The 68,755-nt window shown below is 42.7% G+C and overlaps 1 protein-coding gene across 1 annotated transcript; it reads left to right on the forward strand.

The window, feature by feature from the left end:
• The first annotated feature begins 21,728 nt into the window (after positions 1-21,728).
• LOC112217908 (uncharacterized protein C14orf132-like) lies at positions 21,729-52,639 on the forward strand. The gene is made up of 2 exons (XM_024378515.2): positions 21,729-22,076; positions 51,993-52,639. The coding sequence occupies exons 1-2, from the start codon at positions 22,050-22,052 to the stop codon at positions 52,212-52,214; spliced, it is 249 nt and encodes an 82-aa protein (XP_024234283.1). The 5' UTR covers positions 21,729-22,049; the 3' UTR covers positions 52,215-52,639.
• Positions 52,640-68,755: the final 16,116 nt, after the last annotated feature.

A 68,755-nucleotide genomic window follows, 5' to 3' on the forward strand; every position in this document is an offset into this window, starting at 1 on the left:
ATTATGTTTATATGATTAAATGTTGTTCAAATGAATTAAATGAAAATGCCCTGTGTCTCTATATCACGTACAATACAGTTCACAAAATGCAAATTGCCATTACATCTGGATTATATCTAGAGAGAAACATAATGGGGATGTATTCCAATCGGCTTTCTTATGCATTAAGAAGTTACACATTTGCATGCTGGGAATGTTGTGGTCATTTTTGGTAAAACGTAAGTATCAAATCTTATAAATGTGGACCTCCAGAAAAAGGTACAAGGTATATTGCGTTAACAGCAATGGAATATTATGCTAAACCTATAACAAATATGCTATGAACTTCATAAAAACAGACATTTCATTATTGCAACATTAAGGGAATGTCTTTAACTTTAATTAAACATTGTTTGAATGTCATCACAACTGAGTATATTTTGTGTTGGGAAACAATCTCTTCTAATGTAGCAACGCTGTCCGACAACCTAATTAAATGTTCTGGGAACCTTTTAAAAAATCAGAAAGGATGTTCTGTCAACATTCTTGCAACATTAAATTAACGTTGTGTGCTTTTTTTAAAATCTATTTTTAGGGATTTTCTTAAAATGGCATTGTTGGTTAAGGGCTTGTAAGTAACCTTTTCACTGTAAAGTCTACACCTGTTGTATTCGGCACATGTGACAAATAACATTAGATTTAATTTCTTTTGTGTTCCAAGCAAACCAAAAATTGTTTCTGTGAATGTTCCCAGAACATTTTTTAGGTCGCGGCACATGTTCTCATAACACACACACACTTTCCAGTCGTGGTGATGATTGTAGAATGTTTGTATAAAACATTCACCTGATTTTGCAAGAACATTTCTAGAACACATTTAATATTTTCTTGAAATGTTCCCAGCGGACTGATTAACTAGCTTTTGTTTTAGTTAGAGTGTGCCACACGAGAGTTCATGTATGCTGAGTGCTGCGTTGAGTTTCCGAATGCTAGATTAGGCAACAATAAACAATGGGACATTGTGTGTGTACAGTATGCACGGCTGCAGCTGTACGACCCACTCCTCACTGCGCTTGATGTTCTTGTTGGACAGTTTAATAAGCTTGTCCAGGCTCAGCCTCCGGGACATGACTGTAATACCACGCACACCCAGGTCACCTTACAGAAATAGTTATAATGAAGTACCACAGATCTACAGTAATACCAAAGACAGTACAGTATGAAGAAAACTGCTTCTCCAATAGAAATCCCTGATCACACTTGCAGGCGATGTCATGGCGACGTTGTCTAGCTAAACTCATGCATAGAAACATGGCATCAGGTCTAACGGTCGTCTTGCACTGAACTGCACATGTGCAGGCCGTCAAATCAAAGACATGCCTTCAATATAACCCTTTTTTTTTATGAAAATGTGTCAGTTTGTCACTTTTACAAGGTTGGAATAACATGTTCATATACTTAAGACATTGGCTGAAATCTAGGTTGCGCCATTAGATTAAAAAAAAATATATATATAAGTACAATTAAGGAATCATTTTTCACTTCTCTCATTGACTTATCAAACCACAAACCCCAGCCTGGTGTGTTTGGTCTGTTTCTCGAGACATTGCTCCTCTGGGCTTAGAAACTCTGTGGTATTAACTTTAATGTAGTCCTACTGTGCTATAGAAGATGGCGTGGGATAAGGCCATTGATTATCGGGTCCTTTGACATTGATGTAGAGACAGTGATGTAAAGTGGTTTTTAATTGAGCTAACCCTCGTGTCTGAGAATTTTTCATTATATTATGTACATTCATTTTGATCACTCTATCGGACTAGGAGTGAACCAGGACTAGAAGTGAACCTGGACTAGAAGGGAACCTGGATGAGACGTGAACCTGGATCTGCGAGGACCACCCTATAATCTTTGGTTAAATGTATGGTACACTATATAACGTTGAATGAAAAATGTATCTGCTTTGCTTCATAACAAAGAACGTAAGACACATCAGAAACATCAGAGACAAAGAAAAACCCAGTAGGTAATTACTTGACATCAACTGCACACTGTTTCTGGAACGAGAGGAGAGGAAGGATATCAGAAGTGAAAGGTGGTCACACCATCGGTTCCCATCTGTGTAAGGAGCAGGATTGGTCCTGACGGGATGCCACAGACCCTTACACCTCCGCCTCTCTAGCCACACTGAGCCATATGCATCACCAGCCTGTTCAGATTATTATTCATGAGATGTCCATCTTATTTAATCGTTTTTTTTTAATAAGAAGTGAAACATTTTTTGTATATATATATACTGTTTACTGTTACTGGTACTATATATATATATATATATATATATATATATATATAGTACCAGTCAAAGGTTTGGACACACCTACTCATTTAAGTCTTTATTTGTACTATTTTCTACATTGTAGAATAAGAGTGAAGACATCAAACTACATAATAACACATATGAAATCACGTAGAAACCGAAAAAGTGTTAAACAAATCAAAATAGATTTTAGATTTTAGATTCTTCAAAGTAGCCACCCTTTGCCTTGATGACAGCTTTACACACTATTGGTATTCTCTCAACCATCTTCACCTGCAAAGCTGTTATCAATGCAAACGGTGGCTACTTCGAATAATCTAAAACATAAAATCTATTTTCATTTGTTTAACACTTTTTTGGTTACTATATGATTCCATATGTGTTATTTCATAGTTGTGATGTCTTCACTATTATTCTACAATGTAGAAAATAGAAAAAAGAAAGAAAGAAAGAAAAAAAACCTGTATGAGTAGGTGTGTCCAAACGTTTAACTGGTACTGTATATATATACAGTATATATACAAAAATATATATATTGAATACTGAACTGTTGAGGAAAAGCTTGCAAGTAGACATTTCACTGTACCGCTTACACCTGCTGTATCCTGTGACAAATAAACTTTGATTTGATTTAGATTGATTCTGTACATTCTGTACATCCAAGTACCAATGGATGGGTTGTCTCTAGGGTCCCAACTGGCTTTAGTTGAGTGGCTTCCATCTTTGGGGAGCCTGAGATGCTGTTTTAAGGTAATTTCCTAAAGAATGTCAATCAGGTAATAAGGGCTCTAATACTTAAGCTGGAACTGACAGCACATAGCAACATGCAATATTATTAAAATCTGTTCATATACACCTCCAGGAAGAAACTGGAGACTTTTCAAAAACATTTTCTGACAAGCGAGCACTTAGATATGGTCATTTTCACGTTTTTCATACATGCACAGCATGTTTGGGAATAATGTAGGGTAAGGCATTTGTGAAAATGCAATAACAATATAGAGGGAAAGCAGCCATGCATTTAGACAATCAATAGACAATGCAGTAAATAACCCCCCCATCCAAAAAACATCTGTCTAGTCCAGGACTGTAGTCTACACAGACCGGTATGCCATAGCCAATCAGAGATACAGTAGGCCTATATGCAAATAAGTAATTTGCCACACGGGTCTGACATCATTCACTTTGAACTGGATTGTGTGTTAACAGGCAGTAGCAACAGCGTTACTTTAGATCATTATAAAGCATTCAAGAGAGTCTAGCTAGCTACATTTTCATATACTTTTCTAATGTTGTAAAAATAATTTCATTGCAAGTTAAAGCATACTGTTAGCTAGCTAGCTAATGTTAGCTGGCTGGCTCACTAGCTAACGTTACATGTATGATCTTTGTAGTAATATATCAAATTTTTTATTTTTTATTTCACCTTTATTTAACCAGGTAGGCTAGTTGAGAACAAGTTCTCATTTACAACTGCGACCTGGCCAAGATAAAGCATAGCAGTGTGAACAGACAACAACACAGAGTTACACATGGAGTAAACAATAAACAAGTCAATAACACAGTAGAAAAAAAGAAAGAAAAAAAGAGTCTATATACATTGTGTGCAAAAGGCATGAGGAGATAGGCGAATAATTACAATTTAGCTGATTAACACTGGAGTGATAAATGATCAGATGGTCATGTGCAGGTAGAGATACTGGTGTGCAAAAGAGCAGAAAAGTAAATAAATAAAAACAGTATGGGGATGAGGTAGGTAAATTGGGTGGGCTATTTACCGATGGACTATGGTACAGCTGCAGGGATCGGTTAGCTGCTCAGATAGCAGATGTTTGAAGTTGGTGAGGGAGAAAAAAAGTCTCCAACTTCAACGATTTTTGCAAGACCTGCTCCAAAGTCAAATTAGGATATAACATTAGGCCAACAAGACAGTATCCAAGCTCTACAATTCTTTGGTAGAATGGCCTATTTAGTCACACTCACAACTGTAAGCTATTTTCTCTACTTCCGTAGTTACATTTGTCCATTATTGTCCAAAATATTGAGTCATTGAAACTGAAATATTGTATCCCAAATGGCTGGAGGAAGCAAACAACGTAGCAGGCCAGCTGTGATTTACAACCTAATAGCAATATTGGTTCCACTACCAAGAAATTAAACTGAGCAAAAATATAAACGCAACATGAAACAAATTTAAAAAATGTACTTAGTTACAGTTCATATAAGGAAATCAGTCAATAGAAATACACAAATTAAGCCCTGATCTATGGATTTGACTGGGAATACAGATATGCATCTGTTGGTCACGGATATCTCTGTAAAGTAGGGGCGTGGATCAGAAAACCAGTCAGTATCTTCTGCTTCTACACCTGCATTGCTTGCTGTTTGGGGTTTTAGGCTGGGTTTCTGTACAGGACTTTGAGATATCAGCTGATGTAAGAAGGGCTTTATAAATAGAATTGATGTGATTTCATCTGTTGTGACCATTATTTGTTTCATGCAGCGCGATACATCTCTTTCACATAGAGTTGATCAGGCTGTTGAATGTTGTGGAATGTTGTCCCACTCCTCTTCAATGGCTGTGTGAAGTTGCTGGATATTGGCGGGGACGGGAACACACTGTTGTAAATGTCGATCCAGAGCATCCCAAACATGCTCAATGGGTGACATGTCTGGTGAGTATGCAGATAATGGAAGAATTGGAACATTTTCAGCTTCCCAGAATTGTGTACAGATCCTTGCGACATGGAAATGTATGTCACGACAATGGGCCTCAGGATCTCGTCACAGCATCACCGTGCATTCAAATTGCCATCAATTAAATGCAAATGTGTTTGTCATCCATAGCTTATGCTTGTCCATACCATAACCCCACCGCCACCATGGGGCATTCTGTTCACAACGTTGACATCAGCAAACCACTCGCCCACACAACGCTATCACATGCCGTCTGCCATCTGCCCGGCACAGTTGATACTGGGATCAATCCGTGAAGAGCACACTTCTCCAGTGTGCCTGTTACCCGACTGAAATGCAGTCAGGTCAATACCCTGGTAAGGACCACAAGCACGCAGATGAGCTTCCTGAGACGGTTTCTGACAGTTTGCGCAGAAATCCTTTAGTTGTGCTAACCCACATTTCATCAGATGTCTGAGTGGCTGGTCTCAGACGATTCCGCAGGTGAAGAAGCCGGATGCGGAGGTCCTGGGCTGGCGTGGTTACATGTTGTCTGCAGGTGTGAGGCCGGTTGGACGTACTGCCAAATTCTCTAAAACAACATTGGAGAATTATGGTAGAGAAATTAACATAAAATTCTCTGGCAATAGCTCTGGTGAACATTCCTGCAGTTAGCATTCCAATTGCCCGCTCCCTCAAAACTTGAGACATCTGTGGCTTTGTGTGGTGTGTCAAAACTGCACATTTTAGAGTGGTCTTTTATTCTCCCCAGCACAAGTTGCACCTGTGTAATGATCATGCTGTTTAATCAGCTTCTTGTTATGACACACCTGTCAGGTGGATGGATTATCTTGGAAAATGAGAAATGCTGGGATGTATCCAAATTTGGGAACAACATTTGAGAGAAAGAATGTTTTTTGTGTGTATGGAACATTTCTGGGATGTTTTATTTCAGCTCATGAAACATGGGAACAACAACTTACATTTTGTGTTTATATTTCTTTATTATAAATTAATCATGAATTTAACTGAATCCATCTATTCTGCCTTACTATACGTCACGGAATGTTTTGTCAAATAGAACCTCTTATAAAGTTGTTTTTGTTGCATAAACTGGGAATTTGATATTTTTTTCTGATATTATGATTGTCTGTTTGTTTCATATCTGCAAAGTCATTCAAATGCTGTCAGTTCCACTTTAAGGTGACCAGATACCCAGAAGGACTCTGTGTTCCTCTTCTAAGCTTTCTATGCCCAGCACTCCCCGTTGCCTATGTCTGATCAGCACACGCACACATGTGCACACACACATATTACGAGAGGCATCCCCTCTCCAGGCTGTTAAGTTGGAGTCATTTGGTACGCCAAAGCCCGTTGGTTTTTTGACCCTAAATAAAAGATAAGTATGAAATTGCACAATAGCAAAGGGATTTCTCAAGCCAACTTTTATACTCAGTACAAGCTTGACTGAGAAAAGGTGTGAGATTAGTTAGAACTTACTTTTAAAAGTACATAGCCTCCATAATCAGTAGAAAGCATCTGAAAATTAAATGTGTATTGTATTTCAGTTGCCATGCCAAAAGAATAAGTGACCACACTAAATATCAAACGGCCAAAAAACAATCTATTTCTAGAGATGTTCTGATATATTTTACTTGCTGCATCAAAATGAGAAAGTGAAGACAAAGAAAGTATCAGACTAATTGATTTACTTTTAATACATAAGGCTCCATCAGCGATTCTATTGACTGTCTGGAGGACTTGGCATAAATGAATTTCCCCTCGGTTACACACATCATTGCTCTATCTCTCTGCGCTGGTCCAATCATGGTATTCATGTGTGTCTCTTATGCAATAAGATATAACACATTGACATGCATTATCAATGGTTAGCTTCATCTACTGTACATAGAGGGAGAGGTTGTCCTTCATCAAGGTGAATGGGGAAACATGGGGTGATACTGTATCTGGTCTTTAGATTGGGAGGAGGGTTCGTCTTTGGAGTCAGTATTTATTGTGCATTGAAGGGTGTCCTCTCCAAAGAGTAATCCATAACAATGCACTGAATATCAACCATGGCGCCGGCAGAGTGTAATAAAGAGGGGAGACAGAGAGCTGGTTTCAAGCGCAGGGCGCAGCAGGTGTTTATTACAAAGGACCACAGGAGGCAGGCAGGTAGCTGGGTCCAGGGGCAGGCAGAAGGTCATACACAGGAGGAGGCAGGTAGCTGGGTCCAGGGGCAGGCAGAAGGTCATACACAGGAGGAAGCAGGTAGCTGGCTCCAGGGGCAGGCAGAAGGTCATACACAGGAGGAGGTAGGTAGCTGGGTCCAGGGGAAGGCAGAAGGTCATACACAGGAGGAGGCAGGTAGCTGGGTCCAGGGGAAGGCAGAAGGTCATACACAGGAGGAAGCAGGTAGCTGGGTCCAGGGGCAGGCAGAAGGTCATACACAGGAGGAAGCAGGTAGCTGGGTCCAGGGGCAGGCAGAAGGTCATACACAGGAGGAAGCAGGTAGCTGGGTCCAGGGGCAGGCAGAAGGTCATACACAGGAGGAGGCAGGTAGCTGGGTCCAGGGGCAGGCAGAAGGTCATACACAGGAGGAGGTAGGTAGCTGGGTCCAGAGGCAGGCAGAAGGTCATACACAGGAGGAAGCAGGTAGCTGGGTCCAGGGGCAGGCAGAAGGTCATACACAGGAGGAAGCAGGTAGCTGGGTCCAGGGGCAGGCAGAAGGTCATGCACAGGGGGTCCAAAAGGGCAACAGTACAGGCAGGGAAAAGGCTAAGAACGTAGTCCGGGAGATCAGGCAATAGGTACATAACAGGAAATCCGATAGGCTAAAGTGCAGGCAGGGAATAGGCAAAAGGCATCGTTAGTGAGGCAGGCAAAAACTATAATACAAGGGAAGAGTAAATCAAGGGAAGAAACAGCCCTCTGAAAGATGTGTGTCACAAAACAAACAATACCACACAGTGTTGGGGTGCAAAGAACTGAACTAAATTGTGTGTGATAAAGACATACAAGTGTGTGAACAGGTGATTAGAATGAAGGTGATTGGGATCAGGAGAGTGAGCTGCATTCAGGGGATCTATGTGTTTGAGAGTGTGAGCTGGAAAGTGGGCTGGAAAGTGAACTGTGTTCAGGGGATCTATGTGTTTGAGAGTGTGAGCTGGAAAGTGGGCTAGAAAGTGAACTGCGTTCAAGGGATCTACATGTTTGAGGTTGTGAGTTTGAAGCAGACGTTACACAGAGATGGTTGCCTTGCTTCGCATTCTTGAGAAACTATACAGTATTTCGTTTTTTTATGTATTCATATTTACATTGTTACCTTAGCAAATCTTAAGTCTTATTACATAAAGATGGGAAGAACTATTGGATGTAAGCGCAACGTCAACTTACCAACATTACGACCAGGAATATGACTTTCCCGAAGAAGAACCTCTGTTTCGACCACCACCCAGGACAATGGATCTGATCCCAGTAGCCGACCCAAAACAACGACGCCGCATAAGGGGCAGAAGGAGCGGTATTCTGGTTAGGCGCCGTAGACGTGCACATCGCTCACCGCTCCCGAGTATACTACTCGCCAATGTCAAGTCTCCTGACAAGGTAGACAAAATTAGAGCAAGGGTTGTCTTCCAGAGAGACATCAGAGATTGTAACATTCTCTGTTTCACAGAAACATGGCTCTCTTGGATATTTTGTCGGAATCGGTTCAGGCCACCGGGCTTCTCCATGCATCGCGCCGACAGAGATAAACACCTCTCTAGGAAGAGGAAGGGCGGGGGTTTATGCTTTATGATTAACGACTCATGTTGTAACCATAACAACACACAGGAACTCAAGTTCTTCTGCTCACCTGACCTAGAAGTCCTTCCAATTCCTTACAACCTTTCTCCAAGATGGCGTAGCAGTCGGACGTCTTGTCGTGTCGTGTCCCTTGTATATATCGTATATATCGTTTAAAAAAATAATAATTTTTAACATATTTTTCTTTGCGTATCTTTTAAAACATTTTGCTAAACCTCAACTTCCAAATACTCTCCTGCAACCCGCCTCACCCAATGTTGCTATTTTTTCTGAAGTATTTATATTTACTTCGGATCCGGATCCCCTCAACTGAAGCTAGCCAGCTAACTACCAGCTATCAGTCAGCAAACCATTGCTAGCGGTCTTCAGCTAGCCGGTCATCAGCTAACCTTTAGCTCGGAAAGCTCTCGCCAGTTCGAACAACGCGTCTCTATCCAGAGCATAACGGACCTATTATTATTTTTTATCCCCGGATTCCCACCGGATTCCCACCGCAAACGGAACATTTTCAACTGGATCTTCACAACTAGCTAACTAGCTAACCGCAACCCCGGATGATTACACCTGGCTAGCGTTTCCACCCACTTAGCTTGAAGCTAGCCCGGCCAGAGCTCCTGTGCTACCACCGAAGCGTACTCCTGGGCTACAATATCCAGACCCACGACCGGTCTATCGATGTCACCGCATGAAGAGGCATAAACAGACTCACCCCATCGCGACGCCCCCCCAAAGGCTAACTTTCTAGCCCTTGCTATCTTCTTGCTTGCTAATTCGGCCTGCTAACTGCTAGCTTGTTTAGCCCCGGTCCGCTAACTGCTAGCTTGTTTAGCCCCGGTCCGCTAACTGCTACCTTGTTTAGCCCCGGCCTACTAACTGTTAGCTTGTTAGCACAGGCCTGCTAACCGTCCGAATCACCGCGTCCCAAACACTCACTGGACCCATATTTACTTTCAATCTCTTTTCGATTTTTAATTTGTTTATACCTTCCGGTAACCTGCCTCACCCAATGTGATACGGAATCGCTATTATTTTTAATTTTTAGAACACACTCAAGAACCTCCAGAAGCGAACCAGCTAACTAGCTACAAGCTATTTAGTCATTGTACTCACCAGTCCAGCTTCCCTGCCCCATCCACCGCTGCCCCCTGGACACTGATCACTTGGCTACATAGCTGATGCATGCTGGACTGTCCATTAATCACGGTACTCCATTCTGCTTGTTTTATCTGTCGGCCCCAGCCGCACTCAGGCTCTGTGTGTAGTTAATCCGACCCTCCCTGCCTAGTCAACGCCATTTTACCTGCTGTTGTTGTGCTAGCTGATTAGCTGTTGTTGTCTCACCTACTGTTTTAGCTACTGTTTTAGCTAGCTCTCCCAATTCAACACCTGTGATTACTGTATGCCTCGCTGCATGTCTCTCTCAAATGTCAATATGCCTTGTATACTGTTGTTCAGGTTAGTTATAATTGTTTTAGTTTACAATGGAGCCCCTAGTTCCACTCTTCATACCCCTGATACCTCTTTTGTCCCACCTCCCACACATGCGGTGACCTCACCCATTACAACCAGCATGTCCAGAGATACAACCTCTCTCATCATCACCCAGTGCCTGGGCTTACCTCCGCTGCACCCGCACCCCACCATACCCCTGTCTGCGCATTATGCCCTGAATATATTCTACCATGCCCAGAAATCTGCTCCTTTTATTCTCTGTCCCCAACACTCTAGGCGACCAGTTTTGATAGCCTTTAGCCGCACCCTCATTCTACTCCTCCTCTGTTCCGCGGGTGATGTGGAGGTAAACCCAGGCCCTGCATGTCCCCAGGCACCCTCATTTGTTGACTTCTGTGATCGAAAAAGCCTTGGTTTCATGCATGTCAACATCAGAAGCCTCCTCCCTAAGTTTGTTTTACTCACTGCTTTAGCACACTCTGCTAACCCTGATGTCCTTGCCGTGTCTGAATCCTGGCTCAGGAAGGCCACCAAAAATTCTGAGATTTCCATACCCAACTATAACATTTTCCGTCAAGATAGAACTGCCAAAGGGGGAGGAGTTGCAGTTTACTGCAGAGATAGCCTGCAAAGTAATGTCATACTTTCCAGGTCCATACCCAAACAGTTCAAACTACTAATTTTGAAAATTACTCTCTCCAGAAATAAGTCTCTCACTGTTTCCGCCTGCTACCGACCCCCCTCAGCTCCCAGCTGTGCCCTGGACACCATTTGTGAATTGATCGCCCCCCCATCTAGCTTCAGAGTTTGTTCTGTTAGGTGACCTAAACTGGGATATGCTTAACACCCCGGCAGTCCTACAATCTAAGCTAGATGCCCTCAATCTCACACAAATCATCAAGGAACCCACCAGGTACAACCCTACATCTGTAAACAAGGGCACCCTCATAGACGTCATCCTGACCAACTGGCCCTTCAAATACACCTCCGCTGTCTTCAACCAGGATCTCAGCGATCACTGCCTCATTGCCTGCATTCGCTACGGAGCCGCAGTCAAACGACCACCCCTCATCACTGTCAAACGCTCCCTAAAACACTTCTGTGAGCAGGCCTTTCTAATCGACCTGGCCCGGGTATCCTGGAAGGACATTGACCTCATCCCGTCAGTTGAGGATGCCTGGTCATTCTTTAAAAGTAACTTCCTCACCATTTTAGATAAGCATGCTCCGTTCAAAACATGCAGAACTAAGAACAGATATAGCCCTTGGTTCACTCCAGACCTGACTGCCCTCGACCAGCACAAAAATATCCTGTGGCGGACTGCAATAGCATCGAATAGTCCCCGCGATATGCAACCGTTCAGGGAAGTCAGGAACCAATACACGCAGTCAGTCAGGAAAGCTAAGGCCAGCTTCTTCAGGCAGAAGTTTGCATCCTGTAGCTCCAACTCCAAAAAGTTCTGGGACACTGTGAAGTCCATGGAGAACAAGAGCACCTCCTCCCAGCTGCCCACTGCACTGAGGCTAGGTAACACGGTCACCACCTATAAATCCATGATTATCGAAAACTTCAACAAGCATTTCTCAACAGCTGGCCATGCCTTCCGCCTGGCTACTCCAACCTCGGCCAACAGCTCCGCCCCCCCCGCAGCTACTCGCCCAAGCCTCTCCAGGTTCTCCTTTACCCAAATCCAGATAGCAGATGTTCTGAAAGAGCTGCAAAACCTGGACCCGTACAAATCAGCTGGGCTTGACAATCTGGACCCTCTATTTCTGAAACTATCTGCCGCCATTGTCGCAACCCCTATTACCAGCCTGTTCAACCTCTCTTTCATATCGTCTGAGATCCCCAAGGATTGGAAAGCTGCCGCAGTCATCCCCCTCTTCAAAGGGGGAGACACCCTGGACCCAAACTGTTACAGACCTATATCCATCCTGCCCTGCCTATCTAAGGTCTTCGAAAGCCAAGTCAACAAACAGGTCACTGACCATCTCGAATCCCACCGTACCTTCTCCGCTGTGCAATCTGGTTTCCGAGCCGGTCACGGGTGCACCTCAGCCACGCTCAAGGTACTAAACGATATCATAACCGCCATCGATAAAAGACAGTACTGTGCAGCCGTCTTCATCGACCTTGCCAAGGCTTTCGACTCTGTCAATCACCATATTCTTATCGGCAGACTCAGTAGCCTCGGTTTTTCAGATGACTGCCTTGCCTGGTTCACCAATTACTTTGCAGACAGAGTTCAGTGTGTCAAATCAGAGGGCATGCTGTCCCGTCCTCTGGCAGTCTCTATGGGGGTGCCACAGGGTTCAATCCTCAGGCCGACTCTTTTCTCTGTATATATCAATGATGTTGCTCTTGCTGCGGGCGATTCCCTGATCCACCTCTACGCAGATGACACCATTCTATATACTTCCGGCCCGTCCTTGGACACTGTGCTATCTAACCTCCAAACGAGCTTCAATGCCATACAACACTCCTTCCGTGGCCTCCAACTCCTCTTAAACGCTAGTAAAACCAAATGCATGCTTTTCAACCGTTCGCTGCCTGCAACCGCACGCCTAACCAGCATCACCACCCTGGATGGTTCCGACCTTGAATATGTGGACATCTATAAGTACCTAGGTGTCTGGCTAGACTGTAAACTCTCCTTCTAGGCTCATATCAAACATCTCCAATCGAAAATCAAATCAAGAGTCGGCTTTCTATTCCGCAACAAAGCCTCCTTCACTCACGCCGCCAAACTTACCCTTGTAAAACTGACTATCCTACCGATCCTCGACTTCGGCGATGTCATCTACAAAATTGCTTCCAACACTCTACTCAGCAAACTGGATGCAGTTTATCACAGTGCCATCCGTTTTGTCACTAAAGCACCTTATACCACCCACCACTGCGACTTGTATGCTCTAGTCGGCTGGCCCTCGCTACATATTAGTCGCCAGACCCACTGGCTCCAGGTCATCTACAAGTCCATGCTAGGTAAAGCTCCGCCTTATCTCAGTTCACTGGTTACGATGGCAACACCCATCCGTAGCACGCGCTCCAGCAGGTGTATCTCACTGATCATCCCTAAAGCCAACACCTCATTTGGCCGACTTTCGTTCCAGTTCTCTGCTGCCTGTGACTGGAACGAATTGCAAAAATCGCTGAAGTTGGAGACTTTTATCTCCCTAACCAACTTCAAACATCTGCTATCTGAGCAGCTAACCGATCGCTGCAGCTGTACATAGTCTATCGGTAAATAGCCCACCCATTTTTACCTACCTCATCCCCATACTGTTTTTATTTATTTACTTTTCTGCTCTTTTGCACACCAATATCTCTACCTGTACATGACCATCTGATCATTTATCACTCCAGTGTTAATCTGCAAAATTGTAATTATTCGCCTACCTCCTCATGCCTTTTGCACACAATGTATATAGACTCCCCTTTTTTTCTACTGTGTTATTGACTTGTTAATTGTTTACTCCATGTGTAACTCTGTGTTGTCTGTTCACACTGCTATGCTTTATCTTGGCCAGGTCGCAGTTGCAAATGAGAACTTGTTCTCAACTAGCCTACCTGGTTAAATAAAGGTGAAATAAAAAAAATATATCCATTTTTTTTACCTACCAAGAGAATTCTCGTCAGTTATAGTCACAGCTGTGTACATTCCCCCTCAAGCGAACACCAAGACGGCCCTCAAGGAACTTCACTGGACTCTATGTAAACTGGAAACCACATAGGCTGCATTTATTGTAGCTGGGGATTTTAACAAAGCAAATAAGAGAACAAGGCTACCTAAATTATATCAGCAAATTGATTACACAACTCGCAGGGCTAATAGTCTCGATCACTGCTACTCTAACTTCCGCGATGCATACAAAGCCCTCTCCCTCCCTCCCTTCGGCAAATCCGACCACGATGCCATCTTGCTCGTTCCGTCTTACAGGCAGAAACTCAAACAGGATAAACCAGTGACGAGAACCATTCAATGCTGGTCTGACCAATCGAAGGCCACGCTTCAAGATTGTTTTGATCACACGGACTGGAATATCTTCCGTTCAGCCTCAGAGATCAACATTGACCTATACGCTGACTAGGTGCGTGCGTCAATTAAAAAGTGTATTTGAGATGTTGTACCCACTGTGACTATTAAAACCTACCCAACCAGGAACAATGGATAGATGGCGGCATCCACGCAAAACTGAAAGCGCGATCCACCGCATTTACCCATAGAAAGAGGTCTGAAAATATGGCTGAATTTAAACAGTGTAGTTATTCCGTACGCAAGGCAATCAAACAAGCGAAATGCTGGTACAAGGACAAGGTAGAGTCGCAATTCAATGGCTCAGACACGAGACGTATGTGGCAGGGTCAACAGGAAATCACAGACTACAAAACCAAAAACAGCCACGTCACGGACAACGACATCACGCCTCCAGACAAACTAAACCCCTTCTTTGCCCGCTTTGAGGATATTACTGTGCCACAGTCGCGGCTCAGTAAACAAAGACTGCGTCCCCACCCCTCCTTCTTCGTGGCTGATGTGAGTAAATCATTTAAACTTGTTAACCCTCGCAAGGCTGCTGGCCCAGACGGCATCCCTAGCCACGCCCTCAAAGCATGCGCAGACCAGCTGGCTGGTGTGTTTACGGACATATTCAATCGCTCCCTATCCCAGTCTGTTGTCCCCACATGTTTCAAGATGGATACCATTGTTCCTGTACCCAAGAAGGCAAAGACAACTGAACTAAATGACTACCGCCTCGTAGCACTTACTTCTGTCATCACGAAGTGCTTTGAGAGGCTAGTCAAAGAACATATTACTGCCACCTTAACGGCCACCCTAGACCCAATTAAGTTTGCACACCACCCCAACAGGTCCACAGATGATGCAATCACCATCACAATGCACCATCCCATCTGGACAAAAATAATACCTATGTCAGAATGCTGTTCATTGACTACAGCTCAGCATTCAACATGATAGTACCCTCCAAGCACATCATCAAGCTGGAGGCCCTGGGTCTCAACCCCACCCTGTGGAACTGGGTCCTGGACTATCTGACGGGCTGCCCCAAGGTGGTGAAGGTAGGAAACAACATCTCCACTTCGCGCCCCACAAGGGTGTGTGCTCAGCCCTCTCCTGTACTCCCTGTTCACCCACGACTGCATAGCCATGCACGCCTCCGACTCAATCATCAAGTTTGCAGACGACACAATAGTAGTGGGCTTGATCACCAACAACAACGATACAGCCTACCAGGAGGAGGGGAGGACACTCGGAGTGTGGTGACAGGAAATCAACCTCTCACTCAACGTCAACAAAACAAAGGAGATGATGGTGGACTTCAGAAAACCGCAGAGGGAGCACCCCCTAACCACATCAAAGGGACATCAGTGGAGAAGGTGGAAATTTTAAGTTCCTCGGCGTACACATCACAGCCAAACTGAAATTATCCACCCACACAGACAGTGTGGTAAAGAAGGCGCAACAGCACCTCTTCAACCTCAGGAGGATGAAGAAATTTGGCTTGTCACCCAAAACCCTGACAAACTTTTACAGATGCACAATCGAGAGCATCCTTTCGGACTGTATCACAGCCTGGTACGGCAACTGCACTGCCCTCAACAGCACGGCTATCCAGAGGGTAGTGTGGTCTGCACATCACATCCCCGGAGGCAAACTACCTGCCATCCATGACACCTACAATACCCGATGTCACAGGAAGGCCAAAAAGATCATCAAGGGCAATAACCACCCGAGCCACTGCCTGTTCACACCGCTATCATCCAGAAGGTGAGGTCAGTACAGGTGCATCAAAGCTGGGACCGAGAGATTGAAAAACAGCTTCTATCTCAAGGCCAACAGACTGCTAAACAGCCATCATCTAACTCAGAGAGGATGCTGCCACCATTTAGACCAATCACTGGACACTAATAAATGGATCACTAGTCACTTTAAACAATTACACTTTAAATAATGCCACTTTAAAATGTTTACATATCTTACATTACTCATATCACATGTATATAGTGTATTTTATACCATCAACTGCCCCTTGCCTATGCCGCTCGGCCATCGCTCATCCATATACTTATATGTACATATTCTCATTCACCCCTTTAGATGTGTGTATAGTTGTTGGGTAATTTTTAGATTACTTGTTAGATATTACTGCACTGTCAGAACTAGAAGCACTCGCATTAACATCCGCTAACCATGTGTGTGTGACCAATACAATTTGATTTATTATTCTGGGTTTCCTTTTTCACATCTCCATTTTGTTTAGCTGCATCATACTAACTACAATAAATCTACACCATTTTGTTTAGCTTCATCATACTAACTACAATAAATCTACACCATTTTGTTTAGCTTCATCATACTAACTACAATAAATCTACACCATTTTGTTTAGCTTTATCATACTAACTACAATAAATCTACACCATTTTGTTTAGCTTCATCATACTAACTACAATAAATCTACACCATTTTGTTTAGCTTCATCATACTAACTACAATAAATCTATGACACCCTGTCTCCTCTATGACTGCAATTTATAGCATGGAATGTGTATACACACAAATAATGTGTAAAAAAAAAGGTTTCTGGAGTTATTGATTGTGGCGTTGCATAAAAAGCTTTCTTCTCCCTTCAACTAAAGGTCACGTCTGTGAAGCTATCCAATGAGTCTGTTCCTGCCGGTCAGGAAACTAGACCCATCATGCAGAAATAACTCTTGTGGAAATGCTGGAGGTTACTCTGGCCTGTCTCGATCTCCAGCTGACTGAAGGTGCAGACATTGGAGTCGCTGCTCTGTTCCACCTGTAAGAAAAGTATTTTGACCTCTATGGAGATTGACTTTTAAAAGAATGTTGTAGTACAGGGACCATCAATTCAGTTGGTTTAAGCGTGCAACCCTCGACTGTTGTCATATCTATCTTAATGGAAAGGAAGATACTGTGCCACAGAAATCCAACTGTGACTTCTTTCCTCTGAGGACAAAGTTGACATCACACACATGATCCTGGTCTCTGCTATGAATAAAGCTTTCTGTTGTGGGAACCTCTGCTGTGTCTAACATACCATCATGGTGTTGAGTCTGTATTGCTAGAGGCAGACTCCACACATCCAAAGGGTGTGGGTATTTATTTATGTGTGTGTGTGGGGGGGGTTCTGGGCCAGCAGCTGAGTTCACAAAGTATAGGTCAGCCACACACATGACAGTGGACCAACCGGAGCAGAAAATCTGAACCTGTGGAGTCCCTCAAAACACACACATACACACAAAACCACTATTCCCCCTCACTGGCACTGAGCGGTCACCTCTGAGCGGTCACCGGAAAAGAAACACATTCTTACTTAGAGTGCCAGTCACCTCCCTGAGACGACCACAGAAATGGGTCTCACTCGGCAAATGGGTTCAGGGAGAGCAGCCAGGGCTGTCTGAGACTGTCTGGAACAAACAGGTGGACAAGACATCAGGACACCTCTAATTTACATGTACCATGAGGAGTTCTGATCTCAAACCTCGCCACGAGTTATGGTGTCTGTCACAGGAGATCGCCATGTCCTTGGAGACCACGTCCACAGGTATAAGACCTACCATGTATGGCTGCACATAAAGGACGGCCCACTTGAATCCGACTATAGTCTCAAGGCTTGAGACAGCGGCTTTCAAAATGATATACTGTAGGGTTACCAAGGGATTCCATTTTATTCTGGATGGAACAAACCAACGACTCACCACCCAAGCTGTAAATCAAACGCCATTCTATGGTAATCTCATTCCCAAAGAAAGAACTAGAGTGGCGTTATATAAACCTGGCAAGCTTCCAAACACATTCTCTCTTTCTATGTGTCTCAAAAGAGGGCGAGTCATTCCATGAACCCTTATTTGACAGCTTAGGCCCCCATAACATAGCCTTATAATATTCAAACAAGAGGCCTGAAAGGCTCGAGTCCAATAAAAACAGGAAAAGCTGAAAGAAAATCATGTTTCAGCACAAATAAAGCCACAAGCGTGAAAGTGGATATATGGGAACGTGAAATGGCAATGCCTCCTCATCCCAACTTCAACCATCAAGCAAGAGTCAGCAAAAAGCTCCACTGGCCCACGAGTCAGACCGATCTGTGTGAGGCCGACTCAATCTGATGCATTCTGTGCACCAGAACAACATTTTACTGCTAAAACACCATGACACTAAAACAATTACACCATCTACACCACAGTGATCCCGAGATTTAAATAGACACCTGGGATGTCATTTATACCAAACAACGATAGTGGTAAGTCGCTAGGGACCATTGCTCTTATCTTCAGCATCTTAATTATACGTGATTGCCCGCTTTGGATGCTCTGAGGCAGTATCTTGTTGCTGAGAGCTTATAGGCAGTGTAATGCACTAGGTACAGTGCCTTGCAAAAGTATTCATCCGCCCTTGGTGTTTTTCCTATTTTGTTGCATTACAACCTGTAATTTAAATACATTTTTATTTGGATTACATGTAATGTAATGGACATACACAAAATAGCCCAAATTGGTGAAGTGAAATGAAAAAAATTACTTGTTTAAAAAAAAAAAAAAATGTAAAAAAAAAATGCTGTGCGTGCATATTTATTCACTCCGTTTGCTATGATCTTCAGAAGTCACATAATTAGTTAAATTAAGTCCACCTGTTGTGCAATCTAAGTGTCTACACATACACTCCACAGAGCTGGGCTTTACGGAAGAGTGGCAAGAAAAAAGCCATTGTTAAAGATAAAAATAAGCAAATACATTTGGTGTTCGCCAAAAGGCATGTGGGAGACTCCCCAAACATATGGAAGCAGGTACTCTGGTCAGATGAAACTAAAATGTAGCTTTTTGGATATCAAGGAAAACGCTATGTCTGGCGCAAACCCAACACCTCTCATCACCCTGAGAATACCATCCCCACAGTGAAGCATGGTGGTGGCAGCATCATGCTGTGGGGATGTTTTTCATCGGCAGAGACTGGGAAGCTGGTCAGAAATTAAAGAATAATGGATGGCGCTAAATACAGGCAAATTCTTGAGGGAAACCTGTTCCAGTCTTCCGGAGATTTGAAACTGGGACGGAGGTTCACCTTCCAGCAGGACAATGACCCTAAGCATACTGCTAAAGCAACACTTTAAGGGGAAACATTTAAATGTCTTTGAATGGCCTAGTCAAAGCCCAGAACTCAATCCAAAAATCTATTTTAATTCCAGGTTGTAAGGCAACAAAATAGGAAAAATGCCAAGGGGGTGAATACTTTCACAAGCCACTGTATGTCTTATCGGGTTTATGGCCAAAATTAGAGCTGGTATGGAGCATGTCGATATGGCTGTATTGTTTCCCCCAGAACCATGGACATAAAGATTTGTAAAGTAGCAGAGTAATTAAATAACCATATGTGACCATGGGAGAAGTAATAATATTGTAATAACTGTTGTCATAAAACACAGAATGCAGCTTTTCTGTATTGTACTGTACAGTAAATATTCTGTACTGTACAGTGCCATTTCAGTGTTTTTGAGGAAAGTACTGTTGGACATGACCTTTGACCGGGCTCAAGGTTGTTACTTGTAAGAAGGTGGAGGGGGTCATGAAATTGACGTATAAAAATAAACAGAAAGACTACAGTCAAGTTGAGTCTGCTTTAAAAAAAAGAGTAACATGAAAAACAATCAAAGTTGCAGTCCATTCTTGGGCATTGCCATCCTTTTCTCTCTTTCTGGTAGACTTTTATAATCTATCTACCCAAACATGTACCAATTCCCACAGAAAACTTTAGTACTGCCAGCATAGTATTTATTAACAACATTGCAACACTTTACATTTCCCCCCATCAGATGTTTTATTTCTCTGTTGTGTACCAGTACACCAGGACAAGGAGGATTCTACATGCAAAGTCTAATATATACTAATCTGTTGTGCCCCGTTTCCTACTATTGGCTGATGATGGTATTCATAGGCTCCCTCACACACAGCTGCCAAAGTCTAATGACCTCCAAAAAGTTTTTATCCTCAAGATTAACTCGCCCTGACCTTAGGTGTGGCAGATGCTTTGGAACAAACAATGTAGGCCTCCTGGTAACAAGCGGACCTGTTGGGAGCATTCATTGTAATTTCCTTCAGCTAACTTTCTTTCAAGGTGCGCTCCCATTTGGCAGTTTGTTTGGAAGGTAGTTGGGGGCTCAGCAGGTTAGTCTCTCCCCAACCCAAATTATTCCTGAGAGGCTGGGAAAAAGCTGTGGATGAAATATTGATGTGTTTAAGAGATCACATGAAGAATTTCTGTCTGGGTCCCGGAGATGATACATCAATCAGGGCCAGCCCCAGGCATAAGCAACATAAGCGGCCGCTGGGGGGCCCCTGACCAATTAAATACATTTCTTTTTAAACAGTCGGGGACTCAACTTACTATTGAGAGTAAGAATATTAGAATAAACCAGGTGCAATTTCTACATTTGGTTGAGAATCAGCAGTTTTTGCTTGCAATGTCCCTGACAATCACTCAATTAGCCTTGTCAGCTAACAATTTTCTGATTGGTAGCTAGTCTAGCCTCTTATCTAAACTTGTAGTAATCATTGCCCAGTGGCCCTGACCTCCAGGGGACCACAATTGATTTTGATGGTCATTCTCACTTCGATAGCATTAGTCATGACAAAATGTGTAGAATTGCAAGAGATTAGCTTGAAAAATGCAAAGATTTCTCTCCACCCCATGGCAAAATGGGTAGAATTGTAGGAAATTAACTGTAAAACCGCAAAATAATTATCTCTGCCCCATGGCGAAGAGTATAATTGCATTAAATGTTTTATAAAACAGCAAAAAATTCAATGCCCCATGGCAAAATGTGTAGAATTGCAGGAAATGTGTTAGACAATTGCTTGTTTAGGGCCCCCAAAAGGCTAGGGTCATAATTTATCTGTTTATAATTGATCTGGTTAAAATGTATAAATAGAATATCATTACGCAATATAGTATGCATTGGGAAAGGATATCAGCTGGAAGACCAGAATGATGTACTGTAATTTGTATTCCATATCATATTAAGAAGTGGTGGAATAGTCGAGTGGACATTAATAGGGTAATGGCCAAGATGGAAGCTAGGATACTTTGTTTAAATGGCTAGAAATAAACCACTGGAGTAGCAGTTATAGCTCTGATGCAGGTGATTACCCTGACTGAATGTCATTTGCATACACATAAAATCTTGGTTACTACACTACACTAGACAGTTCATTACCTGTGTTTAGGCAAAACATTTTATGATCTTCGCTCTCAAAGCTATCGTAAACTTTGAATTGACTATGTAATCACTTTTAGACATTGCATTTCTTTCTTCCAAACTCCCAATGAGCTTTGAGTTAAATAGTGTTTTATCTTGTTGTATCTCAAAATTAACTGATGAATGTGCGACGAGTAGCCGAAACAAACCAGTTAGACTCCGTCATCACTAGGAAAACACGGCGTGAATAGCAGTTAGGGTTCATGTCACTGTAAGCTATTCAAAAAGAGGGCGAAAGGTGCGACATCAGGATCTTGTGGTTCTCTTGATAATAAAGGTTCTCTCTCTCTCTCTCTCTTTCTCTCTCGGCTGTTGCGCTCTTTCCCTCTCTCTGTAAATGCTATCGTCTGTTCAAATTCCATAGTCGCCTAGCCGGCTGCACTTACTTTCATACGCTATAAACGTTGGCTGGGTCTGAAAATGCAATGTTGATGTGAAGAACGTTCTAATGTCCTTCTGGGGAATACAAGTGCGACACGACACTGTTTCAAGATAGACAGAGGTGTCCTCACACGCGTATCACAATGGATCTCTCATTTATGGCTGCGCAGGTAAGTCCAAGATACATTTTTGTTATTATTAATCAATAGAAGTTATGTGGGGTTTCCATGCAATTGTCGGAGAATAATTATTTGAATGCATATTTTGAAAAGCCTACTAATGTGCATAAGGTAGTAAGAGAAAAAAAAACATTTATTCTGTATGGCGTCTGTCTGTTTATGTAGTCAATTATAGCCTGCCAACAAGGAGTAGGGATACGCACGAAGTTTCTCTCTCGGTGAACTTGATTTTGTAATCAACAAGCTGAAATAAATGTTCGCGGTTCCCACCCTAAACCTTGAGATCAATATCATATTTTATTAGGTTAACCAACTTGTTGATTTATTCAAAACGGTATGTTTGGTCAGTAGCCGATTTGAAATGTCACAATCTTAAATATTATAGTGAACAAAGATATGGACGCAACATGCACCAATTTCAATGATTTTACCGAGTTACAGTTCATATCATGAAATCAGTCATTTAAAAGCAATAAGTTAGGCCCTGACCTATGAATTTCACATGACTAGGCAGGGTTGCACCCACTGGGAAGCCAGGCCCAGCCAATCAGAATTCGTTTTTCCCCACAAAAGGGCTTTAATACAGACAGAAATACACCCCAGCACCCTGTCAGACGATCCCACAGGTGAAAAAGACAGATGTGGAGATCATGGGGTGGCGAGGCCGGTTGGAAGTACTGCCAAATTCTCTAAAACGATGTTGGAGGCAGCATATGGTAGAGAAATGAACATTCAGTTCTCTGGCATCAGCTCTGGTGGACAATCCTGCAGTCAGCATGCCAATCGCAAATCTTGAGAAATCTGTTGCATTGTGTTCTGTGACACAACGGCACATTTTAAAGTGTACTTTTACATCCCTACTGTAGCACAAGGTGCACCTGTGTAATGATCATGCTGCTTAATCAGCTTCTTGATATGCCACTCCTGTCAGGTAGACAGATTATTTTGGCAAAGGAGAAATGCTCACTAACATGGGTAGAAAAAAAATGTGCACAAAATTTGAGAGAAATAAGCTTTTTGTTCTTATGGAAAATGTTTTGGATTTTTTTTTTAAACTCATGAAATATGAGATCAAGACTTTACATGTTACATTTATATTTTTGTTCAGTTTAGATAAGGTTAAAGATAATTTTAATTAATGAAATGTAATGTGATGAAATATGTAGGCTAATAATAGAATATTAAAAAATCTATGCATGGATGTTTTCAACCATGTTCCATTATTTTACTCATCCTGATTTTCAATGCAGTTGTTATATCTGACTGAAATGTTATCAGACAACTTTGTAATCAACAGGATAATTAAAGTAATCAAATTGAATCAGCCCAGATGAGATCTATATTATGCAATTACAAAAGACTTGGAGTTGATCAATATCCATTAAGATAGCATAATGGCAGACTACCGTGTCATAGTACCAATATGTGATTCACAATGCAATATTACATTTTAGTAATTTAGCAGATACTCATCATCCAGAGAAACTTACAGTAGAGAGTGCACATATTTTTGTGCTGGTCCTCTGTGGGAATCAAACCCACAACACTGGTGTTGCAAGCACCATGCTTTACCAACTGAGCCATACGGGACCACCACTACCTTGAACATGTAACTCCACATAAAGACTCTAATAAATTAAACTGGTCCATGGACAAATGTTGGACAAATGTTTATGACTCACCTTGATTTTTATTGCTAGCCCACTTTAATTTATCTGATTATGAGTGTGATGCCCTCAGGGCTGGTCATGCATATCAATGAAGGTGGCAAGCTATGTCTTTTAGAAAACATGGCTGTCATTAGGGTGGGCAAGGGAAGAGAAGACAATTTTACCCGTTTCCTACTTACCTAAATTCTACTTAGCCCCCATCCTACATACATGTATTCTACTTACCATATCCTACTTACCTGGATCCTACTTATCTTCATCCTACGTACCTGTATCCTACCTCTGCTCTTGTCAAGAGCAGAGGTATGATAGTGTTCAGACCACATGATGGTGTGTATAGACCACATGATGCTTTATCACCCAGTTGTGGTCTATAAGATCAGGATGTGCCTTCAGCTTGTGAGGTACATCAGTTTGGTGTAGCCTCTGAGCTGGTCTTAGAGAGAGATGACCTCAGTCTTATTGTTTGACACAAAACCACATCCTCATTGTAATTTCTTTGCCACTTGCTAGTCCTATCCAATATCTTTGACTGTTGCTTGGGTGTTAGCCATGGGTGTGTGATTAATATAATAATAATATAAATATGTCAATTAGCAGAGGCTTTTATCTCAAGTAATTTACAGTCAAACGTCTACACATTTCAATATGGGTGGCCCCAGCGGGAATCAAATCCATAATCCTGGCATTTGCAAGTGCCATGCTCTACCAACAGAGCCATGTAGAGCGGTATCAGCTGAAGTCCCTTGTATTTACAGGCTTTCTGATATAGAGATAAAAGTTTTCAAAGCGGTGAAGTGATGGCCGATGGGAGGACGCTATCGGTCAGACAGAGGGGTTGACACAGCTCTGCCTGCCACCTTGAGCGAGCACTCCATTAGTCTCTGTCAGAGGCGCCATGTCTCTCTGCCTGGCCTCTCTACCATGCTCCCTGCTCTGCCCAGTGTCATCTCGCCCTCGATGCCCTAGCTGACAGGCAGGAGGTAGTCACTTTAATATTCATGTTGGAGATGCTGGAGAGCCTGCCTAGTTACCAAGTTCTGTCATAGCAGGCCTCTGTTGGAGCAATGTGTCAGAAGAGGTTTTCCAAGAGCTTGCGATTAGGCACTCAGAGCCTCAGTTTCTAACTTCCCACTCACTCTTGTTTCATTACTTCCATTCTCATTCCATTGTTATTATTCCATTGCTATTATTCCATTGCTATTATTCCATTGTAATTATTCCATTGTAATTATTCCATTGTTATTATTCCATTGTTATTATTCCATCTCCTTATGACATATATGTTCATCGGAAACTAGAGAGTGAGAGAGAACAATCATCAGTTTTGCATCTAACTGTATTACACTTTTGGTCAGGGGTGGACTGGGACCAGAAATCGGCGCTGGCATTTCAAACACACCGGCCCACTTATTTCCTTGAGTTAGATAATGATCATTTTTGCTCAAAAAACACAATTTAGACAGGCCCTAGAGGCTGAAATGGATAAGATGTTCTGATGACACATTTCTCTTGCTCTGCTAGCTTTGATCTGAAAGAGGAGCCAACTTGTAATGAGCCAAATAACTTTCCCTTTATTCGTACCCGTCATTTTGTGCCCTTGATGCAAATTTATCGTGGGCTATATTCCTTTTGACAGATGATGAAGGATGCTTGAAGTTAGCAAGTTTTTTTTCTCATAATGACCAAGATTGCAATCAAGATTTCCCCTTATTGCTCCCTAGGCTTTTCCGTTTATCTCTTGCCAGTGATACTGACACCTTTTCCAACTTTAATTGAATTTCTCCTTTCTACTCGGCCACTGCTTTTGACAATGTCATGTTTCTACCCTAAACTAAAAAGTAACATTTCTGCTGCTTCTACAAGACTCATGCTGTGTATGTAATTTGTCACATATACTGATCTCAGCATCAATCCACCACGTTAGTATTTTCTAATTCATGCTCTCATGCTATTCTATACATGCTGTTTGTTGCTACATTAACAAACAGCGCACATCAACTGTCAGTAAGTGAGATGCTTGTGAGTGTCTTCCATAGGTTTGTAGAGGGTGGGTAGGCTACAACTGGTCCTGAACCTAAACCCTCTGTCTGAATGGAACTGATAGTTAAGATGGCTGTAGGTATGTAGCTGACCAATCAGTCAGCTAGCGAAACATAGCCAGTCAGCCAGTCAGTCAGTCAGTCCAACATAGCCAGTCAGCCAGTCCAACATTGCCAGTCACCCAGTCAGCCAGCCCAACATATTCAGTCAGTCAGTCAGTCATCTCAACATACTGTAGCCAGTCAGCCAGTCAGCCAGCTCAACATAGTCAGCCTATCAGCCAGCTCAACATAGCCAATCAGCCAGCCCACCCAACATAGCCAGTCAGCCAGTCAGTCAGTCAGTCCAACATAGCCAGTCAGCCAGTCCAACATTGCCAGTCAGCCAGTCAGCCAGCTCAACATAGTCCGTCAGTCTGCCAGCTCAGCATAGCCAGTCAGCCAGCTCAACATATCCAATCAGCCAACTTAACATAGCCAGTCAGCCTATCAGACAGCTCAACATAGCCAGTAAGCCAGCTCAACAAAGCCAGTCAGCCAGCTCAACAAAGCCAGTCAGCCAGCTCAACATAGCTAGTCAGTGATGGTCATAGACATACTGTAAGTGCTGGATCTGCTGCAGCTATACACGCTATATGGATGTGGGTACAGTAGGATCAGGAAGTGCGCTGTCACTTCTTGACTCGCTCGACTGCCACCAGATCGAAGTGCTCTAAGACCTTGACACCATCCTTCTGATCATCTCCCCAACCAAGGTCTTGTTTTCGGTGCTTACCAACAGGCGGCAAATAGGCTTAATTATTTCACGAGAGCTGATTTTCCTCGGCTTAGCCCAGGGTGTGTCAGAGTGCATGTACTGTAATTAGCAGGGAGATAACGATGGCTTCTGGCTACCAGCTCTCCCGTAGTAATTTGTCATGCTTGAGCTAGCTGGCCTTCTCTGAATGAAGGAACTTTCAGACGAGGTTGGAACATTGTGGGCTGGCAACAGTGTGTGTGTTTGTGTGTGTGGAACAGAAACACAGAGAAGATTAAGCAGTTGTGAGATGTTTCTTGGATTACCTCTTCTCAGGAGACCTCTGACACAGTGCATGAAATCGGATCAAGCAGAAGATATCTGAATCAGGGTGACTAGAGCTGTGGCAAAAAAAAGAGATAAGCACATTCTGTGGAGAGGGTGATTATGTCTCACGATGTGTGAGAATAAATGATGATGTACACCCATGATACTCATAGGTTGTTTACCCTGTAGACAAAGGAAATTGGAGTGCAAATGAAAATGGCAGGGCATTGAGGGGGAGGCCACAGAGGTAGTGAGTCAATAACTGTAGCCAGAGGGTGCCTTTCTCTCTGAGCTGCCTGCACAAGGAAGCAGCCTTAGCAGAGCACCCTGTTTCCAAACTTAATGGATTTCAAATGTCTTTAAAGATGTTTTGACCCCTAGTCGAGCCATTGTCAAGTGAACAAATGAGATTGTGGTCATAAAAGGCATTGTCTTGTTTACTCATCCCTGCTCCAGACTTTTCTTCTTCTCTCTAATTAACAGAGATACGTTGTGAACAAACAAGCTTGTCTATGAGTTACAATATTTAACCTTACAGACAAAAAGGGAAAACCTAGTCATTTGCGCAACTGAATGCATTCAACTGAAATATTTCTTCTGAATATAATGGATTGTGTGTGGGGCTGCCTTAATCAACATCAGGGGAGCAGATGTTGTTGGGGGTTAACTGCATCACTCATAGGTAGAATGGCAGATTTTTTCACCTTGCTGACTTGGTGATTCAAACCAGCAAGCTTTCGGTGACTAGCCCAACACTCTTAACCACTAGGCTACCTGCCTACCATACAGTGCCTTGCGAAAGTATTCAGCCCCCTTGAACTTTGCGACCTTTTGCCACATTTCAGGCTTCAAAGATAAAGATATAAAACTGTATTTTTTTGTGAAGAATCAACAACAAGTGGGACACAATCATGAAGTGGAACGACATTTATTGGATATTTCAAACTTTTTTAACAAATCAAAAACTGAAAAATTGGGCGTGCAAAATTATTCAGCCCCTTTACTTTCAGTGCAGCAAACTCTCTCCAGAAGTTCAGTGAGGATCTCTGAATGATCCAATGTTGACCTAAATGACTAATGATGATAAATATAATCCACCTGTGTGTAATCAAGTCTCCGTATAAATGCACCTGCACTGTGATAGTCTCAGAGGTCTGTTAAAAGCGCAGAGAGCATCATGAAGAACAAAGAACACACCAGGCAGGTCCGAGATACTGTTGTGAAGAAGTTTAAAGCCGGATTTGGATACAAAAAGATTTCCCAAGCTTTAAACATCCCAAGGAGCACTGTGCAAGCGATAATATTGAAATGGAAGGAGTATCAGACCACTGCAAATCTACCAAGACCTGGCCGTCCCTCTAAACTTTCAGCTCATACAAGGAGAAGACTGATCAGAGATGCAGCCAAGAGGCCCATGATCACTCTGGATGAACTGCAGAGATCTACAGCTGAGGTGGGAGACTCTGTCCATAGGACAACAATCAGTCGTATATTGCACAAATCTGGCCTTTATGGAAGAGTGGCAAGAAGAAAGCCATTTCTTAAAGATATCCATAAAAAGTGTTGTTTAAAGTTTGCCACAAGCCACCTGGGAGACACACCAAACATGTGGAAGAAGGTGCTCTGGTCAGATGAAACCAAAATTGAACTTTTTGGCAACAATGCAAAACGTTACGTTTGGCGTAAAAGCAACACAGCTCATCACTCTGAACACACCATCCCCACTGTCAAACATTGTGGTGGCAGCATCATGGTTTGGGCCTGATTTTCTTCAGCAGGGACAGGGAAGATGGTTAATATTGATGGGAAGATGGATGGAGCCAAATACAAGACCATTCTGGAAGAAAACCTGATGGAGTCTGCAAAAGACCTGAGACTGGGACGGAGATTTGTCTTCCAACAAGACAATGATCCAAAACATAAAGCAAAATCTACAATGGAATGGTTCAAAAATAAACATATCCAGGTGTTAGAATGGCCAAGTCAAAGTCCAGACCTGAATCCAATCGAGAATCTGTGGAAAGAACTGAAAACTGCTGTTCACAAATGCTCTCCATCCAACCTCACTGAGCTCGAGCTGTTTTGCAAGGAGGAATGGGAAAAAATTCAGTCTCTCGATGTGCAAAACTAATAGAGACATACCCCAAGCGACTTACAGCTGTAATCGCAGCAAAAGGTGGCGCTACAAAGTATTAACTTAAGGGGGCTGAATAATTTTGCACGCCCAATTTTTCAGTTTTTGATTTGTTAAAAAAGTTTGAAATATCCAATAAATGTCGTTCCACTTCATGATTGTGTCCCACTTGTTGTTGATTCTTCACAAAAAAATACAGTTTTATATCTTTATGTTTGAAGCCTGAAATGTGGCAAAAGGTTGCAAAGTTCAAGGGGGCCGAATACTTTCGCAAGGCACTGTACCTATACCTGACTTGCATAGCAGAGCATCAGGCAATAGTTCTGTTATCAGACCATTTTTCTAAGTGAATTTTATTTTTCATTATGTTCATGTCTGATGTTTTTATTGAATGGGAAAAATCATGATTCTGTATTTAGAGATACAGAGACATTTTAAGGTGTTATTTATATTCAGGCCTAATGGAGTAGAAGAGAATTTCAACTTTGTTTAAAAACAACTGATATTCTTCAGTTTTTGTAAGTACTGAACCATTATATTGTGTTCTCCCTAGGTTACCGTAGATCTTACTCTCCATGATAATGATATGGTCTATGTTCTCAAATAGTTGACTGAATACACAATCTCATACAAACAACTGTACAGTGCCATAGCTACTTACTGCCCCTACAAAGATTTTGCATGTTGAAGGCTATATCTGAACTGGTGTCTTGCAGGAGCCCGAGGTCCCCTTTCTACCCTGGTTATGTCACATTACAGTAGACTCCACGCTTTGATGCAACTGACCTGGGGTCAGTGCTTCCACATCCTGTGTAACTCATCATCCGTAAAGGATGGGGGAGGGACAAACCCATACAGTAGTCCTGCTCCTGGCCTGTAAACTGGTCATGGATTTCAAGTCAGACTTACTGGAGGGCATCTATCAGCCCAGTGACTCATCCTGAACAGTATAATAAAATGGGGCCAACGGTAGGAGTGTACAATAAGGATCACCCCTATACAGATGTAGGATCTTCATTTGAGCCAGTTTGCTACAGCAGGAAAATAATCCTAACAGCAAAAGGAAATGTTAATTATTATGTGGATTATAATTAATGGACATTGTTGTTGGGGTTGATACATTTTTCTTTAGGGCAAATCAAGTCTGAAATTTCAATGTGGAAATTACAAACATTAACAACCTTTTCAATACTCAAATACACTACACATTTGCATCTCCTGTAGTGTAGGAAAATTCTCAGCAACAAAAGAGAGAGCAAATTAAGATCCTACATCTGTAGCCCTCTGCACTGTGGAGCACATGTAGATTTGTATTGTATTGCCCCTTTTCATGACGGTGCTAGCAACCACGTGAGTGAGCTAGCTACTGACCGACAAGACCAACAACACAAACAAATTGACTATACAGATAGTAGTGAGTGGAGTTCCACATGGACTATACTAAACAAGTTAAATGTCTTACCTAGATTGTGTTTCCCCTTATAGACCTATAGCTACGTGTTGCCTACATTTCCCACTCTCCCATTCTGAATAGCCTGAAGCCACAGGGCTCATCTAGCAGGCTCTATTCCCTATGTGGGAGCATTGTGAACTGTAGGTTGGGCTTTTTGACCTGGTTACATTTACATTGCACTACACAGCACCTAAACATCAACCACAAAGTTGGCTCTTTTACGCTTGGGGTCTATGGGAAAGAATGTTTGTTTTCCCCAATCTGTGGGCATGTTCAAGGGGAATTCCTTATTATTAGGTGAATATCTACTCGGAGTATAGCATTATTCAAATATTCCCCATGTAATGTTAATGGGGTGCTAACATGGCTGCCATAGGATTTGGAAGTGTCATGTAAACGCATCATAATTCCCATTCTAGACATTATATTCCCCATAGATGCAGTAATTAGAGGTCAACAGAACTCCACCAAAACAACAGAACTCCACCAAAACAATGGAATTGCCAGGGAAACGGGCTGTGGGGGAAGCTAGGCTTCTTTACAAATACAAAACAGGTTATCGCTTTAGGAGAAAAACATTGTTTATCTTACATGGGCGAATCAATGTGGCTTGTCAACTGTAGCCTATCCAATAGACCTAAAGTAACAACTTTCATAATGAGCAATTAGGCTATGTTTAGATAGATAAATCGTTTTTCGGTTGATATTTCAGACAGGGGATATTTTCCTTTGCTCAGATCTCAATTTGCAAATGTTTCCAAGACATTATCATTGTTTGTTTAGTATCATTAATAATTGCCATTTAGTACACCCCAACGAGGACCAGAAGAATATTGTAGAGTTTAATGTACAACATTATCCCATCATAGTTAAGATAATTCACTATAGACATACACAAGATGAGAATGTTTATAAAACCAATGGACAGCAAAATTGATCTACATTTAGTTTATTATGTACATGTGTATTTCACACTATGTTGAGGTAAAAATCAGAGTATAATGCTTGTATGGATGTGAACCCCAACACATATTCATGTCATCTTTACCAATCAACTGCATTACTGTTAAAAATGACTGACTACCATCAACGACTTACCTCTGTATGCTAGCTATGCTGACCAGTTTATATGAACAGGATTTAGCATTTAGCAGTCACTTCTTCTAAACCTAAAAGGGACAACTTAAACATGTTATGCAGCGAAAACATACATAGAACATATCCAAATTGGACTTAAGTAAGCACATTGTGGGCCTGTTTCAATACATCAATCGTGACGGATTTGACAAATATCCACTTTGTTAGATCAGATGTTGAATGTGCGCCAATCTGGTCAATGGAACGTCTGTGTTCCATTGACCCCTTTACTGTATCTACTGTATGTAATGTTAATGGGGCACTAACATGGCTGCCATATAATGTTGTAGTGTCATGTAAATGCATCATAATGCAGAAACCTCAGTGTCCCAACTCTATAAATACATGGTTCTGTAATCAAATCAAATCACATTTTAATTTGGCACATGCACATGTGTAGACCTTACAGTGAAATGCTTACTTACAAGGCCTTAACCAACAATGCAGTTGTAAGAAAATACAAAAAAAAGTTAGAATTAAAAGTAACAAATAATTAAAGAGCAGCAGTAAAATAACAATGAGCATGGCAATATACAGGGGGTACTGGTACAGAGGCAATGTGCGGGGGCACCGGTGTCGAGGTAATAGGGGTAATATGCACATTCCTGGATGGGAGACCAGATGCTGCTGGAAGTGGTGTTGGGGGGCCAGTAAGAGGCACTCTTTCCTCTGGTCTAAAAAAGAGATATCCCAATGCCCCAGGGCAGTGATTGGGGACACTGCCCTGTGTAGGGTGTCGTCTTTCGGATGGGACGTTAAACGGGTGTCCTGACTCTGAGGTCATTAAAGATCCCATGGCACTTATCGTAAGAGTAGGGGTGTTGACCCCGGTGTCCTGGCTAAATACCCAATCTGGCCCTCAAACCATCATGGTCACCTAATAATCCCCAGTTTACAATTGGCTCATTAATCCCCTCCTCTCCCCTGTAACTATTCCCCAGGTCATTGCTGCAAATGAGAACGTGTTCTCAGTCAACTTACCTGGTAAGTTGGGGGCAATGCAAATAGTCTGGGTAGCCATTTGATTAAATGTTCAGGAGTCTTATGGCTTTGGGGTAGAAGCTGTTTAGAAGCATCTTGGACCTAGACTTGGCGCTCCAGTACCGCTTGTTGTGCGGTAGCAGAGAGAACAGTCTATGACTAGTCTTTGAGTCTTTGACCATTTTTATGGCCTTCCTCTAACACCTCCTGGTATAGAGGTCCTGGTAGTCATTTAGGCAGGTTACCTTAGTGTTCTTGAGCACAGGGACTACGGTGGTCTGCTTGAAACATGTTGGTATTACAGACTCAGACAGGGAGAAGTTTAAAATGTCAGTGAAGACACTTGCCAGTTGGTCAGTGCATGCTCACAGTACACATCCTGGTAATCCGTCTGGCCCTGCGGCCTTGTGAATGTTGACCTGTTTAAAGGTCTTACTCACATCGGCTGCGGAGAGCGTGATCACACAGTCGTCCGGAACAGCTGATGTTCTAATGCGTGTTTCAGTGTTACTTGCTTCAAAGCGAGTATAGAAGTTATTTAGCTCGTCTGGTAGGCTCGTGTCACTGGGCAGCTCTTAGCTGTGCTTCCCTTTGTAGTCTGTAATGGTTTGCAGGCCCTGCCACATCCGACGAGCGTCAGAGCCGGTGTAGTACAATTCGAACTTAGTCCTGTATTGATGCTTTGCCTGTTTGATGGTTCGTTGGAGGGCATAGCGGGATTTTTTACAAGCTTCTGGGTTAGTGTCCCGCTCCTTGAAAGCGGCAGCTTTACCATTTATCTCAGTGCAAATGTTGCCTGTACTCCATGGTTTTCTGTTGGGGTATGTACGTACAGTCACTGTGGGGACGACGTCATCGATACACTTATTGATGAAGCCAATGACTGATGTGATGTACTCCTCAATGCCATCAGAAGAATCCCAGAACATATTCCAGTCTGTGATAGCAAAACAGTCCTGTAGTTTAGCATCTGCTTCATCTGACCACTTTTTCATAGACCGAGTCACTGGTGCTCCCGGCTTTATCTCGGTGAACCATGAGATATTACAGTTTTTAATGTCCCATTGGTAGGATATACGTGCTTTTAGTTTGTCCCATTTATTTTTCAGCAATTGAACGTTGGCTAACAGTACGGATGGCAAAGGAAGATTAGCCACTCGTTGCCTGATCCTCACAAGGCACCCCGATCTCCTTGTGTGAAATCTCAGTTTCTTTCTCCTGCGAATGACGGGGATGAAGGCCTGCTCGGGTGTTTGTTGTATATCCTTTTAGTCCGTCTCATTAAATAAAAAATATTTGTTGAATTCGACGTGAGTAATCTCTGTTCTGATGTCCAAAAGCTATTTTTGGTCATAAGAGACGGTAGCAGCAACATTATGTAGAAAATAAGTTACAAACAATGTGAAAAACAAACAAAATAGCACGGTTGGTTAAGAGCCAATAAAACAGCAGCCATCCTCTCCTGCGCCATTCAACCCAGAGGCCCGGTTCCTTATCGCGGTGGCCAAGTTCACTCCTTGTTTACTCCTGTATGTATTCTCTATGGACATTTCTTGACTGTGGTAGCTGTAATTGAACTTGGGGGCTGTGGTGTAAAACATCTGAAATATCTTTATTACAACCAAGCAAATAGGTCGCCTCTGTGACTTTTATCTGCCCTACAGGCTGTCTACGGTGCATACAGGAAAACTCGGTATGACATTGTTTATTTTTTCCCAAACACAAGCATTGTACAATCCATAAGTTGTAGTATCATACCAGACTCCTTGGGAGACGTTTTCTCAGTAAGGTACATAATGAAACCTACTATTCTTCATTAGCTTGGCAAGGCTGTTGATATACACTCTTTATGTGATTATTTTTCAGAGGAAACATGCCTTTGTTTGTGGGCGTTTGTTGCTCCCTCCTTTCATTGTGTGTGTGTGTGGGTTTGTGTGTGTGTGTGTCTGTGCATGTGTGTGCGTGCGTGCGTAAGAGCATTTTGTTGTTCCCTCCTGACATTGTTAGCCTGAGAAGGAACAGATGAGTGTCCTCACACTAAGCAGCCTCATCCCTGTGATGCAGCCCAGTGGATAACGTTACATCACATGGAGCCCAGCCCCAGAGCAGCGCTAACACTCCGGGATCCCATTCACCTCTGTGTGCTTTACGGTCTGCTAGTTGGCCGGCTGCATACTACCACTGCACCTCCGTGTGCTTTACAGTCTGCTAGGTTAGCAACTCCCAGCTGCATACTACCACAGCACCTCTGTGTGCTTTACAGTCTGCTAGGTTAGCAACGCCCAGCTGCATACTACCACAGCACCTCTGTGTGCTTTACGGTCTGCTAGGTTAGCAATGCCCAGCTGCATACTACCACTGCACCTCTGTGTGCTTTACAGTCTGCTAGGTTAGCAACGCCCAGCTGCATACTACCACTGCACCTCTGTGTGCTTTACGGTCTGCTAGTTGGCCGGCTGCATTCTACCACTGCACCTCTGTGTGCTTTACGGTCTGCTAGTTGGCCGGCTGCATTCTACCACAGCACCTCTGTGTGCTTTACGGTCTGCTAGGTGGGCATCACCCAGCTGCATACTACCACAGTAAAGACTCACCCAGGCGGTGAGCCAGCAGGAGGGGAATGATCACAGCGTGGGGAATATCCCGTGTCCTTATTGTCGAGGTTGGGTGATGGACGTCTTGCTCAATTCGCTGGATGGCTGCCAATGTTATAGAGATGTGGTTAGCCCCACTCTGAGCCCAGACACAAACTTTTAGGGGAAATTAGTAGTGGTGGGCACTAATATAAAATTGATAATTCAATATAATTTTGTTACTGGCCGATATATTGTGGTATATCACTGTAGTATGCCATATCGCAATAATATTGTGGCAAATCATTCTTGTTCATTTATCAACACTTAAAATAGCAGTTCACATGTTCTGTTTGTCATGCCCTGATCTGTTTCACCTGTTTTTGTGATTGTCTCCAGACCCTCCAGGTGTCGCTCATTTTCCCTGGTCTATTTACCCCTGTGTTTCCTGTCTCTCTGTGCCAGTTCATCTTGTTTGTTCAAGTCAACCAGTGTGTTTTTCCCCATGCTCCTGTTCTCTTTTTCTAGTCTTCCCGGTTTTGACCCTTGCCTGTTTTTTCTAGACTCCGTACCCGCCTGCCTGACCCTTCTGCCTGCCCTGACATCGAGCCTGTCTGCCGCTCTTTACCTCTTGGACTCAGAACCTGGTTTTGACCTTTTGCCTGTCCACCACCATTCTCTTGCATACTCCCTTTGGATTAAATAAACAAAGACTCTAACCATTTGCCTCATGTGTCTGCATCTGGGTCTCCCCTTGTGCCCTTATAATGTTCCTTTATCCCCATAAAACGCTCGCTGAGCAGATAGAAAATAGCTGGATGACTGTGCTGGGTCAAGGATGCTCCATCTTCAGTAGTATGACTGGACTCAATCAGACTTGGGAAATGGTGCCTCGCCATGAAAATTCCATGACAATGGATTGTGGAGGCAAAAATCCAATAATTGCAACACATTTTCCTAATCAATTGGTTGGTTATGAACTATGCGAAATAGTGATATCCTTTAAGATGACGAAGCATGCTTGATTTGAATAGAATATATTACCATAGCGATGGAAGGATGGAGGCATCACTGAGGGACATGGAATGACCTTGTTTCCACAAATCTACATAGGTCAGGATATATAACAAGTTTAAATGTCTGGTCCGTAATAGCACATAGAATAACAATGTCTGAATTGAAAAATTGTACTACAGCTCAGAGTTTTATTGTGACGTGAACCAGGGGTTTATAGGTATTGGACTCCATATTCAAGTTCGTAAACAAAGCCAATGAGTATGTGGGCCAAACTTGCTATACGTGTGCATCCATGAAAGTGTTTTACTTGATGTTTTGTTAGATAGATGTCATATCGGTTTCTCAAGTTTTGTACCTTTTGATTATTGGGTCCTTTTCTGTTTGGTGAGGGAGGAAATAGTAGCTATGAGAGACGTAGACGTGGCTGATGCTGTGTGGAGTAGAGCTGGGATGGTCATGACATTTTGAATGACGGTATTGGTCAGCCAAATGACCACGGTTACCATTATAATTGTTTGAATAGCAAAATGTGTCGCTGCACAGCTGTTTTCAGGTCTTTCCAGTAATGTTTGATCGGTTTCAAGTCCGGGCTCTGGCTGGACCACTCAAGGACATTCAGAGATTTGTCCAGAAGCCACTCCAGTATTGTCTTGGCTGTGTGCTTAGGGGTGTTGTCCTGTTGGAAGGTGAACTTTTGCCCCAGTCTGAGGTCCTGAGCGCTCTGGAGCAGGTTTTCATCAAGGATCTCTCTGCACTTTGCTTCGTTCATCTTTCCCTCGATTCTGACTAGTCTCCCAGTCCCTGCCACTGAAAAACATCCCCACAGCATGATGCTGCCATCATCACCTTGCTTCACCGTAGGGATGGTATAAGGTTTCCTCCAGACGTGACGTTTGGCATCAGGCTAAAGAGTTCCATCTTGGTTTATTCAGATCAGAGAATCTTGTTTCTCATGGTTTGCAATTTGGCAAATGCCAAGCAGGCTGTCATTTGCCTTTTACTGAGAAGTGGTTTCCGTCTGGCCACACTACTTAAAAGGCCTGATTTGTGTAGTGCTGCAGGGCTTGTTGTCCTTCTGGAAGCTTCTCTCATCTCCACAGACGAACTCTAGAGCTCTCTCAGAGTGGCCAATGGGTTCTTGGTCAACTCCCTGCCCAAGGACTCATTAGACCAAAGTCTCCCCCGATTGCTCAGTTTGGCCGGGCGGCCAGCTCTAGGAAGAGTCTTGGTGTTTCCAAACTTCTTCCATTTAAGAATGGTAGAGCCCACTGTTTTCTTGGGGACCTTCAATGCTGCAGAAATGTTTTGGTACCCTTCCCCAGATCTGTGCCTCGTGTCTCAGATCTCTACGGACAATTTCTTCGACCTCATGGCTTGGTTTTTGCTCTGACATGCACTGTCAACTGTGGGACCATACATAGCCAGGTATGTGCCTTTCCAAATCATGTCCAATCAATTGAATTTACCACAGGTGGACTCCAGACTAGTTGTAGAAACATCTCAAGAATGAAAATTGGAAACAAGATGCACATGAGCTCAATTTCTAGTCTCATAGCAAAGGGTCTGAACACTTATGTAAATAAGGTATTTCAGTTTTTTTATGTTAAACAAATTTGCAAAAATTTCTAAAAAACTGTTTTTGCTTTGTCATTATGGGGTATTGTGTGTAGATTGCTGAGGATTTTTAATTTATTTAATCCTAATTAGAATAAGGCTGTAACGTATCAAAATGTGTCAGAGCCGTGTGTATAGGTGGCAGGGAAGTCAGGCGCAGGAGAGTCAAATGGAGTGTAAAATGGAGTCTTTTAATGAATGTCCACGTAACATGCTCCATAACACTAATAAGAATAGAATATAAACATACATGTGTACGAGGACCCGTCTCGCACCTATACAATAAACACAACACTGACAAATAACAATCTCTGACAAAGACATGAGGGGAAACAGAGGGTTAAATACACAACAGGTAATGAATGGGATTGAAAATAGGTGTGTGGGAAGAGAAGACAAAACCAATGGAAATGAAAAATGGATCAATGATGGCTAGAAGACCGGTGACGTCGACCGCTGAGCACCCCCCGAACAAGGAGAGGCAACGACTTCGGAAGAAGTCGTGACAAAATGTGGAGAAAGTTAAGGGGTCTGAATACCTTCCGAAGGCACTGTATATATGCAGTACAGGTCAAAAGTTGGAACGTACCTCCTCATTCAAGGGTTTTTCTTTATTTTACTTATTTTCTACATTAGAGAATAATAGTGAAGATATCAAAACTATGAAATAACACATGGAATCACATAGTAACCAAAAAAGTATTAAAAATACATTTCTCAAAGTAACCACCCTTTGCCTTGATGACAGCTTTGCACACTCTTGGCATTCTCTCAACCAGCTTCACCTGGAATACTTTTCCAACAGTCTTGAAGAATTCCCACATATGCTGAACACTTATTGTCTGCTTTTCCTTTAGTCTGCGGGCCAACTCATCCCAAACCATCTCAATTGGTTTGAGGTTTGGTGATTGTGGAGGCCAGGTCATCTGATGCTGCACTCTATAACTCTCCTTCTTGGTCAAATAACCCTTACACAGCCTAGAGGTGTGTTGGGTCATTGGTCGGCCCACTAATGATCGTCCCACTAAACGTAAATCAGATGAGATGACGTCTCGCTGCAGAATGCTGTGGTAGCCATGCTGGTTAAGTGTGCCTTGACTTCACCATTCACTGTGACTCAAGTTTGGACTCACCGGACCAAAGGACAGATTTCCACCAGTCTAATGTCCATTGCTCATGTTTCTTGGCCCAAGCCAAGAATTATTGGTGTCCTTTAGTGGTGGTTTCCTTAAAGCAATTCGACCATGATGGTCAGATTCACGCAGTCTCCTCTGAACAGTTGATGTTGAGATGTATCTGTTACTTGAACTCTGTGGAGAACTTATTTGGGCTGCAATGTCTGAGGATGGTAACTCTAATGAACTTATCCTCTGCAGCAGAGGTAACTCTGGGGTTTCCTTTCCTGTGGAGCTCCTCATGAGAGCCAGTTTCATCATAGCGCTTGATGGTTGGACTGAACTTGAAGAAACTTTCAAAGTTCTTGAAATTTTCCGAATTGACTGACCATCATGTCTTAAAGTAATGATGGACTCTAGTTTCTCTTTGCTTACTTGAGCTGTTCTGCCATAATTTGGACTTAAATCAAATCAAATGTATTTAAATAGCCCTTCTTACATCAGCTGACATTTCAAAGTGCTGTATAGAAACCCAGCAAAAAAAAACAGCAAGCAATTCAAGTGTAGAAGCACGTGGCTAGGAAAAACTCCCTAGAAAGGCCAAAACCTAGGAAGAAACCTAGAGAGGAACCAGGCTATGAGGGGTGGCCAGTCCTCTTCTGGATGTGCCGGGTGGAGATTATAACAGAACATGGCCAAGATGTTCAAATGTTCATAAATGACCAGCATGGTCAAATAATAATAATCACAGTAGTTGTCGAGGGTGCAGCAAGTCAGCACCTCAGGAGTAAATGTAAGTTGGCTTTTCATAGCCGATCATTAAGAGTATCTCTCTACTGCTCCTCTACCGCTCCTGCTATCTCTAGAGAGTTGAAAACAGCAGGTCTGGGACAGGTAGCATGTCCGGTGAACAGGTCAGGGTTCCATAGCCGCAGGCAGAACAGTTGAAACTGGAGCAGCAGCACAGCCAGGTGTACTGGGGACAGCAAGGAGTCATCATGCCAGGTAGTCCTGAGGCATGGTCCTAGGGCTCAGGTCCTCCGAGAGAAAGAAAGAGAGAATTAGAGAGAGCATACATAAATTCACACAGGACGCCGGATAAGACAGGAGAAGTACTCCAGATATAACAGACTGACCCTAGCCCCCCGACACATAAACTACTGCAACATAAATACTGGAGGCTGAGACAGGAGGGGTCAGGAGACACTGTGGCCCCATCCGAAGATACCCCCGGACAGGGCCAAACAGGCAGGATATAACCCCACCCACTTTGCCAAAGCACAGCCCCCACACCACTATAGGGATATCTTCAACCACCAACTCTCCATCCTGTGACAAGGCCGAGTATAGCCCACAAAGATCTCCACCACGGCACAACCTAAGGAGGGGCACCAACCCAGACAGGAAGATCACGTCAGTGACTCAACCCACTCAAGTGGCGCACCCCTCCTAGGGACGGCATGGAAGAGCACCAGTAAGCCAGTGACTCAGCCCTTGTAATATCAAAATATGAAAATATGAATTTGTTCTTAACTGACTTGCCTAGTTAAATAAAGGTCAAATAAAATAAAAATGCAAAGAAATGGTGGTTACTTTGAAGAATCTCAAATATAGAATTGTTTAACAATTTTTGATTACTACATGATTCCATATGTGTTATTTCATCGTTTTGATGTCTTCACCATTATTCTACAATGTAGAAAATAGTACAAATAAAGATAAACCATTGAGTAGGTGTGTCCAAACCTTTGACTGGTACTGTGTATTTAACGGTTATGACAGTGATTTTATCTTCATGTCGGTCTTGATCCATAATCATCGGTTACACAACTATACAGTAATTGTTCCAGCCCTACAGTATGTGGACGTTTCAAAGGCATGTAGTGCCCTCAATAATTATACAGTTACAGTCTTATTAAATGGGTGACACTCGCTTTGGGGCATTTTCTGTAGACGCGTGTGCTTTCCCTGCTTGGTTTGTATGAATGAAAGCATGATAATGGCTTGGAACAAATCAAATCAAATCAAATCAAATTTTATTTGTCACATACACATGGTTAGCAGATGTTAATGCGAGTGTAGCGAAATGCTTGTGCTTCTAGTTCCGACAATGCAGTAATAACGAGCAAGTAATCTAACTAACAATTCCAAAAAAAACTACTGTCATACACAGTGTAAGGGGATAAAGAATATGTACATAAGGATATATGAATGAGTGATGGTACAGAGCAGCATAGGCAAGATACAGTAGATGATATCGAGTACAGTATATACATATGAGATAAGTATGTAAACCAAGTGGCATAGTTAAAGTGGCTAGTGATACATGTATTACATAAGGATGCAGTCGATGATATAGAGTACAGTATCAACGTATGCATATGAGATGAACAATGTAGGGTAAGTAACATTATATAAGGTAGCATTGTTTAAAGTGGCTAGTGATATATTTACATCATTGCTCCCAGGCAGACTAAATAACTTTTTTGCCCGCTTTGAGGACAATACAGTGCCACTGACACGGCCTGCAACGGAAACATGCGGTCTCTCCTTCACTGCAGCCGAAGTGAGTACAAGCTGTCAGTTCTTAGTAAACAGTTGGGGAAAATGGTGTTTGACAAAATACAATGCTATTTCCTTGTAAACAAATTGACAACAGACTTTCAGCATGCTTATAGAGAAGGGCACTCAACATGTACTGAACTGACACAAATGACTGATGATTGGTTGAAATAAATTGATAATAATAAGATTTATTTATTTTTACCAATGACTTTTAAACAAAGTGTGTGTGTCCATGTATGCTGATGATTCAACCATATACTCATCAGCAACCACAGCTAATTAAGTCACTGAAACCCTTAACAAAGAGTTGCAGTCTGTTTTGGAAAGGGTGAACAGAAATATACTGGTCCTGATCATCTCTAAAACTAAGAAGATTGTTTTTGGTACAAATCAATCCCTAAGTTCTAGACCTCAGCTGACTCTGGTAATGAATGGTGTGCCTGTTGAACAAGTTGAGGAGACTAAATTACTTTGCGTTACCTCTGATTGTAAACTGTAATAGTCAAGACATATAGAATGAATGGTTGTAAAGATGAGGAGAGGTCTGTCCGTAATAAAGAGATGCTCTGCTTTTTTGACATCACACTCCAACAAGCAAGTTCTTCAGGCTATAGTTTTGTCTTATCTTGATTATTGTCCAGTCACGTGGTCCAGTGCTGCAAGAAAAGAACAAGTTAAGCTGCAACTGGCCCAGAACAGAGCGGCACATCTTGCTCTTCATTGTAATCAGAGGGCTGATATAAATACTATGCTGCCAATCTCTCTTGGCTAAGAGTTGAGGAGAGACTGATTGTATCACTTATTTTTTTTAAGAAACACGGTGTTGAAAATCCTAAATTGTTCGCATAGTCAACTTACACACAGCTCTGATTTCACACAGCTCTGACACACACACACACACACCCCACCAGACATGCCACCAGGGGTCCTTTCACAGTCCCCAAATTCTGAACAAATTCAAGAACGCGTACAGTCTTATATAGAGCCATTATTGCATGGAATTCCGTTCCATCTCATATTGCTCAAATAAACAGCAAACCAGGTTTCAAAAAACAGATAATTCAACTCCTCACAGTGCCTCTACCCTATTTGACCTACCGTAATTTCTGGACTATAAGCCGCTACTTTATTCCCACACTTTGAACCTCGCGGTTTATACAATGACGCGGCTAATTTATGGATTTTTCCCGCTTTCACAAGATTCATGCTGCCAAAAAACTGATCACCGTCACATAATGTGACGTAAATAGAGCGCACTCAAACTTCCCATCATTCTGATTACGGTAGTAATTTTGTCACCTTCATCATGGCAAAGACACGGAGAAATGCATATGATGCAGCTTTCAAGTTGAAGGCGATCGATCTGGCTGTTGGAAAAGGAAATAGAGCTGCTGCACGGGAACTTGGCCTTAATGAGTCGATGATAAGACGTTGTAAACAGCAGCGTGAGGAACTGACTCAGTGCAAAAAGAAAACAAAAGCTTTCAGAGGGAAGAAAAGCAGAGGGAAGAAGAGCAGAGGGAAGAAGAGCAGAGGGAAGAAGAGCAGAGGGAAGAAGAGCAGAGGGAAGAAGAGCAGAGGGAAGAAGAGCAGAGGGAAGAAGAGCAGAGGGAAGAAGAGCAGAGGGAAGAAGAGCAGAGGGAAGAAGAGCAGAGGGAAGAAAAGCAGAGGGAAGAAGAGCAGAGGGAAGAAGAGCAGAGGGAAGGAGAGCAGAGGGAAGAAGAGCAGAGGGAAGAAGAGCAGAGGGAAGAAGAGCAGAGGGAAGAAAAGCAGAGGGAAGAAGAGCAGAGGGAAGAAGAGCAGAGGGAAGAAGAGCAGAGGGAAGAAGAGCAGAGGGAAGAAGAGCAGAGGGAAGAAGAGCAGAGGGAAGAAAAGCAGAGGGAAGAAGAGCAGAGGGAAGAAGAGCAGAGGGAAGAAGAGCAGAGGGAAGAAGAGCAGAGGGAAGAAGAGCAGATGGCCCAAAGTATTTGCAGCCACTCGACATCAGTGTAAATCGTGCATTTAAGGTGGCGCTCCTTGTTCAGTGGGAGGCTTGGATGACAAGTGGGGAGAAATCCTTCACTAAAACGGGCCGCAGGCGAAGAGCATCTTATGGTCAAGTCTGCCAGTGGGTCCTGACAGCGTGGAGTATTGTCAAAAAATCCACCATCATCAACGGGTTTCAAAAGGCTGGACTGCTGCGTGTTGAAGGGGCAGCATGAGCTCAGCGGGGTATTTGCCTCCGGATGAAAGTGACTAGAGCGACAATGAAAACGATCCAACATTGGATGAAGCAATTCTGAGGCTATTCAACTCCGACACCGAAGGAGATGACTTCAGTGGTTTCAGTGCACAGGAGGAGGAAGATAGTGACCAATGACTTTCTTGGTAGGCTACTGTTTAATGTTTGTTACAAGCCGTGTTTCGTTAAAGCCTATTTATTTTTGTTACAACGCCGTGTTTCGTTTAAAGGCTGTGTAAAGTTAATTTGTTTCAATGTACCGGTAGGCACCTGCGGCTTATAGACATGTGTGGCTTATTTATGTACAAGATACATATTTTTTAATAATTCAGTGGGTGCGGTTTATATTCAGGTGCGCTTAATAGTCCAGCAATTACGGTAGATATTTTGTGTGTATGTATAGATATGAAAGCTACGTGTGCCTTGAAAAAAAATATATGTTGTTTTGTCTTTGGGTTGTTCTTGTCTATTAATGTTCTGTATTATGTCATGTTTCATGTTTTGTGTTTCATGTTTTGTGTTTCATGTTCTGTGTGGACCCCAGGAAGAGTAGCTGCTGCTTTTGCAACAGCTAATGGGGATCCTAATACAATACCAAATACCAAACATGTGAATGAGTGTACACAGTAGCCTGTAGTTAATGGATGATATTTTCAGTGTGTTTAGGAGAAGAGAGGAGAATGTCAGAGTTGAAACCCATTGTCTCAATAATCCATTTGTACAAGAGACTGATTTTTTAAATAAGAGTGAGTGCTCTTCACAGGTGAGTAATGTACAGCTGATGGAAGTGCTCAGTGTCTTTACTATGTTTTCAGTTCAAAGTGGACATGTGAGCGCTCGTTCTATGTATCCGCTGAGCCAACAGGAGCTTTGGGCTATTGATTCTGCACTTACGATTGAACACGTTACATCCTTTTTCTTCCTGCTGAATCCTCTGGCTATTCATGGGTTGCACATTTCGTCACAATATTGTTTTGAACATTCATTTTGGACTGATACCCAAATGAGCATTCTACTCAATGCATTGTTAATGAGCGCTGATGAAGATGTAATCAGAAGTGCATTACAGTGGCTTGGAAATACAATGATATTTCAAAGGGAGGTAAATAATTGGTAGGAAAACCTTTTGTCATCGTTTTAATGTCACCATGTTGACTTTATATGCAGTATAACTTTAGCTAGCTAGCTAAGATTGAGGGGAGATCACTGGATTTTAGCTAGCTAACTTTAGTATTGTTTTACATTTTTGACAACCTTTGATAGCTAATGACAACATTGTCATCTGTCTAAAGAAAATTTGACAAGATGATGATGGCAAAGTTGTTTTCTACTAAATATTTGTCTACTTTAGAAATGTCATCCTATTTCCAGGACACTATAGTGTAAATGAGACAAAAAGTTGTTAGCCTCCTTCCAGATTGACTGGATTTATCACCATTTTTGGGCACCGAGTAATGGAGGTGCAACCGGTGAATAGGACAGAAGATCATTTGAGGGCCATTTACATTACTAACATAAGTCTAGTGAGATCTATCACTCTTCAATATCAGATTTGCTCATTTTCTCTTTACAATAACCTTGGCTGTGGTGTGGCCAAAGGTACATTCCTGCTTCATGTGTGAGTGTAGCTATTAGCATAAAGTAAATACCATAGTATATAGACAAACAAAATAGGGATAGCAATTCAAACTATGCAGATGCTTCTCAGCTAAGACATATTGCACACAATGTTGCACACTTGATTAATGCAATGATTCACAAATGTGTGGATATTTTAAAAGTCTTCCATTTTCAATTTGGTTAACAGAGCAAAAATGCTGTTTTTTGGTATTAATGTAAATAAGGTAATTATTGAAAGGACATGTGGTGTGGGAGAGCCCTTGTGCACTGTACCACTCAGACGGTGTATTTGGTGTAGATGTCTACCTCTGGAGGTAGTGTGGGAGACATCTCTTAAAGAGAGATTTGAATCTAGATCCATCTCTTTACACACTCTCTTGGACCGAGTTTGTATCATCAGAGTAGTGTATTGTAAAGAAGCCCCAGTGAACTGAGAGCAAAGTGCCATGACTAACAACAGGCTGAAGGCTTATTTGAGGAACTGCCCGCAGAAACGTAAAGAAACAGTGACTGCTTCTGACAGATGCATTGTAAAGAAGAATCCTAAAGTGCTCTCTAACAAATACGCTCCAGTCCAGGCTGTAGGGTTGACAGCCACTGACATACAGGAACTATCCTGACACTCATACCAGGATGTGGTTGGTTTTCTGTTGATGTTACATTTACATTTTAGTCATTTAGCAGACGCTCTTATCCAGAGCGACTTACAGTTGACTTACAGTCATCTTCAGATAGTTAGGTGAGACAGCCACATATCACAGTTGTAGCAAGTACATTTTTCCTGAATACAGAAGTCATCAGAAAAGTCAGTGTTAGTAGGAAAAGACAAGTGCAAGGGGGAACAAGACTGAGATACTCTTTGAAGAGGTAAGATTTCAGACGTTTTCGGAAGATGGACAGGGACTCCGCTGTCCTAGCATCAGTGGGAAGCTGTTTCCACCATTGGGGTATAAGAACAGAGAAGAGCTTTGACTGCGCTGAGCAGGAGCTGACCTCCCATAAGGGTGGGAGGGCCAAGAGACCAGAGGTGGATGGTGTTCTATGGATGTGCTAGCGTAATTTACTGTATACTACAGTAAGTGGTCATATTTAACACAAGCGATATTGTGAATGATGCATCTTACACTTCTTTTCACATGTATTATGTAAAGGATCAGTGGATATCCTAACAAAATATATACGAGCACCAGAGCAAGACAATAAATTGTGAGGCGGAGAAAGCACAATGAATAAAAAGACCAACTGTACACTTGGAGATTTACGTAGAATGTGATTGTGACAGTGATGAAGAGCGAGCATCGAAAATCAACTGAATTGAGTTCAGAAATCTAGGTCGTCTAGCCAGGGCAGTACCAAGGCTCCAGACCTAGCATCTTGTCGATGTCTCTTAATTATTGTCTCAGTTGTGAGTTAGCACGGTCTACACTGGGAAGCCAATATATATGCCAGAAAGCCATTTCAAAAAGGCGTTATGGCTGTGACAGACACCTCTATTACCCTAAACGTAGCACTTTAATGGTTAGTTGGAGCTGAACTTGCGTAATCCAATGTTAACGAATAAGCAAGTGTTGGCTCCATCTCTCATTCGGACAGAATGGTTTGTCATCAAAGGCACACAGGATTTGAGGGTAGGTCTCTGGGGCAGTCGGGTTGTTGTGTGCCTACGTGTCTGTGTGTGTGTGTGTGTGTGTGTGTATGACAGTGATGTTAAGAAGATGAAATAAGGAACAGTGATGGAAACAACACTTTTATGTCATTGCAGTTTTTCTTAGTTAACCTTGTAAGGAATTTATTGAATTTAAATTATTGACAGCATTAAATAGCAATCAAGCAGTCGTTAGTTAACAGGGTACTTATTCTTAAAAAAAAAAAGCTGTTTCAAAACCATTTACTTTGATCCTTTGTTCACATTCCCCAGTTCTGTTTCAAGTGGTTTGAATCTGCCCTTTACTACTATAGCCCAGAGAAACGTGTTAAATGACTCATTCATGAATGGCAAAAAAGACAGTCAAAAACAAAATATTAAGAAACAAGATTTTAAGTGTTTGTCCTTTTTCTACGAGATACAAGAACATATTTTTTACACATATCTATATATTTTCTACACATATCTATATATATTTTTTACACATATCTATATATTTTTTACACAAATTTAACCACATTTTTGGGTAGGCACTAAACCTTCATACACCATTCTTTTTCTTTACCAGTACCGGTTACATATAGATGAGTCCCGTGACACTTGGGGGGTCGTATAATGAAAGGGAGAACACCATCGGGTTCACGAGTCTCCCCTTTCCATCATTTGTAGGTCGAACTGTTTGGATGCTACATACAGTGCCTTCGGAAAGTATTCAGACCCATTGACTTTTTCTACATTGTTTTACGTTACAATGTATTAAATAAAACATTTTCCTCAGCAATCTACACACAACACTCTATTATGACAAATTGAAAAAAATATTTTTCGAATTTTTCAAAAATGTATTTTTGTTTTGAGACAGGAAATTGAGCTCAGGTGCATCCAGTTTCAATTGATCATCCTTGAGATGTTTCTACAACTTGATTGGAGTCCACTTGTGTTATATTAAATTGATTGGACATGATTTGGAAATGCACAAACGTGGCCATATAAGGTCCCACAGTTGACAGTGCATGTCAGACAAAAACCAAGCCATGAGGTTGAAGGAATTGTCCGTAGAGCGCCGAGACAGGATTGTATTGAAGCACAGATCTGGGGAACGGTACCAAAACATTTCTACAGCATTGAAGGTCCCCAAGAACACAGTGGGCTCCATCATTCTTAAATGGAAGAAGTTTGGAACCACCAAGACTCTTCCTAGAGCTGGCCACTCGGCCAAACTGAGCAATCAGGGGAGAAGGGCTATTGTCAGGGAGGTGACCAAGAACCTGATGGTCACTGACACTTCTCTAGAGTTCCTCTGTGGAGATAGCAGAACCTTCCAGAAGGACAAACATCTCTGCAGCACTCCACCAATCAGGCCTTTACGGTAGAGTGGCCAGATGGAAGCCACTCCTCAGTAAAAGGCACATGATAGCCCGCTTGGAGTTTGCCAAAAAGCACCTAAAGGACACTCAGAATATGAGAAACAAGATTCTCTGGTCTGATGAAACCAAGATGGAACTCTTTGGCCTGAATGCCAAGCTTCACGTCTGGAGGAAACCTGACACCATGCCTACGGTGAAGCAAGGTGGTGGTAGCATCATCCTGTGGGGATGTTTATCAGCAGCAGGGACTGGGAAACTAGTCAGGATTAAGGGCAAGATGAACAAAGAAAAGTACAGAGAAATTCTTGATGAAAACTCTGCTCCAGAGCACTCAGTGACTTCAGACTGGGGTGAAGGTTCACCTTCCAACGGGACAATGAGCCTAAGCACACAGCAAAGACAATGCAATTGTGGTTTCGGGACAAGTCTCTGAATGTCCTTGAGGGGCCCAGCCAGACCCGGACTTGAACCCAATCTAACATCTCTGGAGAGACCTGAAAATAGCTGTGCAGCAACACTCCCCATTCAACATGACAGAGCTTGACAGGATCTTCAGAGAAGAATGGAAGAAATTCCCCAAATACAGGTGTGCCAAGCTTGTAGCGTCATACCCAAGAATACTCAATGCTGTAATCGCTACCAAAGGTGCTTCAAGAAAGTACTGAGTAAAGGGTCTGAATATTTATGTAAATGTGATATTTACATTTTTTTTTATAAATTAGCAAAAATGTCTAGAAACCTGTTTTTCTGAATCATTATGGGTAATTGTGTGTAGATTGATGAGGACCTTTTTTGTATTTAATCCATTTTAGAATAAGGCTGTAACGGAACAAAATGTGGAAAAGTCAAGGGGTCTGAATACTTTCCGAAGGCACTTTCTGTTTTAATGACAAGACCGATTTTCGTGATGTCTCATGGTCTGACAAACACCTCTCTAGCTCTGCCACCTTTCACCACAGATGCAGAATTTAATGGGTAAGCCTAATAACCAACATATCGGTAACACAGTGCCTTCTTCCGGATAGCCTGATTATTTTACACCTTCTCAACCAGAAAACCAGTTTTCAACCATGACATTACGTCCTTAAGATGTAATACTCCATAGCTTTCCCACTGGGCATGAGATGAAATACATTTGACATGTGGGTGAGCTGTCTCTTTAATTCCTCTCTATTGATTCTCATTGAGGTGTGAATAGCTGGAGCAGTCAGGTGGAAAACAGACACATGAAAAACAGACACATCTACGGAAAAGTCATTACAGCCCTTTCTTTGATCAGGGCCCTTATCCACAAAGCAACTCACAATAGGGCTGATCTAGGATACGTTTGGCCTTTCTGATTATAATTAATACGATTATTTGAACAGGTGGAGTCTCCGGTTATCATGGAGACGACCTGATTCACTGAATGTTTTCTTAAAGAGATCACATTTATTTTGGGATATTGCAAAATATGACTTTTACATTCATGACAGGAGAAATAAATTGATTCAGAAGATAATTTTAGTTACTCATCTTGTTTCTATTACTTTCTAGCATGTCAAGCTAACTAGGTAGCTAGCTTTGTAGCCATGGATAAATCAAATCAAATCAATTTTTACTTGTCACATTCGCCGAAAACAACAGGTAGACCTTACGATGAAATGCTTACTTACAAGCCCTTAAGAAGCCTTTTTGACCTAGACTTGGCACTCCGGTACTGCTTGCCGTGCGGTAGCAAAGAGAACAGTCTATGACTAGGGTGGCTGGAGTCTTTGACAATTCTTAGGTCCTTCCTCTGACACCGCCTGGTGTGCCAGGCAGTAAAACAACCAGTCAGGATGCTCTCGATGGTGCAGCTGTAGAACGTTTATGAGGATCTGAGGACCCTTGCCAAATGTTTACAGTCTCCTGAGGGGGAATAGGCTTTGTTGTGCCCTCTTCACAACTATATTGGTGTGTTTGTACCATGATAGTTTGATGGTGATGTGGACACCAAGGAACTTGAAGCTCTCAACCTGCTCCACCACAGCCCTGTCGATGAGAATGGTGCCATGCTCTGACCTCCTTTTCCTGTAGTTCACAATCTTCTCTTTTGTCTTGATCACGTTGAAGGAGAGGTTGTTGTTCTTCCACCACATGGCCAGATCTCTGACCTCCTCCCTATAGGCTGTTTCATCGTTGTTGGTGATCAGGCCATCCACTGTTGTGTCGTCTGCAAAATGAATGATGGTGTTGGAGTCGTGCTTTGGCCATGCAGTCATGAGTGAACAGATAGTGCAACTTCCATGGTTTAGCCAAGTATCTAGCTAGCTGGTGGATGTTTTCCTTTTGAGATCAGGACAGAGGAAAGCAACATTCACCTCCATAAATTCTGTTTACATTGGCATTTACAGTATACTGAATGAAGCACTTAAGGAACCTCATGGGCACCCTTAACTTGTTAACATAATTTAAGGGGAAAATTCACCTTAAAAGTGGTTTGTGTAAAGAAACTTTAAGGGAAAAGATAAGGGAAATGTACTTCAGATGTTTTATGAAACTGGACCCTGATCAGCATTGCTACCCTGAAACTCTTTGTGGATACGGGCCCAGGTCTCTAGGGACTTCAATCTGTCACTCTGGCTGTACCATTAATGTACCCCTACTGTACAATACACAAACTCCCTTTCTCATGAATTTGCTATAAATGAGCAAACAGTCAATCCCTAAAGAAATCACAGAAAACAAGGCACTCATGAAGGATCTGGTACTCCATGCCCTCTTTCTCATTTAGCATTTTCTTTCAGACAATGTTCACAAAATACATATTTTCCTCTGAAAATGACCTTAACATGTGACAGACTAATCACCACAGAAGAGGTTCACAGAAACAGGTAGTAGCCTCGTCAATCACATCATTTACCAGACGCTCTTATCCAGAGAAACAGCATCTATTTCCAATCGGCTCCCCTGTGGGAATCAAACCCACAGCCCTGGCGTTGCACGTGCCAAGCTCTACAAACTGTGCCACACGGGACCGCATCTGTCTCCATCAACCTCTAATAAGAGGGGACCTCAGTGACAGATTTGTCATTTTCTGGTATGGGTGTTGTATAGGCTACACACTGTGTGAAGGAGAACACTTTTCTTATCCCTCTATCGTATTTTGGTTGGTTTGGCTACCCGAGTACAGCTGTGTATTATTTTCTAAGAATAGTCAATTCTGTCATGCCATCCTCCTCCCTACTGTCGATAGTATTGAGATACTGTGAGTATGTTCTGAATGTGTAGTTGTAGGAACCTATAGGTTCCATACTATCACTGGAGAAAGCATAACATTGACATTCCAGTAGCTTATTGTAGATAGCTTTCAATGAAAACGTTTTAATGTATTACAAATAATCTTAATATACAGTATATGCTCCATTGGCCTATTTGAAATAGCTTCACCTTTCTAGATAAGGGTTCTGAATTCTCAATGAATCAGAGCCATAGCATCAAGGTTTTCAGACTATTTACTTTCTCATGTCCAAGATAACGTTGGAAAGGAGACAAATTAACTGAATAGTTAATGAATATCGAAAGGGAAGATTAGGCCTCTGGACTATATTGATAGGGAAGCAGTGTTTCCAGTTATACATGAAATGAGTGTAATTCTAAGTCTAAAGCACTGTGCAAAACTCCAATATTTGTCCCTCTGAGTTGAATGCGCTTCGTTTTCTCTTTCAGTCGGTCATGGCGGGGGCCTTCATGGACTCGCCCAATGATGACGACAGCACGGACCACTCACTTTTCAACTCCTCGGCCAGCGTCCACGCCGCCTCTATGGCGGCCCATGACCAGCCGGAGCGGGAGCCCATGTCCCGCGACGCCATCTGGCTTTGGATTGCAATCACCGCCACCATAGGGAACATTGTGGTCGTGGGAGTGGTGTACGCTTTCACTTTCTGAGTGGTGGAAGCCATGATGGAGACATGCCAGCAGGAGGAACCTTCTGGACAAGACATTTGGGCATGAGCTAGGAACACCACAGCAGCCAACGGCCACTCTCAAAGGCTACACTGTTACAGAACAGTGAATGATTCTTGCATTGGCATCTTGTCCAAGCATTTGAAAGATAAGGCATTGTTCACAATTACAGAAATTAATATGTGTAATAAATTGGTCATGTTACTGCAGCCAAAGGTCAAAATATGGAATATTGTATACATTAGTGCTGTTGACTATACATTAAGATGTTGACATTTCTGATGAAGCTTTCTGATGAAGCTTTAAATAGTGAACAGTGATGTACTCTGAATACCCTCACATGTCATTGGTCAATTCTGAAATCATTGGACGTAAAATATTCAGATAATAAAACCTTAGTAACGTGCTGTTTGGAGCGTTTAGAGATCATTGTATGGAAAGTAACACTGGTAAGTTTTAGCATGTCTTTAACATCACAGTCGTTACTGTATTCTACATCTATCTGCCCGAAATATGGAGTTTATGACAAACATACTAGACACAGAATGTCTAAAGATCTTTACTGTCTGCATGACAATTTAGTTCACCTGACAGTATCAGTTTTGTATTAAGTTCATCTAGTTCTCCACTTTTCTCCTCTTTTTTGCCTAAGTGAGCCTTGAGTGCTGAATAGACAATCTTTTTCCAGCATATTTATATCTAAGATGGCATGGGTAACCTAAATCTATTTCTCTTAAACACCCCTATCAGACCTCAAACCCATATGAGCGGGAACTACAATTTATAGGAATGGATGTTCACCTTGAACACTTTTCACAGATGTTTACATGTGGAAACATCATTCCTCACACTTAGAAGTCACTTGGATTCAAGTCTAGTGTACATACATCTTGATGTGACTGCTGTAACCATTTCAATGTCGGTCTTGATGTATATTTTGATCGAGTATTATCTTTCTTCCTCTTTATAGTCTCAAAAGACATTGTAACCCAAACTGCCTTCCAAGCCCAATAGTTTTAATGAGCCCTGGATGCGACAATAGCCAGTTGCCATAGCGATGCATCTCTGTCGCTATGTGCCTCAAGGATACCATGTCTCTCGTTCCCAGTACAGCACACCTGTTTATCTCTCTCTCTAAACTCCCTAGCACATCTACCCAACAGACTCTCTCACACACACACACACACACACACACACACACACACACACACACAGGCTCTTTACATGTGTACATCGATCACATCATACATTAGCTGATAATGTTATAGACTAAGAGTCAACTTAGATACCATAGGTTGAATGATACTCTACACATATGAGCTTTAGAGCTCAAATAGTTTTCTACTGCTGGTTGCCCTTAGATACCATAAGCATTTCATATTGTAGAGCAGGGCTCTCCAACCCTGTTCCTGGAGAGCTACCCTCCTGTAGGTGTTCTCTCCAACCCTGTTCCTGGAGAGCTACCCTCCTGTAGGTGTTCTCTCCAACCCTGTTCCTGGAGAGCTACCCTCCTGTAGGTGTTCTCTCCAACCCTGTTCCTGGAGAGCTACCCTCCTGTAGGTGTTCTCTCCAACCTTGTTCCTGGAGATCTACCCTCCAGTAGTTTTGCTGCAACCCCAGCTGTAACTAGCCAGATTCAGCTCATCAACCAGCTAATTATTCGAATCAGGAGTGCTATATTAGGGTTGGAATGAAAACCTAGAGGAGGATAGCTCTCCAGGAACAGGATTGGAGAGAACACCTACAGGAGGGTAGCTCTCCAAGAACAGGATTGGAGAGAACAACTACAGGAGGGTAGCTCTCCAGGAACAGGATTGGAGAGCTCTGCTCTGCACATATTGTGTTTACCCTGGAGAGCCAGAATAGTTGTCTACTGCTTTTACTGTGCGCCCTTGGTGCACACTGGTGTCAGCGGTGGGATTCAGAGACAGAGGGCATCCAAACCTCCAAACCCCAAAGTCACTCTCTAAATTGCAGCAGCCAGAAACTAAGCTCCCCTTTAAGTGTAGCATTGAGACTGGGAGGCGTAATCTCTGATGTGTCTCTGCCTCACCGTAGAGCAGACCCCAGGTCAAACAAACAACATTAATACGGTCACAGTTTGTGAATAGTCAATGTCTGCTTTTCAAATGGCACCCTATTCCCCAAGCAACACACTGTGGGCCCTGGTCAAAAGTAGTGCACTATGTAGGGAATAAGGCGCCATTTAGGATGCTGACATTGGTTTGACTGTGACGGCAGGGACGGTCACCGCGTGATGTAGTCCTGGGATGGGGGATACAATGTCCTTTTGATTATAATGGATGAGACCTTCGATGCATATGGTTTGGTGTGATAAGTTGGTCCATTATTAACCTTGAATATTAACCTTGATTAATCAATCATTAACGGAGAGATGGATGACTTGTTGAAGCGTTCTTAGTGATATGCTGATTAAGAAATCTCTCTTTCTTTTTCTGGAGAAGTACGATTTTTTAAATGAGATTAAGCTCAATTAGAATATATATTTAATTTGGGCGTAGATGGATTTCATCTGAAATCAGATATTAACCCCATTATAGATTATCCATATAAAATCGTCCAAACAGCAAACTATTTCAAGAAAATAACTCAGAAGACTTATACATGGATGTTTGAGTACGCTCTGCATACTCTGAGCAGTTGATTGTGACGTTGTTCCAGTTCATTAACTAATTATTCAAGGTCTTACTGAAAATACCATTTGTAAAGATAGATGGTGTGATAATCCACATTGTTCTTCACTTGCACTGTAACTATGGTCTTTTGTATCAGTTATTAAGTATGTACTATTCAAATGTAGTTTGGTAAATGTCATCAATAAATGTCATGTGGCTGGGTGTGATCATTCACAGAAACACAGAATCATACTTGAGGAAAATGGTATTTTATCTATTGTTATTAAAGTTGTCTTAAAATAATTCAAGTATATGTTACAGGAGTCATTTAGCATGTTCTCATGTTCTTCTGTCATTGTCAATATTATCCTCATGCAATTATGATTATGTTCAGAGATAATAATCTGAATGGCATTTACCAATGGAGATGATTGATGAGTGTTTCAATATCCAAGCAGTTTCCCAACTTCAGTCGATCACAGAAATGCTGCATTATGTTTCATAAGAAGCTCTACTGGTTGGTATTTTAAACTCTGATGTTACAGATTACTTTTCGATTATAGACTGGTTACTTTTATCATGCCAGTGGCCTACAGAATGCCGGTGGCCTACAGAATGCCGGTGCCATACAGAATGCCAGTGGCCTACAGAATGCCTGTGGCCTACAGAATGCCTGTGGCCTACAGAATGCCGGTGGCCTACAGAATGCCGGTGGCCTGCAGAATGCCCGTGGCCTTCAGAATGCCGGTTGCCTACAGAATGCCGGTGGTCTAAAAATGCAGGTTGCCTACATAATGGCCGAGGACTACAGAATGCCGTGGCCTACAGAATGCCGGTGGTCCTACAAAATGCCGGTGGCATTTTTACAGAATGCTCGTGGTCTATAGAATGCTTGTGGCCTACAGAATGCCGGTTGCCTACAGAATGCCGGTGGCCTACAGAATGCCTGTGGCCTACAGAATGCCGGTGGCCTACAGAATGCCGGTGGCCTACAGAATGCCGGTGGCCTACAGAATGCCGGTGGCCTAAAGAATGCCGGGTGCCTACAGAATGCCCGTGGCCTACAGAATGCCCGTGGCCTACAGAATGCCCGTGGCCTACAGAATGCCCGTGGCCTACAGAATGCCGGTGGCCTACAGAATGCCCGTGGCCTACAGAATGCCCGTGGCCTACGGAATGCCGGTTGGCTACAGAATGCTCGTGGTCTATAGAATGCTTGTGGCCTACAGAATGCCGGTTGCCTACAGAATTCCGGTGACCTACAGAATGCCTGTGGCCTACGGAATGCCGGTTGGCTACAGAATGCTGGTGGCCTACAGAATGCCGGTGGCCTAAAGAATGCCGGGTGCCTACAGAATGCCCATGGCCTACAGAATGCCCGTGGCCTACAGAATGCCCGTGGTCTATAGAATGCTCGTGGCCTACGGAATGCCGGTTGGCTACAGAATGCTGTTTGCCTACAGAATGCCAGTTGCCTACAGAATGCCCGTGGTCTATAGAATGCTTGTGGCCTACAGAATGCCGGTTGCCTACAGAATTCCGGTGACCTACAGAATGCCTGTGGCCTACGGAATGCCGGTTGGCTACAGAATGCTGGTGGCCTACAGAATGCCGGTGGCCTACAGAATGCCGGTTGCCTACAGAATGCCCGTGGCCTACAGAATGCCCGTGGCCTACAGAATGCCCGTGGCCTACAGAATGCCCGTGGCCTACAGAATGCCGGTTGCCTACAGAATGCCGGTGGCCTACAGAATGCCCGTGGCCTACAGAATGCCCGTGGCCTACAGAATGCCCGTGGCCTACAGAATGCCAGTGGCCTACAGAATGCCAGTGGCCTACAGAATGCCGGTTGCTTACAGAATGCCGGTGGTCTACAGAATGCCGGTGGCCTACAGAATGCAGGTTACCTACAGAATGCCGGTGGCTTACAGAATGCCGGTTGCCTACAGAATGCCGGTGGCCTAAAAAATGCCGGTTGCCTACATAATGGCAGAGGACTACAGAATGCCGTGGCCTACAGAATGCCGGTGGTCCTACAAAATGCCGGTTGTCTACATAATGGCAGAGGACTACAGAATGCCGGTTGCCTACAGAATGCCGATGGCCTACAGAATGCCCGTGGCCTACAGAATGCCGGTTGCCTACAGAATACCGGTGGCCTACAGAATGCCAGTTGCCTACAGAATGCCGGTTGCCTACAGAATGCCGGTGGCCTAAAGAATGCCGGTTGCCTACAGAATGCTGGTTGCCTACAGAATGGCGGTGGCCTACAGAAAGCCGGTTGCCTACAGAATGCTCGTGGCCTACAGAATGCCGGTGGTCTACAGATTGCTGGTGGCCTACATAATGCCGGTTGACTACATAATGCCGGTTACCTACAGAATGCCGGTTACCTACAGAATGCCGGTTGCATACAGAATGCCGGTGGCCTACAGAATGCCGGTGGCCTACAGAATGCCGGTGGTCTACAGATTGCTGGTGGCCTACATAATGCCGGTTGCCTACATAATGCCGGTTACCTACAGAATGCCGGTTACCTACAGAATGCCAGTTGCCTACAGAATGCCCGTGGTCTATAGAATGCCGGTGGCCTACAGAATGCCAGTTGCCTACAGAATGCCCGTGGTCTATAGAATGCTTGTGGCCTACAGAATTCCGGTGACCTACAGAATGCCTGTGGCCTACGGAATGCCGGTGGCCTACAGAATGCCGGTGGCCTAAAGAATGCCGGTTGCCTACATAATGGCCGACGACTACAGAATGCCGTGGCCTACAGAATGCCGGTGGTCCTACAAAATGCCGGTTGTCTACATAATGGCCGAGGACTACAGAATGCCGGTTGCCTACAGAATGCCGATGGCCTACAGAATGCCCGTGGCCTACAGAATGCCGGTTGCCTACAGAATACCGGTGGCCTACAGAATGCCGGTTGCCTACAGAATGCCGGTTGCCTACAGAATGCCGGTGGCCTACAGAATGCCGGTTGCCTACAGAATGCCTGTGGCCTACAGTATGCCCATGGCCTACAGAAAGCCGGTTGCCTACAGAATGCCCGTGGCTTACAGAATGCTCGTGGCCTACAGAATGCCGGTGGTCTACAGATTGCCGGTGGCCTACATAATGCTGGTTGCCTACATAATGCCGGTTGCCTACAGAATGCCGGTTACCTACAGAATGCCGGTGGCCTACAGAATGCCGGTGGTCTACAGATTGCCGGTGGCCTACATAATGCCGGTTGCCTACATAATGCCGGTTACCTACAGAATGCCGGTTACCTACGGAATGCCGGTTGCATACGGAATGCCGGTGGCCTACAGAATGCCAGTTGCCTACAGAATGCCCGTGGTCTATAGAATGCTTGTGGCCTACAGAATGCCGGTTGCCTACAGAATTCTGGTGACCTACAGAATGCCTGTGGCCTACGGAATGCCGGTTGGCTACAGAATGCCGGTGGCCTACAGAAATTGCTCCTCAGCTATGGAGAAATGCTCAGAGTAATTTGGTGACATTGATTTAAAACGCTGCATTCAACCCAAGAAGTCAGATAATCATATAGTGATAATGATGCAGACAACTTGCCACCTCACTCCACTTTCACATTATTAGCCAATCATGACACAAAGAGCCAGAAACCCAATATGTCACAAAATCTCTAAATGAGCCCAGGTTCAATCCATTGCTAAACAAAAAATTCGATCAGAATGAAAAAGTACTACCTAGTAACTTCTCATTTCAGTGGAATAGGGTACAGCTCTTTTCCCAGTCTGTGAGAGCGGGAGAAACAGGGGCCGCTGTGTGTAACCACTCATTATGCTGAGATACACTCTCAGTCAAGCTGGACGTCTCAACAATACGGACCACAGGCTTGAGCTGACACGCCGTCTCTGCTCCACTCCACTCCTCTGGGACAGCTGCTGCCTCCTGAGAATTCACATCACACAGTGCCCTGCTGTGCCGCACTTAGCACAGCCCTCACGTCCAACACCGACCCACTGCACACACCACTCTTCACTGGGGCTGCAAAGCAAGCCGTGACCAGCCAACCCTCTCCTGATCCCAGCGCTGAAACCAGGGTGCACAAAGGGCAGTCAGTAAAAGCACAGCAGAGTGTCGATTTAAATGTCTTCATTGAAGCTTGCAATAGTGACACACTATATTTCTTCCGCCATGCAGGTGTCAAGGTAGCTAGAATGTGTAAGTTTTGCTAATATGGATTGTATTTATCTGTTTGTGTGGACGACAAATCCATGCCTGGCTTTAGTCAGTGAGTCATTTCCCAGAGCTTTTCCACTATTAGAATTAAGATTAAGCAAGGCTTAAAGCGGATTGGCCATTGAACTGGAAGTCAACAGAAGGTAGCTACCAATTGAAACACAACACCAAAGCACTGCATTTTGATCATTTACATGAGAGTGTCATGCCTGAATTTTCACCTTTGCTCATTCATGAAATTTCAAGTTTATTCCATAATAGCAACGCTTTCTCAGAGTAATCTGATAGAGCCATATGGTTTCCATAGTGTTACCAATATCATATCCATACATAACATCATTCGATTCACCTTGATGGATTTTTCCATAGCCTAAAATGTTTAATAAATAGATTCCAAAACAATGTTCAAGAGATAAGATTACAGAACAGAGTTTCCAACAAAAACAGCATGCTTTGAAGCAGCTCAAGTGCCATGATGAATTCAGAAAGAAGAGGAACGATTAGCCCCATAAAGAAAAAGAGTGAAAATTCTATTGGACGGGTTTGTTGTCTTGTGACAATAGAAGCTAAATTAGCACTTGTCTATAACTGTGACAATAGTATAAAAAATGTATAAACAAAGCCTTCTCATTCAGAACATAATCATTCAGGTGAAGGAGAGGTTCCCTGTAGCAGCTGCTTGGCTTTGGCTCTTCCTCTGATTAACCTATCAATCCCCTGTTAAACCTATTGACGAGATTGATGGCCCAGACCTTTATTATTTGTTCTTGACACGGTAGATGAGGCTTGGCTGTGTCCTCCATGACGGCTCTTTGGCAGATTGATTGAGACCAGTGGAACCTGTTTGACATCAGAGTCAGGTAAACACATTTTCCACCCGTAGACATCTAGGAGGAGATGGGATTGGTCTTGCTGTAATTTGGCTGTTGCTGTGAGCCTGATGTGGATGAGAATGAGAGACAACATCAAACTGAATGGTTTCAAAATTTCAGGTTTGAACAGGTTTGTCTCTGATAAATCAGTTAATATGGATTGCAGCAAAACTATTCATCACTTCTGGACTTTACTGTCTTTGGTCCAGTTTCTCAGATATGCTACAGTAGCTACTGTATCACGCCAGAAGGTGGCAGTGCTTTGTCATTCAGAATAAGACAAAAAATGTAATGATTTCATTTTCAAATAAAAGATTTCATTCCACAAATAAATTGTGCCATGAGGATCTCAGTCTTTATCCTCCTATACTTCATTGGGAAAATGGTACACATTTTGTGGAATAAAAATGTTATAAGATTATCTCAAGCTGCAGGCTGTAGAAAGACCTGACAGCTTTCGTGAATTATCCTAATGTGTTATGTTCTTCTTCACTCCATGTAAGGCAGTGTCTCATGTGAATACTCCTACATATTTTTATCAAAATGGATTCATCAATAACATCAATGGAACTTGTATATGCTGAACACATCCAAATGCTGTAGTCTGGCATCATGCACCCCCAAAATCTGAGGGGGCACAAAGTATGTGAGGACGGCTGGGGGGTGATCCAGAAGGGATCTAGGCCCCGTGAACATAAGTTGGAGAATTTAGCATTTTTCAAACACCTCTAACAGATTTTTCTTGAAACCTAGAGCCATAATCATTATGCATAAACCTATGTAAAAACAGAACAATAGTGAAGACATCAAAACTGAAATAACACATAGAATCATGTATTAACCAAAAAAATGGTTAAACAAATGAAAATATATTTTTATATTTGAGATTCTTCAAATAACTACCCTTTGACTTGAAGACAGCTTTGCACACTTTTGGCATTCTCTCAACCAGCTTCACCCGGAATGCTTCTCCAAAAGTCTTGAAGGAGTTCCCACATATGCTGAGCACTTGTTGGCTGCTTTTCCTTCACTCTGCGGTCCGACTCATCCCAAACCATCTCAATTTGGTTGAGTTCGTGGGATTGTGGAGATCAGGTCATCTGATGCAGCATTCCATCACTCTCCTTCTTGGTCAAATAGCCCTTACTCAGCCTGGAGGTGTTTTGGGTAATTGTCCTGTTGAAAAAGAAATGGTAGTCCTACTTAGCCCAAACCAGATGGCATGGCGTATCACTGTAGAATGCTGTGGTTGCCATGCTGGTTAAGCATTCCTTAAATTCTAAATTAATCTGACAGTGTCACCAGCAAAGCACCCCCACCTCCATGCTTTACAGTGGGAAATACACATGCGGAGATCAATCCGTTCACCCACACGACATCTCACAAAGATATGGCGGCAGGGACCAAAATCTCAAATTTGGACTCCAGACCAAAGGACAGATTTCCACCAGTCTAATGTCCATTGCTCGTGTTTCTTGGCCCAAGCAAGTCTCTTATTATTTATTATTGGTGTACTTTAGAAGTGATTTCTTTGCAGCAATTCAACCATGAAGGTCTGATTACCACAGTCTCCTCTGAACAGTTGATGTTGAGATGTGTCTGTTACTTGAACTCTGTGAAGCATTTATTTGGGCTGCAATTTCTGAGGCTGGTAAATCTAATGAACATATCCTCTGCAGCAGAGGTAACTCTAGGTCTTCCATTCCTGTGGCGGTCCTCATTTAGAGCCAGTTTCATCATTGCGCTTCATTGTTTTTGCGACTGCATTTGAAGAAACGTTCAAAATTCTTGAAATGTTCCGTATTGACTGATCTTCATGTCTTAAAGTAATGATGGACCGTCGTTTCTCTTTGCTTATTTGAGCTGTTCTTGCCATAATATGGACTTGGTCTTTTACCAAATAGGTCTATCTTCTGTATACCCCACTACCTTGTCACAACACAACTGATTGGCTCAAACACATTAAACTTTCTGGTGCAGGCGTTCTGCTAGCAACCCACCTCGACAACATCCGGTGAAATTGCAGAGGACAGCGCCCCGCATACAAAAGCATGAAAAACATTTTTCAACCAGGCAGGTGTGCCACGAAAGTCAGAAATAGTGATAAAATAAATGCCTTACCTGAAGATCTTCTTTTGTTGGCACTCCAAAAGGTCCCAGCTACATCACAAATGGTCCTTTTGTTCGATAAAGTCCTTTATATCCCCAAAAACTCAGTTTAGCTGGCACGCTTCATTCAATAATCCACCGGTTTCCCTCCTTCAAAACGCATACAAAATTAATCACAAACATTACCAATAAACTTCTCCAAACAAGTCAAACAACATTTATAATCAAATCTCAGGTACCCTAATACATAAATAAACAATCAAATTTAAGATAGAGAATTGTTATTGTATTTACCAGAGATAAACAACAAAGAAGGCTCTCATCCACGCGCATGGAAACACTACAGCCAAAATGGGAGCCACGTAGAAAAACTACAAATTCTAGCAAATTTTTCCAAAAACAAGCCTGAAACTCTTTATAAAGACTGTTGGCATCTAGTGGAAGCCCTAGGATTTGCAATCTGGGAGGTTTTTGCCTCATAATAAACATGACAGCCATTGGAAGCATGGTTGCCTGCCATATCAGTTCTGTTATGAAACTTTAGAGTGTTTTCTATCCAAATCCAATTAGATGCATATCCTAGCTTCTGGGCCTGACTAACAGGCAGTTTACTTTGGGAACGCTTTTCATCCAGGCGTCAAAATTCTGCCCCCTTGCCCAAAGAGGAAAGAAATTCCACAAATGAACTTTTAAGGTGGCACACCTGTTAATTGAAATGCATTCCAGGTGACTACCTCGTGAAGCTGGTTGAGAGAATGCCAAGACTGTGCAAAGCTGTCAACAAGGCAGAGGGTGGCTATTTGAAGAATCTCACATTTTAAATATATTGTAATTTGTTTAACACTTTTTTGGTTACTACTTGAATCCATATGTGTTATTTCATAGTTTTGATGTCTAGTATTCTACAATGTAGAAAATAGTAAAATAAAGAAGAACCCTTGAATGAGTAGGTGTTCTAAAACTTTTTTTCTAAAACTCTGCAATGCCGGAGTGGCATAGACTAAAATACAGTACAATAGAATACAGCATATACAGTTGAAGTCGGAAGTTAACATACACTTAGGTTGGAGTCATTAAAACACGTTTTTCAACCACTCCACAAATTTCGTGTGAACAAAATATAGTTTTGGCAAGTCGGTTAGGATATCTACTTTGTGCATGACACAAGTAATTTTTCCAACAATTGTTAATTTCACTTATAATTCACTGTATGACAATTCCAGTGGGTCAGAAGTTTACATACACTTAGTTGACTGTGCCTTTAAACAGTTTGGAAAATTCCAGAAAATGATGTCATGGCTTTGGAAGCTTCTGATGGGCTAATTGACATCATTTGAGTCAATTGGAGGTGTACCTGTGGATGTATTTCAAGGCCTACCTTCAAACTCAGTGCCTCTTTGCTTGACATTATGGGAAAATCAAAAGAAATCAGCCAAGACCTCAGAAACAAAATTGTAGAACTCCACAAGTCCGGTTCATCCTTGGGAGCAATTTCCAAACGCCAGAAGGTACCACGTTCATCTGTACAAACAATAGTATGCAAGTATAAACACCATGGGACCACGCAGCCATCATACCACTCAAGAAGTAGACATGTTCTGTCTCCTAGAGATGAACGTACTTTGGTGCGAAAAGTGCAAATCAATCCCAGAACAACAGCAAAGGACCTTGTGAACATACTGGAGGAAACGGGTACAAAAGTATATATATCCACAGTAAAACGAGTCCTATATCGACATAACCTGAAAGTCCGCTCAGCAAGGAAGAAGCCACTGCTCCAAACCCGCCATATAATAAACAGACTACGGTTTGCAACAGCACATGGGGACAAAGATTCTACTTTTTGGAGAAATATCCATTGGATCTGATGAAACAAAAATAGAACTGTTTGGCCATAATGACCATCGTTGTGTTTGGAGGAAAAAGGGGGAGGCTTGCAAGCCGAAGAACACCATCCCAACCGTGAAGAACGAGGGTGGCAGCATCATGTTGTGGGGGTGCTTTGTCGCAGGAGGGACTGGTGCACTTCACAAAATAAATGGCATCGTGAGGAGGAAAATTACGTGGATATATTGAAGCAACATCTCAAGACATTAGTCAGGAAGTTAAAGCTTGGTCGCAAATGGGTCTTCCAAATGGACAATGACCCCAAGCAGACTTCCAAAGTTGTGGAAAAATGGCTTAAGGACAACAAAGTCAAGGTATTGGAGTGGCCATCACAAAGCCCTGACCTCAATCATATAGAACATTTGTGGGCAGAACTGAAAAAGTGTGTGCGAGCAAGGAGGCCTGCAAACCTGACTCAGTTACACCAGCTCTGTCAGGAGGAATGGGTCAAAATTCACCCAACTTACTGTGGGAAGCTTGTGGAAGGCTACCCAAAATGTTTGACCCAAGAATTCAACAATTTTAAAGGCAATGCTACCAAATACTAATTGAGTGTATGTAAACTTCTGACCCACTGGGAATGTGATGAAATAAATAAATGCTGAAATAAATAATTCTCTCTACTATTATTCTAACATTTTACATTATTAAAATAAAGTGGTGATCCTAACTGACCTAAGACAGGAACTTTTTACTAGTTTTAAATGTAGTTTAAATGTATTTGGCTAAGGTGTATGTAAACTTCTTATTTCAACTGTACATATGAGTAAAGTAAAAATATGTAAACATTATTAGAGTGACTACTGTTCCATTATTCAAGTGGCCAGTGATTTCAAGTCTATGTATATTGGGCCAGCAGCCTCTAAGGTGCAGGGTTATGTAACTGGGTGGAAGCCACCTAGTGATGGCTATTTAACAGTCTGATGGCCTTCAGATAGAAGCTGTTTTTCAGTCACTCGGTCCCTGCTTTGATGCACCTGTACTGATCTCACCTTCTGGATGGTAAGTGGGGTGAACAGACAGTGGCTCGGGTGGTTGTTGTCCTTGATGATCATTTTGGCCTTCCTGTGACTTTGGGTGCTATTGGTGTCCTGGAGGGCAGGTAGTTTGCCCCCGGATATTTAAGCATACCTCTTGAGCTGTCTGTATCCTCCTGACTTGTGGATCTTTTTTAAAGAAACTTAATATGCTTTTCCACAATTCTGCAAAAATCTGGGAAAAGATTGAAAGTAATTTGTGTGTCTTATTCAGTACATTTGTATGTGTCGAACTGCTTAGCTTTTTCTTGGCCAGGTCGCAGATGTAAATGAGAACTTGTTCTCAACTACCCTGCCTGGTTTAATAAAGGTGAAATAAATCAAATAAAAATGTGGTTATTGCTTGCATTTCTAAAGTGTACCAACCTCGCCAGCAGGTATGCCAACTAAGATACAATAGTTAGACAAGCTAGCTAATACAACTTGCTTGATAGCCTGAAATGGCTTTTTGGTACTTACTGTAGTTATGAGGTTGGGAGATTGGGAACCTACAGTATCTGGGCTACCCAAAGCCAATTTCATAAAATTGCTAGGTGGCTAGTGTCACGAACCGGATCGAAGCCCATAACAAAAGGGAGACAACGTGGAGATAGAGAATAAGAAAATATATTTAATAACTGAGGTAACCTATATACAGTTAGCAGTGTTGTGTGTAGTCAGTAGTGTAAGTGAGTGGTTGCATGTATAGATGTGATAACGAGGAGTGTTGAAAGATGCCAAAGCAAGCAAACAAACAAAAGCAGCCACAAACATGCCACAACCAAAATCAAACAGTGTGTATGGAGAGAGTTTCAATGAATGGGGAAGAGGTGTAGTTATCCCGGGACACAACCGGGCCCAAGTGAGTCCCAATTTGGGCGGCAGGTAGCCTAGTGGTTAGGATGTTGGACTAGTAACCGAAAGGTTGCAAGATCAAGTCCCTGAGCTGACAAGGTAAAATTCTGTTGTTCTACCCTGAACAAGGCAGTTATCCAACTGTTCCTCAGTCTTCATTGAAAATAAGAATTTGTTCTTAACTGACTTGCCTAGTAAAAAATAACAATTTCACTGACAACCCTTCTGGCTCTGCCCACCGACATCCTAATAAGAAAAACAAGTGCAAAGAGAAAGAATTTGGAAAGTCATCACACTAGTAGTATTAAAAAAAATATATATTTTAAAAAGGACAAATCTGAGGGGGCATGTACCCCTGTGCCCCATATGGACATGATGCCTCTGACTGCTTATGAAGTGTCTTGTATCTTCAGCTTTGTTAGCAAATTTCAAGCCAAGTGACACAACATAGCACTTGACTGCTCCAGGCACCAGGCTCCAGGCTGTTGTGTTTATCCTCTTCTAAAGCACTTGTCACCATAGGCCTTGTCAGTTTGATGCTAATCTCGATTACGCAGAAGTCAAATTCTCTTGCGAAAGTTTGTAATGTCCTGTTTGACTTCTGGGGGAAATGGCGTTAACAACTGTGATTACCTTTGTGCAAATGAAGGAAGCGAAGTCTCCTCCCTCGCAAACGGAAAGTCTCAGCCAAACCCTTTACTTCTGATAGTTTCACTCCTGTTCATCATTACCAAAAAATACATTGTTGTTTTCATACATTTTTACAATATGGACAATTCTGTGGAAAACATTCATCATCTGCACACGGGGTTGAAAATCACCAGTTTAAGCACCGCCTTCGCTCAATCCTGATTCGTCCAATTAATCGGCGATGAAAAACCAGGAACTGCTGCTGCTCGCAATCACATACTGTAATTGTACATGAGCCTTGACAGATTTTTGCCATTTCATCTGTCCACAAGAATCTGTCCACGATAGATTAGTTTGATGCTCACCCAACCTGACGTTAGTGAATCACTTTCTCTGAAACAGAAAGGGGGAATCATCCGTGTGATTCTAGTTCCCGTAGCCCTGTTCCCATGGTGACTTCAGACAGGAAATCTATTACCATCTTGTCCTCCCCTTGACTTAATTTTCTGGATCCCAAGGGTGCTGGAACCTTTCACAGACTTTCCCAGGTATATGTGGTCCACCTCCTGTCACCTCACAGATAGCTGTTTGAGCTGTAGACTACTTGTGGACTAGAGGCTCTTGATATTGAATTAGAGAGTCTGCCTCTCCACCAACACCTCATGTATAGCCAACTCAACAATATATGCTTTCATCCACCTCAACCTCCAGGTCACTAGGCAACACACTGAGACTGGGTAGCTGCTACAACAACAGAACTAAACCCCCTCTTGTTACTGGAAATAAACACAGGCATCAACAGAACTCTAAGAATAAAGCTGAACAAGATAACAGGGAGGCGGGTCATGCAGTTATTTATGTTAATGGGGAGATTAATTGTCGGTGGTTGTCTGTGTTCCGTGTGGGCCAGATTAAAAGGACATGCATCGTGTCCTCTGAAACATCCCAGCCTTGGTCTTGACAGGAGGAAGGACTCTTATGATCAGGGAGAATGTGTCTGTGTAAACAGCCGCCTGAGGCCTGTGACGCAACAGCCCCAGACACAGGAGGAGGAGGAGGAGGTAGGAAATTAAATAGTGAACTGGCTCTGCAGACTCTCGCTCTGCTTCTGTTTTAGCAGTTGGCTCAGAGTTGAAATCGCAGGCTGTTAACAAAACAATCTGTCATAATATCTGTCGCAGGAAAAAAACAACAACAGCAAGTGAAAGGCCAAATAGAGATGTTAAGAGACCATTCACTGCCAGGCACTGATGATAGCATATCGTACACTGGCAGGCTTTTGGTACCGGCTGCTCCTCAAAATGCTAAACAAAGAGCCAGTAACAGTATTCAACACTAATAATTGAAGGAAACAATGACTTCCACATTGTGATTGTTGACCAGACTTGATGAAACTGGCACAATCTGTCTGATCTATTTCATGAAAGTCTTCTGCATCATTCTTTCAAACCAATTATCTTCTGGGTAATGGCATTCCTGTGTGGTCAACATACCTGCATGTTACGCTTCCCTCTGGAGGAGGAGGAGGAGAGAAAGGTGGAGGACAGAAGGATGAGAGGAAGGAGGAAGAGGAGAGGAAAGAGGAGGAGGAGGATGAGACCAAGGAGGAAAAGAGAAAGGAGGAGAGGAAGAGAGGCCTGGATGAGTCAATAGAGGCTCATTGAGCCCCAGTTATTGGTTGACTCTGGGGGTTTCAGAGAAACATCCCACTGGTAGTGCAGTCACATCCCACTGGGACAACTGGTTGAATCAACATTGTTTCCATGTCATTTCAACCAAAAAATTAAATGTGATAAATTTGAATCAACATAGAAAACAATGTCATCATCGTGAGGGAATTTCTTTCTTCTTTTGTTACCTAAACATTTCAACTTAATCTAGTGACGGGGAAGACATTTTTGGTTGATTTCACGTTGAATTCACATTAGTTGACAACTCAACCAAATGTAACTCAAAACTACACTGTAAAACCGGAGAAGTTCTGGCTACTCAAACATTTTGAGGAAAACGATTACTTTAAAAATAGTATGTTAAGAAATGTAAATAGCTGAAGTGAGCAGTACTACTGTACCTTCATATGAGTAATACATATTCATTTTTTTTCCTTAAGTAAGGTATACTTAAATGTAACGCCCCAACTAAGCCATGCCTCCAATAATTTCCCAGTATGCCTTGCCTTTTCAATTGAATTGTAGAGTTACCACCCATAACTGTATTCGTTAGTGACAGAGACATGCTTGTTGAATTAATTCATTGTCAATCCTGTGGCCTTCACCAAGTGAGTTCCTAGGCAAATACAATTATAA

Source organism: Oncorhynchus tshawytscha, linkage group LG18 (assembly GCF_018296145.1).
Source record: "Oncorhynchus tshawytscha isolate Ot180627B linkage group LG18, Otsh_v2.0, whole genome shotgun sequence".
Classification (NCBI taxonomy): domain Eukaryota; kingdom Metazoa; phylum Chordata; class Actinopteri; order Salmoniformes; family Salmonidae; genus Oncorhynchus; species Oncorhynchus tshawytscha.

What these genes read in the sequence shown, in the direction of transcription:
- LOC112217908 (XM_024378515.2), top strand. Translation starts at nt 22,050, where the DNA reads ATGGATCTCTCATTTATGGCTGCGCAG. An exon ending in TCTCATTTATGGCTGCGCAG is followed by an intron (nt 22,077 to 51,992) that starts GTAAGTCCAAGA and finishes TTTCTCTTTCAG; the next exon opens with TCGGTCATGGCGGGGGCCTT.